At 54.7% G+C, this 71,686-nt stretch overlaps 4 long non-coding RNA genes across 4 annotated transcripts; all 4 read right to left on the minus strand.

The window, feature by feature from the left end:
• Nucleotides 1–1,431: 1,431 nt before the first annotated feature.
• On the minus strand, nucleotides 1,432–2,970 carry LOC142076480 (uncharacterized). The gene is made up of 2 exons (XR_012671190.1): nucleotides 2,598–2,970; nucleotides 1,432–2,482 (listed from the first exon to the last, which is right to left on the minus strand). It is a non-coding gene; the product is annotated as an uncharacterized LOC142076480 (long non-coding RNA).
• A 9,198-nt stretch (nucleotides 2,971–12,168) lies between these two features.
• Nucleotides 12,169–13,706, minus strand: LOC142076477 (uncharacterized). The gene is made up of 3 exons (XR_012671187.1): nucleotides 13,646–13,706; nucleotides 13,510–13,562; nucleotides 12,169–13,124 (listed from the first exon to the last, which is right to left on the minus strand). It is a non-coding gene; the product is annotated as an uncharacterized LOC142076477 (long non-coding RNA).
• Nucleotides 13,707–16,827: 3,121 nt separating this feature from the next.
• On the minus strand, nucleotides 16,828–18,364 carry LOC142076479 (uncharacterized). The gene is made up of 3 exons (XR_012671189.1): nucleotides 18,177–18,364; nucleotides 17,546–17,667; nucleotides 16,828–16,842 (listed from the first exon to the last, which is right to left on the minus strand). It is a non-coding gene; the product is annotated as an uncharacterized LOC142076479 (long non-coding RNA).
• An 8,336-nt stretch (nucleotides 18,365–26,700) lies between these two features.
• On the minus strand, nucleotides 26,701–36,934 carry LOC142076478 (uncharacterized). The gene is made up of 3 exons (XR_012671188.1): nucleotides 36,740–36,934; nucleotides 36,506–36,621; nucleotides 26,701–28,892 (listed from the first exon to the last, which is right to left on the minus strand). It is a non-coding gene; the product is annotated as an uncharacterized LOC142076478 (long non-coding RNA).
• Nucleotides 36,935–71,686: the final 34,752 nt, after the last annotated feature.

Raw genomic sequence — 71,686 nt, forward strand, 5'->3', positions numbered from 1 at the left:
GGGTTTGAGCCCAACTTGTAATCTTAAGGCCCTAATGTGTAACCCTATGAGTGAAATCCTAAGATCCTAACCCTAAGTCCCGTGAATGTACCTGTTTGTTTTCTTGTTTGTTGCTTCCAGTCATATGTGGGCTACTTCCGGTGATTTTTAGTGTGTTTCCGATTTTTATCTGTGACTTCTGCGTAGTTATAGTGACTTTCTGGCCTCATGTTTCTTTGCTTCCACTTCATTTTGATTGTTGGGCTCGTTTTTTAGGTCGTGAAAGTGCATTTGCGGTAGAATTACGGTGACTTCCGTGTTTGCTGGAGGACTTCCGGTGTAGTTGGAGGACTTCCAGACTACAGAGACGAACTTCCGGTATTGTGCTCTATGGTCCGGAACTCCTTCTCTATGGTCCGGCAGTCCTCCGGCTGTACTCTGTGGTCCGGAAGTCCTTCTCTATGGTCCGGCAGTCCTCCGGCTGTGCTCTATGGTCCAGAAGTCCGTCTCTATGGTCCGGCAGTCCTCCGGCTGTGCTCTATGGTCCGGAAGCCCGTCTCTATGGTCCGGCAGTCCTCCGGCTGTGCTCTATGGTTCTAACGGTTCTCTCTGTGGTCCAGACGTCCTCCAGCTGTGTGCAGTGGTAGCTTTTTTTATTCCCCAGAATGTGCATTCAATTTGTGTGCCTTTTTGTGTTGTGGGGGAAAAAAATTTTGCATCTTCTTTGTATAATTTGCTGCTTATTTTGCATGGTAACTAATTAATTAGTATTCTTAGAGGGAGTAAGGAATGCTTACTGTAGTCTTCGGGCTTTTTTGATTATTCAAATCAGAGATTACTCCCACTTGGAATACTAGTAATGTGTAGTCATGGTATAAGAAACAATTAAAAATAATAAATCTGGTGCAACAGTAGAAAATGGCACACACCCTGGGAGTAATTTTTTAAAAATACTATTATTTTGTAATCTATTTGTCTTAGTTACTCCCAGGAAGCATGCCATTTTCTACTGCTACTATTTACATTTTAAATAGCAAACACACACAAAAAAAAAACACCACAAAAGCCCAAACACCAAGACTGATGTGCACAAAAAAAAAAAACCCACAACCGCCAAAGACCAAGACTGACACGCACAAAAAAACCAAAACCCCCAAAGACCAAAACCAATGCATGCAAAAAAAAAACACACCCACACAACCCCCCAAGGCCAATACAGAAAATTCCCTCCTCCAACCCTACAGGAAACTCAAAAAAAACACCACACCAAGACACAAACAGAGAGAGACAACAAAATCAAAGACCAAAACAAAGCAAAACAACATCAATGACAAAAACCAGAGAGACAACATCAAAAGACACCAGACAGACACACAAAAAAAACCCCTACAGACAGAGAAAAAAAAAACCACCAGAGACAAACACAGACAAAAAAAACACAGGAGACACAAAACAGATCAAAGAAAATTTTATTTAAACTTTATTGCAAAATCATTTTCTTTTAAGATACCTTAGAACCCTATTAAGGAGTGGTTTAACTACCATAATTAGCTCTTTCTGCAATTAAGGTAATTGAACACAGCCATATTACCATTCCATCTTTACTGCCTAGTTTGATATTTTCCTTATGATACTACTCAGATACAATTCATGCCTGCTAGTGTCTTACTAAGATCAGTGTTTCAATTGGACATCATTTATGCCGAAGTAGTATTCTACATTTCTTTAAAACTACTCAAAGTAATTAAAAAACTTTACACAATTACTAATAGTTTAAATATACTTAGGAGCCAGTAATGCACATGCTTTCTTTTAACCTGTCAATAGCTACATTTATCTATAGGTATTGACAACTCTCCCTCTAATGACTAATTCTCATTTAAATTATCACATACAAACATTATTGCCATAATAGTCCTCAAGCAAGAGCTGTCAATGCCTGTAACAATTCCCCACCACCACCACCACCACCACCCTCCAATTGGCAATTTTGGTTAATAGGTATTAACAACACCCACTTAGTTTTGTACTTTCATTTGTTATTTCAGTTTTTACTGTGATTCCAATAGGGATACATTACTGCCTGTATTTGGTTTTTATAATTTTCAATTTAAAATTGGTCCATTGCTAATTCCAGTAGATTTTCCCATATTATTTTTTACATTTCAATTCTACAATATACTTGTACTACAGAGACAAAAATTACTCTCAGGTTGATCAAATACTTGCTACAATTACATTTATTCACTTCTCACTCTTTGAAATTCACTCTTTGAAATGCATTTGACCTCTAAAAATTCATCGTTACCTTTACAGTCGGCGCAAGTATTTAGTGCCTGTGATTCTATACCTAGTAGTCTTTTCCACGTTTCTCCCTCCCATTACATTCTCAGTCTATTGCTTTACATCTCTGTTTGCCTCTTCGAGGCGACATCGTCTCCACAATTGGGATTCCTAGGCAGAAAGTGACCGAGCTCCGCTCATCTCAATGGGCCCCCTACTTCTGTGCTTGCGCGCAAAAATAAAAAAAAAAATCATAAAGTGTCATTACATCAGAAACTACAAAGCCCCTCAAAAGAATTTACAATCCTAACAGTAAACAATAAAGTTTAGCCCACCTGCTTCACAAGCTGGTCCTCTTCAACACTGACAACCTGCTCCAAATTCCCCACACCCTTCAACTGCAAGATCATCAATCATCTTCCCATGACCATTCGCTACACAACATACCTCCCTGCAATGACAGGCAAATGCCACATTCCAGGACAGCGCTCCCCAGGAATGGTGTTCCCACAGGCCTTGAAAAAACTACCCTCTCTGCAAAAACTTCAGCCCGAGCCCAACCTCCACCCAAACATTGGCAATCAACTCCCTTACAGAGTTGCTGGGACCGGGGCAGGGGGGGAACACAACACACACACCCAACATACACACCCCTAGACGGGGGGGCAGGAGGGGTGGTGTGGAAATCCCTTGTCTAGGTTTTAATATAGTTTTTTTTGTAACTCTCTGAACACAAAAAAAACACTCAACTCCACACACAACCTGCAAAGAAACATAAAAAAACACCACATAATGAAACAAGGTTTATACATTCAAAACACACCGCTCATTCAGCTACCACACAAGCTACCCCTCACTCTTGCCGATCCATTCTGCGACCAGCCTGCCACAATGGGACATCACCCCGTGTCTGCGCCGCTCCCCAGGAACAGCATTCCCAGAGGCCTCAAAAATCACCCTGCCTGCAAAAACCCCGGCCCAAGCCTGACGTCTGCCCAGACATTGGCGATGAACGTCACCTTGCAGAGCGGCCGGGACCGGGGGAAAAAAAACCCCGGCTGGGGGGTAAAAAAAAAGAAAAATCCCCCAGCCGGGGTTTTTTTTTTATTATAATTTAAAAAAAAAAAATACTACTCTCAACATTAAATACAACCTGCGATAAAATACTTCACACATACAAGATTAGGCACATTGAAAAACTAACACTCATTCAACAACCACTTGCTTCACCCCTCACTCAAAACACCATTGTTTCACCACCCACCTGCCACGATGGCATATTGCCCCCATTCTAGACCCATCCCCGGAACTGTCTCGCCACACACTTCAAAGCAACATTGCCATTCCGTACAACTCCAAAGTTTCAGCCTTCTTAACAGCAAGCCGAGGAAGACGCTTCGCTACATTCACCGGGCCTGCTCCTTCTTCACTTCAATTTGGATGCTCTGGCAAGATGCGCTCGAGAATTTTCTCCACGGATCCAAATCACCCTGGGGCACCTGCAAAAAACTACAAAAGGGACTGTACACCCTGCTTAGCAATATCTACTGGCTATACAAAAAAACATCCCAGACAACCTCCCTCCAAACAGCCTGTGCTAATCAAAGCATGTAAAGCAAGTCACGTGGATGCTGACCGATAGCTTGACATGACTAAAAGCCTGTCTTGTTTTGCATATGCCTTCTAACTGCAGATGGAAAAAAAAACACACCAGATATTAAGCCCTACATAGACAAGTTAAGGCAAGTTCAAGATACAGTCCACTCGACTACCTTGCAAACTGCCACTCCCAAGAGGCCAGAGTGCAGCCTCTAGCACCCACAAAACACAACGAAAGTAACTGTGGCCGCTCTCTAGAGCAACTTGCCCAGAGATGGACTGTACAGTCTTTGCCTAAAGAATCTGGCCAGATCAACATATAACCATATCACCATAAAGCTATAATATATTTATTATTGCTACGCTCCCAGGCAGCGCAGCTCCAACCCTGACACACAGACAGAGACTGCACGCAGACGCCACAATGTGATCGTGAGACACGAGAAGACCACAAGCGAGAATGACTGCCGTAGGGAAGATGCCTCCAGCACAGAAGCCCTAAGGTGCCACAATGGCACAAATGCTCTATAGCGCCCCAGGAAAGAGAGTCAACTGCCACAGCCCATGAGAGAAAACTACCATCAAACCCAGAACGATGGATGCATGAGAAGCTGGGCTTTAAGACCGTTAAGGACACGGGGGTGAAACCTCTAAAGACAACTGTGGAAACAGAACTCCTGAGAGCAGAGCTGCTGGCACCACCTGGCTCACCGCCGCAAGAGATACCCCTCAGAAACATCTATGATGCAACGCTGACCAGGCATGTCCATGCTTGAAGCTACAACGGCAAGATAAGAAGGGCTCAACAGGCACTATGCTGATGAGACAATGCATTTGAGACCCTCGGGAGGGCTACCGAGGCATCTGCTGATCTTAAAGAGCTATGGAGACATCAAGGCCTGAGAAAACTATGGTAGAAGACACAGAAGAGAGTCCTCAGAAACTACACAACACCACAGACGCAGGCTGGAACTGCCAAGCCCGGCACACACCAGCATCATGCTGAAGAATAACCCGCTCCCTTTACACCTTCCCAAAAGGGACTGTTGCTGGACAGTTCTCTCCCCTACGCTAACTTCATAACTCCTTCCCGCGATTCCCAACCTTGTTCCCTCCCCAGCCCTGGTCCCTCAACTTAGTTTTCAGAGGGCCAGGGATCTCAATCCATCTTAAAAAAAAAAAGAAAACAAACCCAAAACACTAACTAGTATGTTGCTGCACTCACCTGGTTCCTCTTTATATGCAAAAAAAAAAACCACACCCACACCAAAAAAATCCCCACCAAACCACAAAAGTACTAGTATTCAGCATCACACTAGCCTCCTCCTCAAAAGCACCATAGTGCTCTGCTTACCTGCTCCACACTAATTCCAAAGTCAGATGCTGCAACTGTCACTCGTCGCACCCAAGATGTCAAGAGACACAAAGTTACCGTTGCGCTTGGGCGAAATTACCAGCCCCACGCTCCTCCTCGCCAGCACAGCTCCCGCAAAACCAAAAGGTAAATGGTTAACCGAGATGCCATGTCATACTTGCTTATTAAATGGTGACCCAGCCGACAACCTCCTCACCTTCTCCGACCGCTTCTCAGTGGGCAGCTATGCCCCTCTGAGGCTACCTGCGGCATGTGGAAAAACCCAAACTAAAAGCACAGCCTGCCTGCAGCAATTCTCATCTTCCCCACCTTTACCTTGGCCTTTACCTGCACACCCAGCCCCCATCATTTGCAGCTGCCATGTTGAAGCTTGTGTACCACCTGTAACGCCCAAACAGCAGGTAAAGCTTATAACTTCACCGACAATACACACCTGAAAAGTAACTGCTACTTCAGTCCACGAGTCATTGCTCAACTTGCCTGAGTCAACTCCCATGCCCATATCCCACTTGCCTCATTGCTTTGCATCTTTGGGAAAAAAAAACCACAACATTATGCAGTCATACAACCAACAAGACTCACCTTCCCTCCAACACCAAAGGCTGACGCGCTTTAATCACAGAATCACAGAATACCAAGTTGCAAGGGACCTCACGGATCATCCGGTCCAGCCTTTCTTGGCAAAAGCACGGTCTAGACGAGATAGCCCAGCACCCTGTCTGGCCAAATCTTACAAGTGTCCGATGTTGGGGAATCTGCCGCTTCCCTGGGGAGATTATCCCAATGGCTGATTGTTCTCATTGTGAAAAGTTTTCCTCTTGTGTCCAATCGGAATCTCCTCAAGAGTAACTTGTACCCATTACCACTCATCTTTTCCATGTGACTCCTTGTAAAAGGGGAGTCTCCATCATCTCTGTAACCACGATTTACCTACCGGAACATGGTGATGAGGTCTCCCCTAAGCCTTCTTTTCTCAAGACTACACACAATTCTCTCAGCCTTTCCTCATGTATCAGGGTTCCCAGTCTTTTGATCATATTTGTGGCCCTTCTCTGGACCCTCTCCAGCCTGTTCACATCTTTTTTTGTATAATGGGGACCAACACCACACACAGTATTCCAGGTGTGACCTGGTGAGCGCCGAGTAGAGGGGGATGATGGCTTCTATATCTCTGCTGGTGATGCCCTTGTTGATGCAATCCAGCATCATCTTGGCCTTCTTTGCTGCAGCAGCACACCGTTTGCTCAGATTTAGCTTGTTCTCCACCGGGACCCCCGGGTCCCTTTCCACAGCTGCTCCCCAGCTGGATAGTTCCCAGCCTGTACCGCACTCCTGGATATGCTTTCCTAGGTGCAAGACCTAACTTTTGACTTTGTTGAACTTCATAAGGTTCTCATTAGACCATTCTTCCAGCCTATCCAAGTCTTCCTGCAGAGTGGCTCTCTGCTCCAAAGCGTTCGCTTGCCCACTCAGTTTGGTATCATCATCAAGCTTCATCAGGGTACGCTCGATCCCATCATCCACATCACTTATGAAGATATTTAACAGTGTTGGGCCCAATATCGATCCCTGGGGGATCCCGCTTGTGACAGGTTGCCAGTTTGAAAAGGAGCTATTTACTACCACCCTCTGGGGGTTGCCTGTCAGCAAGTTCCCCACCCACCAAACAGACCGCTTGTCTAGACTGTAACACATCACTTTCTCTAGGAGGCTGTGGGAAACCATATCAAAAGCCTTGGAGAAATCCAGGACCATGTCCACCGCTCGCCCCACATCAACCAAGCAGGTCACTTTGTCATAGAAGGCAATCAGGTTTGTCAAGCATGATCTGCCCTTGGTGAATCCATGCTGGCTTTTCCCAATCATGTGCTTCATTGGACTTGTGGTACCACACAGGAGGATTCAATCCACAGCTTTCCCAGGGACTGAAGTATGACTGATGGGCCTACAATTTCCTGGATCCTCCTTTATGCCCTTCATGTAGATGGCGTGACATTAGCCTTCTTCCAGTCTTCTGGGCCATCACCCAATCTCCACAACTTCTCAAAGATTATGGAAAGCAGCCTTACCACAACCTTCTTACGGTGCTACACTCGCCTCCTCTGTCACTCTTTGGTGTATGGCTCCTTCCTAGGTATCTGCAAAAACAATAATATCAAACAAGTCACCCGGTTGCAGAGCAATAGCTTAACAATTCCAAAAGTCTTGTTTCCATTTAAGAATCAATCTGCTTCACTACCCCTGAACAGCCCCTCCCACACGGCTCGGCTCATCCCCATAAAACACCATTGCAAGAGCTGTCCACACAGCCTGCCAACAGCTACTGAGTCCGAGATGACTGTACAACCGTTGCCTCGACGGTCTAGGCATATCAACATATTAGCCATAGACTTTTATGGCTATTCCACCTATCCCTGACTCTACACCCTCGGGCAGGGCAGCTCCTAGCCACACACACATGCACAGACCAACACTACATGGAACCCTACAAACAACATGGCTTAAAGAGGAGCGAAAACTCTTGGCAAGAAGAATGACACCCGGATGGAAGACACCGCTTGGCAAGACGACGCATGGGACTGCGACAGTGATGTGAGGAGGCTCTGTGGCAACCCCAGAAAGAGTAGAACGTCACGGCCCGTGACAAGAAGTTATTCTCAAAACTGAGAGGATGTACAAGCAAGAAGCCTGGCCTCAAGACCTAAGAGCGTAAGGATGCAGGGAAGAAATCCCAGTCCACGAAAAGAGACGGCTAGAGAGCAGAGCTGCTCACGCAGCCGGGAAGGATGCCGCAAAAGAGGACCGTCTGGAAACTTCGAGACACGAGACCGATCCACGCTTTCAGCTTGTAACGCAAGGAAAAAGCGCCCTATTGGCGCTATGCCAACGAGTACAGGCATTCAAGATCCTAGAGATGGCGCTGGAGGCTTGTGCTGTGCTCCTCGAGCACAAAGAGGACATTGAGACTTAAGGAAGGCCTAAGACACAGAAGACAGACCACACAAACTACACAACAACAGACACAGGCTGGAACTGCCCTGCCTGGCTCACGCTAACATCATGCTGATAAGTAACCTGCTCCCTTTATCTGCCCAAGGGGGACTGTCCCTGGACAGTCCTTTGCCCTAACTAACTTTAAATGCACCTTCCTGCCGTTGCCAATCTTGTCTCCCTGCCCCCTCCCCAGCCATCGTCCCTCAACTCAGCTTTCAGAGGGCCGGGAGGTCTGAATCCATCCTTGACAAAAAACACATTGGCTAGCTGATATTTTCCTGCAGTCACCAGGTTCCTCTTCAGGATCTGGAAAAAAAAACACCAACCAACACACACACCAGCAGTAAGCATCATGACAGTAGACGCCACTCTCTTCCACAACACCCTCATCCTCACAAGAGCCCTGGCATTGGACTTGCCTGTTCCACGCCGATTCCAGAGTGGGACACTGCGGCCGCCATTACTTGTGACACCTAAGATACCAAGACACACAAAGTTAACATTGCGTTTGTGAGAAATCACCAGTCCCATGCTCCTCCTCTCTACCCCCCAGCTCACCTCAAATGCTCATCCAATTCCAAAGGCGGCCCACACGGCACCTGCAAAACCACAGAGAAACACTTTGCTGAGTTGCCGTCTAATACTTTAGACGCCAACCTGGCCCACAACTGCCTCACCTTCTCGGACCCCTTCGTCAGCATGTGGCGGCGGCGTCCCTCCAAGCCTGCGTGCGGCACCTGCAGAAACCCAAGCGAAAAGGCACGTGCTGAGATACTGCCTGAAACTGCAGCCTGCCCACAGTGTTTCCTATCACCCTCTCATTGACCTTGGCCACTCAGCTGTCCAGCCTCTATCATTTTGGGTTGCAACATTGAGGTTTGTGCACCACCTGTAAGAGACCCAAAGAACATGGGTTGCTTATAACTTCACCAGCAATACAACACCTGAAGCATAACCGCTCCTTCAGCTCACCAATCACCGCCCACCTTGGCCGAGTCAGCTCCAGTGCCCATATCCCACGGTCCTCCTCCCTTTGCACCTTCAAATAAAAAAAAAATACAGTAGTGTAGTCATATAGCCACCAGTCACATCTTCCCTCTAATACCACCCATCAATCCTCCTTCTTTTAGTGCTCTGCTCATCCCTCTACATCTGCAAAAACAATATTGAATGAGTCACTCGGATGCAGAGCGATAGCTTAACAATTGCAGAAGACTTGTTTCCATGCAGGAATACTATCTAGAATCCAACTATACTTCCTGCCATTAAACAAATTTTATAACTCAAACATTAAGTCATACACATGCAAGCCTTAACGCCTTTGAGATTCAATTTCCTTCACTAACCCTGCACAGCACCTCACACATGGCTCAGCTCATCCCCATAAAACGTTATCAAAAGAGCTGTCCATGCAGCCTGCCAACAGCTACTGAGTCTGAGATGACTGTACAGCCTTTGCCTCAACAGTCTAGGCATATCAACATATTAACCATAGACTATTATGGCTATTCCACCTACCCCCGACTCTACACCCCCAGGCATAGCAGCTCCAAGCCACACACACACACACGCACAGACCAACACTACATGGAACCCTACAAAAAATGCACCTCAAAGAGGAGAGAAAACTCTCGGCAAGAAGAATGACACCCAGATAGAAGATACTGTCGGGCAAGACAACCTGTGGGACCATAACGGTGACGTGAGGAGGCTCTGTGGCAACCCCAGAAAAAGGAGTAGAACCTCACGGCCCGTGACAAGAAGATACTCTCAAAACTGAGAGGATGGATGTGCAAGAAGCCTGGCCTCAAGGCCTAAAAACCTAAGGATGCAGGGAAGAAATCCCAGTCCGTGAAAATGGACAGCTGGAGAGCAGAGCTGCTCACGCAGCCAGGAAGGATGCTGCAAAAGATGACCATCCGGAAAGTTTGAGACACGAGACTGATCCACACTTTCAGCTTGTAATGCAAGAAAAGAAGTGCCTATCAGGTGCTATGCTGATGAGTGAAGGCATTCAAGGCCTTAGGGATGGCACCCATGCCCCTCAAGCGCAAAGAGCAATGAGGACATCGAGACCTGAGGAAGGCCTAAGACACAGAAGACAGACCACACAAACTACACAACAGACAGGCTGGAACTGCCCTGCCCAGCGTCATAGTGAAGAGTGGCCAGCTCCCTTTATCTGCCCAAAGCAGACCGTTCCTGGACAGCCCCCTGCCCTACACTACCTTTAAAACCCCTTCATGCAATTGCCAACCTTGTCCACTAAGCCTTATCCACTAGCTCCCCCTGATTCCTCTCCAGCACCAGTGCCTCAAAACTTAGCTTTCAGATGGCCAGGAGACGGAATCCATCCTCAACATGGAAAACCAGTCAGCCCACTGGATTAATCTTGCAGTCGCCAGGTTCCTCTTCATCACCTGCAAAAAACAAACACCAATGCATGCACAACAATGCCATCAGTCAGCATCACATCAGTCAACATGGACCTTTCCCCCAACATCCCTCACCTCAGACATGCTGTGGCATTCCGCTCACCTGCTGCACGCTGATTCTAGTATCAGAGGCTGCAGCTGTCATCGCTTGTGGCGCATATGGTACCAAGAGACACGAAAGCACCTGTCCTGTGCTCCTCCTTTCTGCTACTCAGCTCACCTCAAACACTCATCCAGTTCCAAAGGCAGCCCGCTCAGCACCTGCAAGATCAGGGAGAAGCATCATGGAGAAGATTCACAGAGTTGCTATGTAATACTTTGCTACGAGATGCCAACCCGGCCCACAATTGCCTCACCTTCTCAGGCCCCTTGTCAGCACACAGCAGCAGCACCCCTCCAAGTCTGCATGCAGCACCTGCAGAAACCCAAGCAAAAAGGCACATGCTGAGATACTGCCCGAAACCGCAGCCTGCCCACACCAATTCGTGTCTCACACTCCTTTACCTTGACAGCCCTCCCACCTGGCCTCTGTCAGCTTTGGTTGCCACGTTGATGTTTGTGCACCACCTGTAGACCCAAACAACATGCATTGCTTATAACTTCACCATCAATACAACACCTGAAAAATAACCGCTAATTCAGCCCACCAATCACCACTCACCCGCTCGCCTTACCCAAGTCAGCTCCGGTGCCTATATCCCACATTGCTCTTCACTTTGTCCCTTCAAATTAAAAAAAGAAAACCACTGTAATGTAATCATATAGCCACCAGTCACATCTTCCCTCTAATACCACACACCAACCCATCTAGTTACAGCACTCTGCTCCGCTCTCCTCTGTCGCCCTGTGGTGCGCAGCTCGTCCCTCTGCATCTGCCAAAAACATAATGATCGAACGAGTCACAGGGTTGCAGAGCAATAGCTTAACAATTCCAGAGGACCTGTTTCCTGTTAAGAACACCATCTAGAATCCAAACAAACATACATCCTGCCGTTAAAAAAAAAAAACAAACCCAACCGACAACGTTGAAGCCCCACACATACAACACCTTTGAGATTCAATCTGTTTCACTACCCCTGAACAGCCCCTCCGACACAACCCTGCTCATCCCCATAAAAGCTATTGAAAAAGCTGACCAAGCAGCCTGCCGATGGCTACTTGATCTGAGATGACTGCACAACCTTGGCCTCAACAGTCTAGGCATATCTACATATTAGCCATAGACTCTTGTCGCTATTCCACCTACCCCTGACTCTACACCCACGGGCAGGGCAGCTCCAAGCCAAACGCACACACGCACAGACCGACAGTACACGGAATGCTACAGACAACATGCCTCAAAGGCGAGAGAAAACTCTTGGCAAGAATGACAACACCCGGACAGAAGACGCCATCAGGCGAGACGACCCGCAGGACCATGACGGTGATGTGAGGAGGCTCTATGGCAACCCCAGAGAAAGAGTATAACGTCGTGGCCCATGACAAAAAGTTGCTCTCAAAACTGATAAGATGTACGTGCAAGAAGCCTGGCCTCAAGACCTAAGAGCGTAAGGATGCGGGGAAGAAATCCCAGTTCGCAAAAAAAGTGGATGGCTAGAGAGCAGAGCCGCTCAAGCAGCTGGGTAGGATGCCACAGAAGAGGACCATTGGGAAACTTCCCAGATGGGAGACGAATCCGCGCTTTAAGCTAGTAATGCAAGAAAACAGGCACCTGATTGTCACTATGCTGATGAGTACAGGCGTTCGAGACGCTCGGGATGGTGCCCAGGCACGTGCCGTGCTCCTCGAGCGCAAAGAGTAACATGGACACCAAGACCCGAAGAAGGCCTAAGGCGCAGAAGACAGACCACACAAACTACACAACAACAGACACAGGCTGGAACTGCCCTGCCTGGCCCACGCTAGTGTCATGCTGAAGAGTAGCCGTCTCCCTTTAACTGCCTGAAGCAGACTGTTCCTGGACAGCTCTCTGCCCTACACTGTCCTTAAAACCCCTTCATGGAATTGCCAACCCAGTCCCCTCCCTCACCCAGCGCCAGTGGCCCAACTTAGCTTTCAGACGGCCAGGAGTATCGATCCGTCCTCAACAAGGAAAACCACAATCATCCCACTGGATTAATCCTGCAGTCACCAGGTTCCTCTTCAGTATCTGAAAAAAAAAAAACCAACCAAACAAAAATCAATGCATGTACAACAGTGCCGTCAGTCAGCATCACATCGGCCAACATCAACCTTCCCACAACACCCGCCACCTCAGATGCGTGTGGCATTCCACTCACCTGCTCTGTGCTGATTCCAGAGTCAGACGATGCGGCTGTAGTCACTTATGATGCCTAGGGTACCAAAAGACACAAAATTACCGTTGCACTTGCCAGAAATCACCAGCCCCATGCTCCTCCTCTCTATTACCCAGCTCACCTCAAACGCTCAGCCAATTCCAAAGGCAGCCCCCACAGAACCTGCAAAACCAGAGAGAAACACCTCGCTGACTTGCCATATAATACTTTGCTATTAGACGCCAGCCCGGCCCACAACCGCCTCGCCTTCTTGGACCGCTCGTCAGCACACGGTGTCACCCCTCCGAGCCCGTGTGCGGCGCCTGCAAAAACACAAGCTAGAAGGCACATGCCGAGATACTGCTGGAAACCGCAGCCCATGCCGATCTCTGTGTCTTCCGCTCCTTTACCTGGACAGCTTGCCCATCCAGCCTCTGTCAGCTTGGGTTGCCACCCTGAGGTTTCTGCACCGCATGCAAGACGCAAACAACACAGATTGCTTATAATTACATCAGGAATAGAACACCTGAAGAATAACTGCTACTTCAGCTCACCAACCGCTGCTCACCTTGCCCAAGTAAGCTCCGGTGCCTATATCCCATGTTGCTCCTCGCTTCGCACCTTCCAGTTAAAAAAAACTTTACTATAATGTGGTCATATAGCCACCAGTCACATCTTCCTCCTAAAACCACACGCCAACCCACCTCGTTACAGCGCTCCGCTCTTCCATCACCCTTGGGTGTGCAGCTTGTCCCTCTGCATCTGCAAAACCAATATCATCAAACAAGTAACCCGGATGCACAGTGATAGCTTAACAATTCCAGAGGACTTGCTTCCTGTTAGGAATACCATCTAGAATCAAACTACAGCCTGCCATTAAACGAAAGATATAAATCAAACATTAAGCCCTATGCATACAAGCCTTAACACCTTGGAGGTTCCATCTGCTCAACTACCACTATAGCTCACTCTCCCACACAGCTCCAGTCATCCCCTCTGCACCTGCAAGACACTACAGAAATTGCTTTCCTCACCTGCTGCTGACAGCTACTCAGTCAAGATGACTGCACAACCTTTGCCTCGATAGTCTAGGCATATCAACATATTAACCGTAGACTCTTATCGCTGTTCTAACTACCCCTGACTCTACACCCACGGGCAGGGCGGCTCCAAGCCAAACGCACACACACACAGACCGACACTACACGGAACGTTACAAACAACACACCTCAAAGGTAAGAGAAAACTCTCGGCGAGAAGAATGACACCCAGACGGAAGATGTTGTCAGGCAAGACTACCCATGTCACAGTGACGTGAGGAGGCTCTACGGCAACCCCAGAGAAAGAGTAGAACGTCGTGACCCATGACAAGAAGTTACTCTCAAAACTGAGAAGACCTACACACAATAAGCCTGGCTTCGAGACCCAAGAAAGGTAAGGATGGAGGGAAATGATCCCAGTCAGCAAAAATGGAGAACTGTACAGTAGAGGTGCTCACACAGCCAGGAAGAACGCCGCAAAAGATGACCATCTGGAAAAATCCAGGATGCGAGAGCGATCCACGCTTTAAGCTAGGAACGCAAGAAAACAAGCACCCGATCGGCGCTACGGCGGTAAGTACAGGCATTCGAGGCCCTAGGAATAGCGCTCGAGACCTGAGGACGAATCTAAGACACAGAAGACAGACCACACAAACTACACAACAGGCTAGAACTGCCCTGCCCGGCACATGCTGGTGTCATGCTGAAGAGTAACCCGCTCCCTTTAACCGCCCAAAGGAGACTGTTCCTGGACAGCCCTTTGCCCTACAGGAAATTTAAATCCCCATTCCTGCAATTGCCAACCTTGGCCCCTGCCCCCTCGCCAGTGCCAGTCCCTCAACTTAGCTTTCAGAGAACTGGGAGGTCTGAATCTATCCTTGACAAAAAACAACTCATCTGGCTGATACTTTCCTGCAGTTACCAGGTTCCTCTTCATCATCTGCAGAAAAGAAATACCCGCAACACCAGCAGTAAGCATCATGACAGTAGACGCCAACCTCTTCCACAACAACCTCATCCTCAGAAGCACTGTGTCGTTCCGCTCACCTGCTCCACGTTGATGGCAGAGTCCGAGGCTGCGGCCGCTGTTATTTGTGGCACCTAAGATACCAAGAGACAAAATTACCATCGCACTTGTGCGAAATCACCGGTCCTGTGCTCCTCCTCTCTACTGCCCAGCTCACCTCAAATGCTCATCCAGTTCCAAAGGTGGCCTGCACGGCACCTACAAAACCAAAGACAAAAGCTTCATGGAGCTGCCGCAGGATACTTTCCTCTCGGACACTGACTGGGCTGACGCTCGCCTCACCTTCTCAGACCACTTGTCGAGGAGCCGCTTTGCTCCTCGGACGCTATGTGCGTCACCTGCAAAAATCAAAGCAACAAAGCAAATAACGCATGCCTCACTTGACTATCCTGCTTATCCTAGACCCGTTAATTAACTACAAGAATAACTCAAACCACCCACCGACATACAAAAATTACAGTTACTGCCAGATGACTCAAATATAAATAAAGACCGATTGGCCAAATGCCTAAAGAAGTACGGATAGCAAATGACCGTGGCTGGTGTAAGACAGACTCTTCCTTTATGGATAAATAACTCTGTGAGCTACAGCATGGAGAACCCCTCAGTAGACAGCATGCTCAAATGAGAACACTGACATATACGGGACAGTAGATTGGGCTGCCAGAAGCTACTTGCAGACAGAATGCTACTACTAGATAACATTCCACTATAAAGTCTTAAACCAAAACTGCATAGTAGTTACAGGAGAGCTGAGTGCAGACAGATGCCAAATATGACTTGATGGTCACAAAATCTAATGAAGACAGGCACCAAAAGTCTAATAGAGACTGCTCAGAGCCAAATGCTTGATGAGAGATGCTTCTTGCAAAAATATGAGCTCGATGAGGAAAAGCCAAAGGTGATGCGGACCGAGCTATTAAAATCTCAATACAGAAGTACGCATTACTTCAGGTGGCGGGATGGTTCTGCCAGGTTGGTCTGACCCAAGCACTGGGTTCTAACACCTGTCCAGTGGTATACGTGATATCTCACAGCCTCCCATCTAATAGACAGCTCCCCAGTCCAGGACCCTGTTATACATGTCCCAGCCCCCCTCAGCCCCATGATGAAAATCAAACAGTGAAAATAAGGACTCTGCTTCATCACCTTGGCCTCCGAAAAAAGCTTGCTTCCTCTGCTGATTGTCGACACCAATATCCTCGAGCTGTTCCTTGAATGTGGGCTGACCCTTGGGTGCCTGTACTGCCAAAGGAAGAGAAAATAATTATGCTCTTTGAACACGCTCCATCATCCTCTTGTTCTTCACGAAATCAAAAGAAAACTATCCCGATCGCTACATTATAGAAGTTTGTGCAGGAGATGGCTGAGGCCATCCCCATAAATGGAAAACTCTGCTATGGCCCTGCTTTGCCTGTCAGCGACAGTGTCCACCATCGGGGTGCCACAAACCCCTTCATGAGTCGCTAAGAAAATCATACAATTAGTTAAAAACATCTGGCAAATAAGATATGACCTAAAACCATGTGTACCCCACCTTACCCCAAAACCAGTCAGACAGCTGGCTTCCTCCCACACAAAACTCAAATCTTCAACAAATAGACAGAACAGAACAACATTACATCAAACAGAACAAAATCCTTACCCTCTGACACGCTCCGAAAGGGATTAGTGCACCCACATAATATGTACTCACACTACCCACCCACGTACCGGCTTCCTCAGGGTCAGCCCTGTAAAGACGGGAGGAAGCCCGACTCTACCTCCCCGGGTGCCCCGGCATGCCACACCCCTCTCTGCCACTCCCATTGAGCAAAAACACTGGTGATGATATCTGGCAAAAAAAGAAGAGCAAAGACAGTCACAGGGACCTGCATGTCAAAAAATGACCTGACTTAACCTGCAGGAATAAACAAAAGAAGTCCTACAAAAAAAATTCTAACTAAAAAACCAGAAAATATTAAAAACCCATGAAGCTCAAAAAGACAGGACATTGTACCACACAGCAACCAAGACTGCTAGACAGATGAAGCCGTGAGGACAAGATGTCTGCCACAAAAACAGCTTGAGCCCAATTACCTATAAAGCCCTTTAGGGAATTACAGCAGCAGTCGGCCAATGGAAAAACCACGACGGTGTGATGTGGTGACTCAGAGATCTAAAATGGACACCCTTTCGCTACAGAAACTGATACTAAAACAAGAACAAGAGAACTGACGACTGACACTAGAGCAAACTTCATTGGATGCTTGAGGAAAAAGGCACAACTGGGAAAACAAAAAAAGCTTGTGTGTCCAGGACTGCAGTAAAGGAAACACCCTTGTCTGGAGATTGTTATGAGCACAAACACCACACATCTCCAAGAAATTCTAGGGAAGACAGCAACGCAAGCCTGTGCTGAAAATAAATGCCTAGCCAATACCACAAAGTAACAATGACTGTGACATCCAGAAGGATGCAAAAAATAAGTAAGTAAAAGGTACAGAAGTAAAGACCTCAGAGTTCTGGAGGATATATTTTGATGTACCTTAACATACCTAATGCTTTCCGAGATGAGACTTCTCTGACGTTCAGCCCTCTATGTTGTAATGCGGAGGCCCGGATGGTTTACTCTGCATCTCCCGTGACTTTGTTGTATCTCCCATCAGCTGCAGACAGACTAAAACAGAACAGACCTCATCAACACCCAAATCCAACTGCAAAACCCACCTCAGTAAGGCTCGTGAACACACCTCCCTTTCCCAGCCATCCCCTGGTCCCAGAATTTTAGAAACCCCTTCTCTTCTCCTCAACTGTCAGGGAAGGAACTCCACTCCTTCCTGACAGCTCCTGCTCTGTATTTGCACCCCTGAACCCCCTGTGTCGGCCGCTCCTCGGGAGCTGCTCTTCCCAGCTATGCCCAGTCTTCTGCAAGCACCTCCTGTCTTCCATCTTCCCACAGACTCTGATCTCTGCTACAGCCCCACAAAATAAGTGGGGTCCTGACGCTTATAATCTACGAGGGGCTGGCCGCAAGCTGCATTGGTTCTAGAGACAACATGATACTCTGTAGGCAATTGGGAAAGGCCATAAGCCGTTCCATACGCTGAAAGACACTATGTCTTACGTCCCTGCTACTTTCTTGAACAATGCTAGAACTCCATATGCAGATGCATACAAGATGCTCACCTCAACCCCTGCTAAATACTCTCACCATTGCTCCTATCAAGAGATGATGTCAACAGCTTCTGCAACATACAGCAAAGCTGGTGAAAAACAAGGTTCCATCTTCAATAAAGTCAGGAATTCTAAAACAATACAATGCACCTGGAATAAAATAAAAACCAAAACCATATTATTAAACCATCTTTCCACCTCTGAACACCAAATACAAACCTACTGACCTGGAAAAAAAACCCCAACACATACAAGTGTACTTTCTTCTACACATGTAGCTGAACCTTGACTTGTCCTGAAGCCCTTAGCTTAAACAGACACCTCTGCTTCTCTAAATATCAAAACATGACTACCCAAATAGCTTAGACAGCTCAAAAGCTACCTCAAAAGTGGCAATCAGCTGAAGGAACAGCAGACCACCACCTCCAGAGAAGCCCAGCAGCAGAATGAGCTGCCTGAGGAGAGGCTGTACCTCATATACCCCGGGCCCCGCCCACCACCCTTCCCACAATCACCTGGCAAGGGGGAGGAGCGAACCACCAGAAGGGATAAAGGCAGCCAGAGGAGCAGCAGGGAGTTTTCTCACCTGCCTGAAGTTTACAGCATACAAAGCACCAAACAGAGGAAGCCCCCCTTATAGCAAACGACCATACCTGCTCTTTTACTACAACTGCATCTATTGCATCAGCAATGTGACCAGGTAGGGACTTAAACTTAATTTTTCTGGGGCGCAGATAGAAAAAGATAGATGTCATACTAAGCTATGCAGGAAAGTAGATCATTCAATGCAATAAAAATATCTTTAAGAATTATGTGCTTTGGTTTCCTGTAAGAACCCCTTCTCAAAAATATCTCTAGATGCAAAGCAAATTATTTGATGTAAATCACCAACAATTCAGAGACCCCCCAGGGGCACCTAGAGACGCCCTGGAGCAAACCAAGAACCCCCAGAAGCACCCCAAGACCCTCAGGAGCATCCTGTGGGCACCCAGGACACCCAGGAGCACCCCAAAAACACCAGAAGCACCCCATGAGCACCCAGAGATCCCCAGGGGATCCACGAGGGCACTCAAGAGACACAAGGACTCCCCAAAGACCCCCCAGGAGCACCCCATGGGCACCCAGAGACCCCCAGGAGCAACCAAAGACCCTAGAAGCATCCCACAGGCACTCAGAGACCACCAGGACTGCCCCAAGGGCACCCAGAGATCCCCAGGAGCAGCCCAAGGGCACTCAGGAGACACAAGGACTCCCCAAAGACACCCCAGAGGAACCCTAAGGATACCCAGAGACACCTAGAACACCCCAAGACCCCCAGGAGCACCCCAAGACCCCCTGGAGCATCCTGTGGGCACCCAGAGACCTCCAGGAGCACCCTAGGAACCCTAGAAGCATCCTGTGGGCACCCAGAGACGCCCAGGAGCACCCCAAGCCGCCTAGGAGCACTCCAGGGGCACCCAGAAATCCCCAGAAACACCCAGATGGCACGCAGGAGCACCCCAGGGGCAACCCAAGGCTACCCAGAGCCACGTAGAACAACCCAAGACCCCCAGGAACACCCCATGAGCACCCAGAGACCCCCAGGAGCACAACAGGAATGCCCAGAAGCACCCCAAGACCCCCGGAAACACCCCATGGGCACCTAGAGAACCCCAGGAGCACCCCAAGACCCCCCGGAAACACCCCAAGAGCACCTACACACTCCCAGGAGCACGAAGAACTCCCAGAAGCACCCCAAGACCCCCGGAAACACCCCATGGGCACCTGGAGAACCCCAGGAGTACCCCAAGACCCCCCTGGAACACCCCAGGAGCACCTAGACACTCCCAGGAGCACGAAGAACTCCCAGAAGCACCCCAAGACCCTCAGGAGCATCCTGTGGGCATCCAGAACCCCCAGGAGTCCCCCAAGAGCACCCTAAGAGCAACGCAAGAACACGAGGAACATCTTGTGGGCACTCAGAGACACCCAGGAGCACCCCAAGTCTCCCAAAGAATCGTATGGGCACACAGAGACCTCCAGGAACACCTTAGGAGCATTCTAAGGGTACCCAGAAACACCTAGAACGCCCCAAGACCCCAAGGAACAACCCATGGGCACCCAGAGACCCCCAGAAGCACAATAAGAACCCCAAGAAGCACACCAAGACCACCAGGAGTGCCCCCGGCGCGCAACCAGAGCGCCCCATGAGCACCCCAAGGACAGCCAGGAGCCCCTTAGGAGACCCGAAGACACCCCAAAGACCCCCCAGCAGCACCCCAAGACCTCCCAGGAGCATCCCAGGGGCACCCCAAGGCTACCTAGACATGCCTAGAACAACGAAAGACCCCCAGGAACACCCCATGGGCACCCAGAAACCACCAGGAGCACAACAAGAACATCCAGCAGCATCCCAAGACCCCCAGAAGCATCCTGTGGGCACCCAGAGACCCCCAGGAGCATCCCAAGAGACCCAGGAGCACCCCATGGTTGCCTAAAGACTCCCAGGACCACACCAAGACCCACAGAGCATCCTATGGGCACCCAGAGACCCCCACGATCACCCCAGGAGCAGTCCAAGGGTAGCCGGAGACACCTAGAAGACCCCAAGAAACAACCCATGGGAACCCAAAGACCCCCAGGAGTACAAGAAGAACACCGAGAAGCACACCAAGACCACCAGGAGTGCCACAGGAGCAGAATCAGAGCCCGAGGAGTGGAACCAGAGCCCAAGAAGCAAAACCAGAGCCCCAGGAGCGGAATTAGCGTCCCAGGAGTGGAACCAGAGCTCGAGGATTAAAACCAGAGCCCGAGAAGCAGAACCCGAGCCCAAGGGATGGAACCAGAGCCCGAGCAGTGCAATCAGAGACCCAGGAGCGGGACCAGAGCCCAAGCACCAGAACCAGGACCCGAGGATCAAAACCAGAGCCCCAGGAGTGGAACTAGAACCCAGGCAAAAAAACAGAGCCCGAGCAGCGGAACCAGAGCGCCAGAAGTGGAACCAGAGGCCTAAGAGCGGAAACATAGCCTCAGGAGCAGAACCATAGCCTGAAGAGCACAACCAGAGCCCAGGCAGTGCAACCAGAGCCCGAGCAGCGGAAATAGAGCCCCAGGAGCGCAACCAGAGCCTGACCAGCGCAACCAGAGGCCAAGCAGCGGAATCAGAGCCCGAGCACTGCAACCAGAGCCCCAGGAGTGCAACCAGAGCCCGAGATGCGGAGCCAGAGCCCCAGCAGCGGAGCCAAAGCCCCAGCAGTGGAAATAGACACCCAGGAGCAGAACAAGAGCCCGAGCAGAGCAACCAGAGCCCAAGCAGGGCAACGAGACCTCGAGAAGTGCAACAGAGGCCCAGCAGTTGAACCACAGTCCAAGGAACAAATCCAGAGCACGCGGAACAAAACCAGGGACAGATGAAAAAAACCAGGGCCTGAGCAACAAAACCAGAGCCCATGGAACAAAACCAGGGCCCGAGGAACAAAACCAGGGCCCGAGGAACAAAACCAGGGCCCGAGGAACAAAACCAGGGCCCGAGGAACAAAACCAGAGCCGGTGGGAGAAAACCAGAGCCCGAGGAAGAAAACCAGATCCCAGGAAAAAAAACAGGGCCCGCAGAACAAAACCAGAGTCCGCGGGAGAAAAGCAGAGTCCGCGGGAGAAAAGCAGGGCCCGAGGAACAAAACCAGAGACCGAGGAAGAAAACCAGAACCCCAGGGACAAAACCAGAGCCCGCGGGAGAAAACCAGAGCCCGCGGGAGAAAACCAGAGCCCGCGGGAGAAAACCAGAGCCCGCGGGAGAAAACCAGGGCCCCAGGAACAAAACCAGAGAGCGTGGAACAAAACCAGGGCCCGCGGCAGAAAACCAGAGCCCGCAGGAGAAAACCAGAGCCCGCAGGAGAAAACCAGGGCCCCAGGAACAAAACCAGGGCCCCAGGAACAAAACCAGGGCCCCAGGAACAAAACCAGGCTTCCGTAGAACAGAACCAGGCTTCCGTAGAACAGAACCAGGCTTCCGTGGAACAGAACCAGGGCTCGCGGAAGAAAAGCAGGGCCCGTGGAAGAAAAGCAGGGCCCCAGGAGCAGAACCAGGCTTCCGTGGAACAGAACCAGGCTTCCGTGGAACAGAACCAGGCTTCCGCGGGAGACAACCGGAGCCCGCGGGAGAAAACCAGAGCCCGCGGGAGAAAAACCAGAGCCCGCGGGAGAAAAAACAGAGCCCGCGGGAGAAAACCAGGGCCCGCGGGAGAAAACCAGGGCCCGCGGGAGAAAACCAGGGCCCGCGGGAGGAAAAACAGGGCCCGCGGGAGGAAAAACAGGGCCCGCGGGAGGAAAACAGGGCCCGCGGGAACAAAAAGATTTGACGTGCTTGACCTTGACGGCACATTTGTGCAAGACAGGGTCAAGGAATGGGGCATCCTCGGGGTCGCTGAGCCATGGCTGTGCTGGGGACACGCCAAAAACATGCCTCAGCACCAGAAAAACACACTTCAACACACAAAAACACACCTCAATGCGCTTAAAACACACATTTCTGCATCTCAATGCACTTGAAGTATGTCTTTACAGGCCAAAACATGCCTTGATATGCTTAAAATGTGTCTACACGTTAAAAACATGCCTTGACACACTTACAACATGCCTTCACTTGTTAAAACATGAATCAATGCACTTAAAACATGCCTTTACATGCTAAAAACATGTTTACATGCTAAAACATGCCTCGGTGCACTGTAAAAATGCTTTTACATGCTGAAACACGCCTCAATGTGCCTAAAACACGTTTACAAACTAAAAACATAGCCTGACATGCTTAAAATAGGCCTTTACATGTTAAATACATGCCTTGATGCACTTAAAACATGCCTTTACATGCTAAAGCATGCCTCCACATGCTAAAAACATGCATTTACATGCTAAAAGCATGCTTTGATGTGTTTAAAACATCTTTACATGCTAAAACATGCTTCAATGAGCTTAAAACACACCTTTTCAAGCTAAAAACATGCCTCTGCACAAAAACATGCCTTGACATGCAAAAATGTGCTTTGACATAATTAAAACACGACTCTGACACACTAAAAACACGCCTTGACATGGTAAACGTATGCCCCAACATGATAAAACCAGCCTCAAAACACCCTAACATCCAGAAAACATGCCTCAACACCAAAACCACAGCCCAACATGCTATAATCACACCTTGACACACTAATAACACACCAGTAGGCACCATGTTGTGACATGGGGATATTGCAGGGTGACCTGGGGGCCCTGGACCAGGATTTGGGGCATTTTAGGGTAATTCGGGGGGGGGCTTAGGGGTCCCAAGGCAAATTAGAGCCATTTTGGGACAATTCAGGAGGGGATTTGGGGTCCCCAGAGCAGAATTTGAGATATGTGGGGCAAATCTGGTGGGATTTGGAGTCCCTGGGCTGCAATTAGGGACAATTCTGGAGGGATATGGGGTCCCAAGGCAGAATTTGGGGCATTTAGGGGCAATTCTAGGGGGATTTGGGGTCCCCAGCACAGTATTTGGGGCATTTTGGGAATATTCTGGGATGATTTGGGGACCCTAGCACAGAATTTGGGGCATTCTGGGGCAATTCTGGCAGGATTTGGGGTCCCTGGAACAGATATTGGGGCATTTAGGGCCTCGGGGACGCACTTAGGAGCATTTTAGGGCCATTCGGGGGGGATTTGGGGGCCCCAGACTTGAATTTGGGGCTTTTGAGGGGCAATTTTGGAGGAATTTGAGGTATTTGGGGGCAATTCTGGGGGGAATTGATATCCCCAGGGCAAATTAGGGGCATTTGGGGGCAATTCTGGGGGGCTTTGGAGTCCCTAGGACACATTTTGGGGTTCTTCTGGTGGGATTTGGCTTCCCTGGGCTGCAATTAGGAGCAATTCTGGGGAGATTTAGGGCCCCTGGAACAGAATCTGGGGCATTTTGGAGGAATTTGAGGTGATTCTGGAGAATCTGGGGCATTGTGGGGCCGTTCCAAGGGAATTTGGGGTCCCCAGGGCAAGTTATGCGCATCTGGGGGCAATTCTGGGGGGATTTAGGGCACCTGGAGTCAATTTTGGAGTATTTCGGGGCAATTCTGGGGGGATTTGGAGTCCTGGGATTCCGTTGGGGTGATTCCAGGGGGATTTAGAGTCCCTGAAGTTCATTTGGGGGGATTTTGGAGCAATTCTGGGGGGATTTAAGGCATTTGGGGGCAATTCTGGCGGAATTTGGGGTCCCTGGATCAGAATTTTGAGCATTTTGGAGCGATTCTAGGGGGACTTTATGTCCCCATCACAAATTAGGGGCATTTTTTGGCAATTCTGGGGGATTTAGGGCCCCTGGAGTCCATTTTGGGGTATTTTGGGGCAATTCTGAGTGGATTTGGGGTCCCTGGAGTGCATGTTGGGGGTATTTATGGGGGGATTTAGAGCCCCCGAGGTCCATTTGGGGGGATTTTGGGGCAATTCCAAGGGGATTTGTGGCTTCTGGGGTGCATTTAGGAGCATTTTAGGGACATTCTCAGGGGATTTGGTGTCCCCAGACCAGAATTTTGGGCTTTATGGGGCAATTCTGGGGGGATTTGAGGCATTTTGGGGCAATCCTGGGAGGATTTGGGGTCCATGCATCAGAATTTTGGGCATTTTGGGGCAATTCTGGGGGGAATTGGTGTTCCCAGAGCAAATTAGGGACATTTGTGGGCAATCCTGGGGGGATTTGGGTACCCCAGCACAGAATTTGGGGCATTTTGGGGCAATTCTGGGGGGATTTGGGATCTGCAGAGCAGATCTAGGGCCATTTTGTGGTAATTCTGAATGGATTTGGAGTCCCCAGCCCAGAATTTGGGGCATTTTGGGGCTATTCCAAGGGATTTAGGACCTGGGAGGGGACCCAAGCATCCAGCTCCCCACTCACACCAACCCAACACCTCCCTGGATGCCTGGGTCCCACCTTGGCCACCCGTCCTTGCTCCAGCACCAGCTCCTGGGTCTTGATGTTCTTGTGTTCCTGCTCCTTCTCCTGTCATTTCTTGTGCCAGTAACAGATGTCCAGCGTGGGGCCCTTCTCTGGGGGAGAAGGGGGTCACAGGGAGACCCAGGCATCTGGGAGAAACCCCTGCCCCCACCCTGTCACCCCTCTGGTTCTGGGATCCCCCTCACCAAGGAGTCCGGGCATCCGGGCACACACCCCCAGAAAGGGACCCAGGCGTCCGGGACCCCTATTTCTCCCCCCTCAATCTCAACCAGAGCCCCCCCAACCCCCTAAAAGGGGACCCAGGCTCCCAGGCCCCCCGGTCCCCCAAGAAGGGATCCCAACACCCACCCCTCCCTGCCAAAAGGGGACCCAGGCATCCCCATAGAAGCCACTCAGGTATCCCAGACCCCCTATTTCTCCTTCTCAAGATCAACCCAGGCCCCTCAAAACCCCTCCCCAAGAGGGACCCAGGCATCTGGGACCCCCCAAAAAGGGACCCAGGTGTCCAGGGACCCCCCCCAAAAAAGGGACCCCAGCACCTAGGCTCACCCCGGCCCCGCAGGCAGTACCACTCCCGAATGGCCTTGGCCGTCTTCTCAGTGATGTTGACGCAGTCGCCTTGGAACCACTCATTGCAGTTGTTGCACCCGCTGCGGGGGAGGGGAGCACCTCAGCCAAGGGACCCAGACGCCCGGGACCCCCCCACCCTCCCACATAAGGGACCCAGGTGTCTTAAGAAGCCCCGTAAAGAGGAACCCAGTAATCCAGGGGGGACCCAGGCATCAAGGACTCCTCCACCCTAACGGACCCAGGCATCCGGGAGCCCCCCACCCTCCCCCATAAGGGACCCAGGCATCCAGTAGAGGCCCCAGGAGTCCGGGGAAGGGACCCAGGCATCCGGGGAAGCCCCATAAGGAGGAACCCAGGAATCAGGGGGACCCAGGCATCTGGGGAGGGGACCCAGGCACCCGAGGCTCACGTGCGCTTCCCGCAGGTGTATGCACTCTTCTGTGATGTCCAGACCAGGTCCTCTAGTCTGGTGTACTGTGTAATGGCCCGTATAACGTGGGACTGAAACCAAGAACTTCTGACAGACTAGCACAGACTTTTGAAAAATGTATCTAACCTTGATCCAGCCAGGATACACAGATTTCATTTCACTTCCATGGTTCACTTTATCAACAAGGGCCAAATTTAAATAAAATGCAGAAGTCACAAGAATTCAGTCCTCAGGCAGTGAAAAGAAATCTGAGAAACTGTTCAGGAAACTATTCTCTTGAAACAAATGCATTTTTCATGAAGCAAAATGAGAAAATAGTATTTGCTGTTGGGAACTTTGAACTGTCTTTGCCCTTATCCTCAGAATATTCAAAGAAGCAGATGCATTCACCCAACAGCATCATCAATTTCGGGCACTGGAATAAAAACGCTGTAGAACATTTCTAAAGGGACTCAATGTTTTTTCTCTCTTGGAAGAGCTCAGCTCTGCAGCATAAGCAAACATTTTCATTTCAGGTCACTGTATCTGACTTACTCTTCTTCATATCTTAGGCATTGTAGGAAGCAATAATCATCACGAACAGTGCCTACCCACACTCAAATTATTAATTGCAATCATAGATTAATTTTCCTATATTGCTTCAAATAAAGTGTGAATACATTTCACATTAATCTATGTCTGAAAAATAGCTCATGAATAATTCATTCAATGATAATTCCTCCAATCAATCAGAGAGTGATTTAAATACATTTTATTAGTGTTGGACTAACTGTTCATTATTGCTTCACTGAATTGCATGTGAGAAAATGTCAAAATTGTTCCAAACTCTTCTATTACTAGCAACTAAAATTATTCTTGCACCAGAATTTCCTACTCAAGGAAAAAAAAATCAGACTGGCTGCATAAAAATTCCCTACCGCTATCCAAATACACACACACATATATATATTAAAAAAAATAAATAAATACCTATCTCTGAGGAAGAATAGGAGGTCTGTCCCACTTAGAGATGCAAACTCAGTGAGAGAAAGAAGCATCCCAAATCTAATCTCATCCAAACAAACCCCAAGCTTTTGTACGCACATCTTCTGGCTGTGGTTTTGAAAGTTTACCCCTTGGAGCATACCTGGCAGCAGGTGAAAGTGGTAAGTGCTCCAAATCCATTTCATGTAATCGCAACTGTGACCTCCCTGCCGCTGTCCTCTAGGAAAGAGTCTGAGACATGCCACGTGAGGAAAGTTGAAACCAATTGATTATTCATTTGTGTTATAATCATCCCCTCCTGGATTAAATAAGAGGCTTCCATTGCATAGCAGATTTCCACTTCACTAAATCCTGGGGTTTACTTTGCTTTTTCAGATTCATTTTTATCCTTCTTCCCCCCTCTTGCGCAAGCCTCACTGTCTTCCTTTTCAACTGCAATTATCACTTTTCAATACTAATACTTTCCCAAGCAGCCGAGATTTTCACCCCTTTGTACTGAACCAGATTCCTCAACATTTGATCCAGTAAGTGGCTTATTTTACCCTCTAATCTCTCATTTGCCACCTCTGCACACAACCTGGATCTTTCCCTACCTAAACAAGCCATTTTCCACACTCTCATTACCTCTTCCTTTGTACTTCTCACCTTCCTTCCCTAGTGCATAGGATTACCAATTCCGTTTCTCTCCAATAAACCTTGTTCTTTTCTTGGTTTACCTCTAATCTTATTTTCTCAAAATATATTTCAAGTCTTTTTTTTCCTATTTAATTCATGTTTAATGCTCAGGCTTTAGATGAGTTCTTTGAGCTGTTGCTTTATATAGTGTAACAAAGAAAATCAGTGATAATGAAAAAGCGTACCGAAATACACAAAACAGAAGTATAAAAGATTTGTTCCAATCTTTGTATGCACACATATAGTGTAGTTAAGCTATACTATCTCCCTACTGAGCTCTGATGAACCTCCATCTGTAGCGGTACACAAAATAGAAAAAGGCTTCCTTCCTTCTGGCCTTACAGAGAGAGGGAGGGAAGTTCTTAATGCCTCACGTTGAGTTAAAATTACCAGCTATTCGTAAGGTTAGAACCATTTTTATTTCGCAAATAAAGCGAAATTAGACAGCTTTGGATTAGACAGCCAGCATCACCAGACACAGACAGCCTGAATCCTACCACAGCCAAGTTTATTAAACTCCAAAGACAACTTGATGTGTTCCTTTAGACTTCACTGATTTTTCCCCCGTGCACAGCCCCCCCACAGTACCACCTCTCGGCCCCTCCGGGGCTCTGCAGCCCCCCCCCAGGCCAAACTCCCCAGATGCTCACAGCCCCTCCCCAGCCTGGAGCCCCCCCAGTCCCCTTCCCCGGGGCCTGCAAGTCCCCCCCCGCCTGCCCCACTCCTCGGCCCCCCATGCCCATGGCCCCTCAGACTCACTACCACCACCACCACGATGATTGATGATGAGGATGAGGATGCCAATGCCGCCGCCGCTGCTGCCTGGCTGCAGACCCTGCCGCGAGCCCCGTTGAAATAGCCTCCGCAGCCAATCAGCACACGGCTCCACCAGGCTGCCCACGCGGGGCACACGGGGAGTTGTAGTCCCCGCCCCAGAAGCACACATGCACGGTGTTTCATGCAGCGCGGGTGGCTGTGCAGGGACCTCTGTGCCATGGTGGTGATTGTGCAGGACCCTCGTGCGACAGTGGTGGTTGTGCAGGACCCTTGTGCAATGATGGTGGTTGTGCAGGACCCTCGTGCAATGGCGGTGGTTATTTTTCTCAGCAGTAGCCTTGGGTTCAGGAGCAAAACAGCTGGTGTCTGATACCGCCACAGTGTACCGCCTCAAGGCCACCTCCAGTTCCTACGTGGCTCCCACAATGTGCGTGGACCCCCCCTGCAACAGGTGCAGATGTGCAAGGACCCCCGTGCAATGGGGACTGGGATTGTTATAAAGAAGTCTGATTCACTGTGTTCTTCTCTCTGCAGAGCCTCGTTCCGCAGGAGCAGCTCTGCGCCAGCAGCTGAAGGAGCTGGAGCCTCAGGCTGCAGGAGCTGACCCAGCCTGAACGTTCTGATAAATCTAACGCTGCAAACACAGAACTCACTGAATCCAGCAGATGGGAGCGGGACAAAGAAGAGAAGGACCAAGGAAACAATTCCTGGAATCACAGAAGGGTTTGGGTGGGAAGGGACCTCTAAAGCTCATCTAGTCCAACCCCTAGCCGTAAGTAGGGACACACTCACCTGGACCAGGTTGCTCAGAGCCCCGTCCAGCCTGACCTTGAACGTGTCCAGGGATGGGGCATCCACCACCTCTCTGGGCAACCTGCGCCAGTATCTCACCGCCCTCACCGTAAAACATTTCTTCCTAATACCTAGTCTGAATGACGCTGGCAGGCAGGCACAAGCTGACCCTTGATGGCAGAGAGAAAGATAAAGGAGCACTGTGTAGCAAAGAAAGACGGGAGGCTCTGACGGAACAAGAAAGATGGAAAGGGAGATAAAGTGCTACAAGGTGCTGTGGAAAACAAGGAAGGTCTCAGGAGGCATCGTGACTGTGAGAAGCGGGGTGTTGAGGGGGGCTGACGGATAGGCTTGGGGATGACAAGAAGGAACTCGGGTGATCATCTGAGCAGAATACAGATGGTCTAGGGTGGCCGGGGACCGAACACAGGAATCCTAGATAGTGTAGAGGAACCAATGAGTGCTCTACGGCTCAAAGTGCTACAAGATGGATGTGGAGCACAAAGGAGGTCTCAAGAGGCATCATAACCAGGAGAAAAAATGTCACGAGGCAGCCAGAGAGACAGAAAAAGGATTGGGGACATGCTGATTAAATCCAGAGGGAATTTGAACCGAGTAAACGTCATCAGAGGGCCAGAGAACAAAAGAGGCACAGCTAGAGGGAAGAGTGGACCAAATGACTGGGCTGGGTCACAGATATGGACTCAAGAAGTCTTCTGAGGGAACAAGAGGAGTGCAAGGTCCACTACAAAGCTAAAAGTATACTAAGGGCAACCTCAAAGGCATCAATAGGCATCATGACACCATTAGAAGGGTCCTGATTGGGCCAGAGAGACCAAAGGCGGCTCAGGAACACAAGGAGGAAGTCTGGAGGGGATTTGAACAGAGTACAGATGTCTTCAGGAGGCCGGGGACCAAATGGAGGCACCCTGGATGGCAGACAGGATGATAAGAACGCTCCAAGGCACAAACAAACTCGAGGACAAGGTTTGGAGGTAATAAGAGGGGATCAAAGGTGGCTACAGAGCTAAAACAGGGCTGTGGGACACAAAGAAGGCTTCAGAAGCCACAGTGACTGGGAGCGGAGGGGTCATGAAAGGCTCGGAGGGATAAGAGAGATTGAAAGGGAGGTAAAGCCCTACCAAAATGCTGTGAAGCGCAAGGAAGGTCTCAAGAGGCACCCTAGATGGCATAGAGAAGAAAGAGAATGCTCATTTTTGGGAACAGAGATCTTGGGCGTAATTGCGACAAAAATAGTCCAAAGGGGCCTTACGGAGCTAAAAGTGGAACATCTTGGACCTCGGGAGGCATCATGATGGTAGCAGAGGGTTCTGAGAGGGACAGACAAAAGAAAGCTCGAGGACATGATGAAGAAGTCCAGAGGGGACCTGAACAGACTACAGCTGTCCTCAGGGATCAGGGACTGAACAGAGGTATCCTAGCTAGCATAGAGGACAACCTGAGTGTTCTGGAGATGACAGATGGCATCAGGAAAGGTTCTCAGGGAGCAAGAAGGTTGCAAAGTGCGCTACAGAGCCAAAACACAGCTGTGGGGCACAAGGACAGTCTCAGGAGGCATGATGACGGGAAAAGGGTGCTGAGAGTGAAAGAGGGACAGAAGGTGGCTCTGGGACACAATGCAAAACTCAAGAAGGTGTTCCAGCAACGTACAGATGTCCTCAGGGGATGAGCGACTGAATGGAGACATCCTAGATAGCAGTGAATAAGGTGAGAGTGCTCTGGGGAACAGAGAAAGCCTGAGGAAGGGTTTTGTCTGAATAAGAGAGACACCAAGAGGGCTGCACAGCTCAAAGGGTGCCATGGGGCATGAGGACGGTCTTGGGAGGTGTCATGACAGGAACGAGAGGGCTCTGGGGGGCGAGGGGAACATGGACATAGAGACAAACAAAGGATTGCTGACACAGTGAGGTAGTCGGGAGGGGATCTGAACAGAGTACAGATGTCCTCAGGGGACTGGGGACCAAACGGAGGCATCCGACATGGCGGAGGGAAGGTAAGAGTGCTCTGGGACAAAATGAAAGCCTGAGGAAGAGTTGTCTCTGAATAAGAAAGATACAAAGCCTGCTGCAGAACTAAAGGTTGGTGCATGGAACACAAGGACGCTCACAGGAAGCATCGTGACAGCAATAGAGGGGTGCTGAGGTGGCCAGAGAGACAGAAGGCGGCTCGAGGGCACAAAGGTCTGAACAGAGTACAGATGTCGTGAGGGAGACGCTGACCCATTGGAGGCAAGCGAGATGGAGGAGAGGACAAAAAGACTGCTCTGAGGAAGAGGGACGCCCCGAGGAGATGTTCTGACAAACCGAGAGGGGTACAAATTACGCTCCAGCGATAAAAGCATGCCGAGGAGACCCTCTAAAGCCTTGGGATGAACTGAGAGAAAAGGAAAAAAATAAAAGGCATAAAAAGAAAATTTACAAAGTGACAGGCTACAGGACAGATAAGAACAAATTAAAAAATTAACACAGTTAACTTGATAAAAGTAGACATTAAATAAAAATTTTAAAAACAACAGAGTATACGACAGACAGGAAAGAATTAAAAAGTAGCAATAGACAACTTGATAAAAGTAGACATAGAAAGAAAATTTCAAAAGCGATGAGGTACAGAACAGACAGGAAAAAAATTAAAAATAGGGACAGAAAACTAGATAAAAGTACACATAGAAACAAAAATTCAAAATTGAAGGCATTAAGAGAGGAAAAAATTAGAAGATAGGAAAAACAAACTAAATAAATGGACACATGGAAAGCAAATTTCAAAAGCAACATGACAGTGAGAACAGACAAGGAAGAACTAAAAACAGGGACAGGAACCAGATAAAAGCAGACAGAGAAATAGTATCATAAAAGGAACAGGATTAAGAAATTAAAGGAAGAAGTTAAAAAATAGGAAAAGCAAGCAAAATTTTAAAAAGAAAAAAAAATTGAAAAGCGACAATATACAGGACAGACAAAATGAATTAAAAATATAGACAGTGACCTGAACTGGATAAAAGTAAAAATAGAAAGAATGTAAAAGCAACAAGATACAGAACAAACAAACAATAAATAAAAAGTAGGGATAGATATCTTGATAAAAGTAGACATGGGAAGAATATTTACAAAGCGACAACAGGACAGAGGAAAAAGTACAAACAAGGACTAGATAAACAGAAACGTAGCAAGAAAAATTAAAAAGCAATACAATACAGGACAGACAAGAAAGAATTAAAAAATAAAATGAACCACATAAAAGGAGACATAGAAAGAAAGCTTAAAAATCGACATCACTAAGGAAAGAGAAGAAAAAATTAAAAAATAAGGATAGAGTAAAAAAGACAGAAAAATAGAAAGTAAATTTCTAAAACAGCAGAGTACATGATAGAGGAAAAAAATAAAAAACAGAGATAGTGAGTTTGATAAGAGTAGACATAGAAAGAAATTTAATAAAATAATCAGGGTACAGAACAGAGAAGAAAAAAATGAAGAAATAAAGACAGTGAACTGCGTAAAAGTTTACACAGAAAGAAAGCTGAAATACTGGCATCATTAAAGGAAAGAGAAGAAAAATGAGAAAATAAGAATAGGGTGACACATAGAAAATTTAAAAAGCAGGACAAAGGGATAGAGAGAAAATAAAATAGGGACAGGAAGAAAAGCAGAATAACCAAGAGAAGAAACAAAAACAGAAAGGGAACTGCACAGAGATGGGCAGCAGGACAGAGAGCTGGAGAAAGAAAAAACAGGAACGAGAACAGGGACAGAGGGATAGAGAGGCAAAGAGAGGGACGGGGACCAGGACAGTGGGATATAAATGGAGAGGGACAGGGAGCAGAACACAAGATTGCAGAGAAAGAGGTCCAGGGAAGTGGAAGGAATGACAGAGAGAAAAAGAAGGGGGCAGGGAGCAGATCAGAGAGCTGGAGGAAGAAAAGATGCTGCTGGGGAGCTGGACAGGATGACAGAGCCAAAAGAAATGAATAGGAAGCAGGGCAGCAGGATGCAGACAGCAAAAATAATTGTAGGCAACAGGACAGAGGGATTGACAGAGAACTAAGGGACAGGGAGCAGGACAGAGGAATGGAAGGAAAAAATATTGATGAGCAACAGGACAAAAGGATGCAGAGAAAAAGAAAGAGGGAAAAGGAAGGAGGGAGAGAGAGAGAGCAAGATGGGGATAGAGCATGGGACATGGAGAGACAAAAAGCAGGACAAGGAACAGCACAGAGGGACTCAGGGCAGGGTGGGGGGAACCAGATGCAGATAAAGACAAAGAGATGGAAAAGGAAAGAAAACAATGATGGGCTGCTGGACAGAGATGGAGGAAGAAAAACTAGGGCCAGAGGAGGGAAGAGAGAAAGGAAAAAAAGGACAGCTAGCTGGACAGGGGGATATAACTAGAAACAAGGAGACAGGCAGCGGGACAGAGGGATAAAGGCAGAATAACCAGGGAGAGGAAGCAGGACAGATGGACAGTGAGACCAAAAAAACGGGCAGGGAGCAGGACTGAAAGATGGAGAAAGAACCATTAGGGGCACAGGGGTAGAGAGAGGAAAATACAGGCTGGAGGAAGGACAGAGGGACAGAGAGAGAGTGACAGAACCCGGACAGAGAGTGGGAGAAAGAAAAACCCGTGACAAGCACCAGGCCAGAGGCGGGGGCAGGGGGAAAGGAGTACAGGAGGAAGGAGAGAGGGATACAGGAAACAAGCGAGGGACAGGGAGCAAGAAAATGGGATACAGAGAAAAAGAGAGGGATGGGGAGAAGGACGCTGGAATAGAGAGGAAGCAAGAGCAACAGGGAGAATGACAGGGAGATGGAGCCAGAGGAAAAACAGGGACCAAAAGCAGGACAGAGAAATGGCAAAGGAAAATTAGGGATGGGGAGCAGGACAGAGGGGTGGAGAGACAACGAGGGACGCAAGGATAACAACAGAGAAAGAGGGAGGGAGAGAGGGAAGGAAGGATGAGGAGCAGCACAGCAGGATGGAAAAAGAAAGAGAGGGATGGGGAGCAGGGCAGAGAAATGGAGAAAGAAAATACAGTGATGGGGAGCAGGACAGGGGGCTAGAAAGAGAAAAATAAGACAAGAGAGAAGACCGAGGAGCAGAGAGAGAAAGAAAGGTCGAAAGAAAAGGTCAGAGAGGCAGCGAAATCAAGAAAAACAGGGACAAGGAGCCCTGCCAAGAGATGAAGCAAGAAAATGTAGGGTCGGTGAGCAGGACAGAGGGATAGAGAGACGGGGCGGGGGGAGGAGAGGAAGAACAAAGGAGCGACACAGATGGTGACAGGGCGCAGGACATACAAACAAAGAGAGAAAAAGGACAGGGAACAGGACAAAGGGATTGAGAAATAAAGAGAGGGTCAGATCTGTACAAAGAGAGCAAGAAGGGGGAAAAAAAACAGCAATGGGCTAGAGGACAGAGACAGAGGAAGAGAAAAAAGGGCCAGGGAGCAGGACAGAGGAGGAGAGAAAGGAAAAAGGGAGAGCTGGCTGAACGGGGAGGTATAGCAAGAAGCAACTGGACAGGCAGCAGGACAGAGAAATAAAGGCAGAAAAAACGGGGACACGAAGCAGGACAGAGGAAGAGTGAGAGGAAACAAGGGGCAGGGAGCAGGACAGAGGTGGAGAAAGAAGCATTGGAGCAGAAGGATAGAAAGAGAAAAAAGAAAGACAGCAAGAAGGATGGGGGATAGAGGGGAGAAAGAAGGACAAGGAGCAGGACACTGATTGTCAGAGAAAGACAGGGACAGGGAGCAAGACAAGGTGATACAGAGAGAGAAAAAAGGGACAGGGAGGCAGGACAAAGTGAAAGGCAGCCAAAAATAAGAGACAGGGAGCAGGACAGAGATGGAGGGGAAAAAGCCTACAATGGGCAGGAGGACAAAGAAACGGGGGGGGGACAGGAAGCAGGACAGGGAGATGGAACAAGAAAGGAAAAAAGGATGGGGAGGCAGAACAAAGGGAAAGAGAAACAAGGACAGGGAGCAGGGCAAAGGGATGGAAGATGAAAAAATAGTGATGGGCTGCAGGATAGAGACAGAGGAATTAAAAAATACACACAGGGGGCATGACAGAATGACAGAGAGAGAAAAAAGGGACAGAGAGTAGAACAGCATTGGAGGAAAAAACCAACTATGATGGGCAGTGGGAGAGAGCTACAGAGAAAGAAAAAATACTGAGGAAGAGAGCAAGGAAAGAATGGAGAGCTAGCTGGACAGGAGGATACAGTAAGAAAGGATGGGAGAGGGCATGGGACAGAGAGAGAAAGACAGAAAAGATAGTGAGAGGAAGCAGGGCAGAGGGACAGCAAGAAAAAAAAGGGACAGGGATCTGCACAGAGATGGAGAAAAAAGCAGCAAAGACAGACGAGAAGAGACAGAAAGAGCAACGGGGAGCAGGGCAGAAAAAGAAAAATCAGGGCAGCAGCGTGATGAGGATGGAGGAAAAAATCTGGGATGGTCAACAGGACAGAGAGGAATATGAATATGGGTAGGGAGTGGGACAAAGGCATATAGCAAGAAACAACAGGACAGAAAGCAAGACAGAGCAACAGACAAGAATAATAACAAGAGAGAGAAAGACAGAGACCATGAGAAGCACAGGGGGTTAGAGAAAGAAAAAGAGGTATTAGGAGCCCTGCAGAGAGATGGAGAACAAAAAAAAAAAAAAAAGGCAGGGAGCAGCACAAAGGGTCAGAGAGAGTAAGAGACAAACACGAAGAAGGACTGGGACAGTGAGATACACAATGAAAAAAAATAGTGATAGTAAGCAAGACAAAGGGATAGAGAAAGAGATGGAAAGAGAAAGAGAGAGAGGAAGGCAGGGACACGGCGCGGCATGTACAGGCACGGAGAGGAAAAGAATGCAAGGGAACAGGCCAAAGAAATTGTTGGGGAAAAAAAGACGGATGCAGATCAGGACAAAGAGATGGAAAAGCAACGCAGTGATGCCTACAGGACAGAGACAGAGAATGGGAAAAAAAAAAAAGGGAGAGGGAGCAGGACACAAAAATAGAGAGGAGAGGTACAGGGGAAGAGACAAAAAAGAAAAAAAACCTCACAAGAGCATGTGAAAGAGAGGGGGCCAGGAGAGAGGCAGGGAGGGCCCAGGATGCACAAGAGGGGAGACAGGGCCTCGAGGGCCCGGGACTCACCCTCACCACAGCTCTCGCTCTTGGTGCTGCCAGGAGACTTTGACAGTTCAGACGCTTCTTTCTCCTTCTCTCCTCCCTTCCTCTTCTGCAACTCTGGTCGCTTGGCTGTCCTCCACCTAAGAGAATATATGGGTGTCTCACAGCTCTTACGAGATAAGGCTTCCTAGACAAGTATCCTTGCTCACTCATGCAATGGCTCGTGGCTGTACCGCGCTGTTGGTGATGCATACAAACCCTGCGGTCCGTGTTGGCAGCCTGGCCTGCTGTGCACTACAAAGAAGGATCCTTCCTCAGCCGGAGAGGCAGGCTCTTTCTTGCCTGCAGCAGGAGACAGCTGCCAGCCAGATGGCCTTCGATTTCTTCTTCTTTACGTTTCTATGGCATCTCCAGCTTCAGCCGCGGCAGCTCCTGTCCACAGCCGGTAACACCGCTTTTCAAGGAGTAGCTGGAAGCCCGCAGGAAAACACACGAAACCGGCAACAAAACTACACCACGTGCCGTGCCGCGGGGGCCGCGGCGGAAGGAAGGACTACACCTCGTCGCACACGCCTAAGAGCAGCCCGGCAGCCGAGTCCGCAAAAACTGCACCTGCCGGCACGCACTGGCAAACACGGCGCAGACCCCTCCGCGCGGCTCCCCGCGGCGCCGGCTCCGACCCGGCGCGGCCCGTCCGCGCGGCTCCCCGCGGCGCCGGCTCCGACCCGGCGCGGCCCCCTCCGCGCGGCTCCCGGCGGCGCCGGCTCCGACCCGGCGCGGCCCCCTCCGCGCGGCTCCCGGCGGCGCCCGCTGCGACCCGGCGCGGCCCGTCCGCGCGGCTCCCGGCGGCGCCGGCTCCGACCCGGCGCGGCCCCCTCCGCGCGGCTCCCCGCGGCGCCGGCTCCGACCCGGCGCGGCCCGTCCGCGGCGCCGGCTCCGACCCGGCGCGGCCCCCTCCGCGCGGCTCCCCGCGGCGCTGGCTCCGACCCGGCGCGGCCCGTCCGCGCGGCTCCCGGCGGCGCCGGCTCCGACCCGGCGCGGCCCCCTCCGCGCGGCTCCCGGCGGCGCCCGCTGCGACCCGGCGCGGCCCGTCCGCGCGGCTCCCGGCGGCGCCGGCTCCGACCCGGCGCGGCCCCCTCCGCGCGGCTCCCCGCGGCGCCGGCTCCGACCCGGCGCGGCCCGTCCGCGGCGCCGGCTCCGACCCGGCGCGGCCCCCTCCGCGCGGCTCCCCGCGGCGCTGGCTCCGACCCGGCGCGGCCCGTCCGCGCGGCTCCCGGCGGCGCCGGCTCCGACCCGGCGCGGCCCCTCCGCGCGGCTCCCGGCGGCGCCGGCTCCGACCCGGCGCGGCCCCTCCGCGCGGCTCCCGGCGGCGCCGGCTCCGACCCGGCGCGGCCCCTCCGCGCGGCTCCCGGCGGCGCCGGCTCCGACCCGGCGCGGCCCCTCCGCGCGGCTCCCGGCGGCGCCCGCTGCGACCCGGCGCGGCCCGTCCGCGCGGCTCCCGGCGGCGCCGGCTCCGACCCGGCGCGGCCCCCTCCGCGCGGCTCCCCGCGGCGCCGGCTCCGACCCGGCGCGGCCCCCTCCGCGCGGCTCCCCGCGGCTCCGGCTCCGACCCGGCGCGGCCCGTCCGCGCGGCTCCCCGCGGCGCCGGCTCCGACCCGGCGCGGCCCGTCCGCGGCGCCGGCTCCGACCCGGCGCGGCCCCCTCCGCGCGGCTCCCCGCGGCGCCGCCTCCGACCCGGCGCGGCCCGTCCGCGCGGCTCCCGGCGGCGCCCGCTCCGACCCGGCGCGGCCCCCTCCGCCCGGCTCCCGGCAGCCCGCCGCTCACCTGTGCGGTGCCGACGCTGCAGTACCTGGCTTCGGCTACGAGACGACAGCAGCAGCGAGCACCCGCCGGACAGCGCTTGCCCAGGGGCGGCAGTGGCGCTGCAGTGCTGCACTTTGCATACGTCTGGCGACAGCGGTATTTCCTTACCGAGGAGCAGCAACGAGCGCGTGGGGAAACACCCCGCAGACACCGCAGCAGGGCATTGCTGTTACGGGTAGAGGCTAGCGTGCATCACAGGGACGCTACCGCGCATGCGCGGCTCTCGAACTGCAGTACCGAATTTTGTTCGCTCGGTGGCAGCAGGGAGCGCAGCAAAGCGCGCCACTGCGCATGCGCGGCACCCGCGCCGCAGTACCGAATTTTGGTCGCACGGTGGCAGCAGGGAGCACGGCAAAGCGCGCCACCGCGCACGCGCGAATCCCGAGCTGCAGTACCGAATTTCGGTCGCACGGTGGCAGCAAGGAGCGCGGCAAAGCGCGCCACCGCGCATGCGCGGCTTCAGAGCTTCACTACCGAATTTTGGTCGCATGGTGGCAGCAGCGAGTACGGCAAAGCGCGCCACCGCGCATGCCCGAATCCCGAGCTGCAGTACCGAATTTTGGTCGCACCGTGGCAGCAGGGAGCGCGGCAAAGCGCGCCACCGCGCATCCGCGGCGCACGAGTTGCAGTACCGAACTTTGGTCGCACGGTGGCAGCAAGGAGCGCGGCAGAGAGCGCCACCGCGCATGCGCGGCGCCCGAGCTGCAGTACCGAATTTTGGTCGCACGGTGGCAGCAAGGAGCGCGGCAGAAATGTGTGATTTTGCTCCTCTAGCTCTCGTTGTCTTCCTTGGGCTCTGGTTTTCTTCCTCGAGGGCTAGTTTTATTCCTCGGGCTCTGGTTTTGTTCTTCCAGCTCTGCTTTAGCTCCTCGGGCACTGGTTTGGTTCCAAGGGTCTCGTTTTGTTCCTCGGACCCTCCATTTGTTCCTCAGTCTCTGGTTTTGTTCCTTGGGCTCTAGTTTTCTTCCTCGAGCTCTGGTTTTGTTCCTCGGGCTCTGGTTTTGTTCCTCGGGCTCTGGTTTTGTTCCTCGGGCTCTGGTTCTGTTCCTCGGGCTCTGGTTTAGTTCCACGGGCTCTGGTTTTGTTCCTCCAGCTCTGGTTTTTCTACTCGGGCTCTGGTTTTGTTCCTCGGGCTCTGTTTTTTTCCCTCGGGCTCTCGTTTTGTTCCTCAGGCCCTGCTTTTCTTCCTCGGGTCCTGCTTTTCTTCCTCGGGCTCTGGTTTTGTTCCTCGGGCTCTGGTTTTGTTCCTCGAGCTCTGGTTCTGTTCCTCGGGCTCTGGTTTTATTCCTCGGACCCTCCTTTTGTTCCTCGGTCCCTGGTTTTCTTCCTCGGGCTCTGGTTTTCTTCCTCGGGCTCTGGTTTTCTTCCTCGGACTCTGGTTTTGTTCCTCGGGCTCTAGTTTTGTTCCTCGGGCTCTGTTTTTTTCCCTCGGGCTCTCGTTTTGTTCCTCGGGCCCTGCTTTTCTTCCTCGGGCCCTGCTTTTCTTCCTCGGGCTCTGGTTTTGTTCCTCGGGCTCTAGTTTAGTTCCACAGCCTCTGGCCTGTGGGCCCTCCTTTTGTTGTGTGATTAGACCTGGTGTGCTTCATTTGTGGCAAGTCCACCGAGCACCCAGGCCTGAATAAAACAATCTCTCTCCTGAGCGTGTGGAATTCGTTCCTTCCACGCCGGGCACGAATCCGCTTTTCGGACAACACCTAGCCCCCAGCACCCGCACCAGCAGCACCAGCAAGCCCAGTGCCCAGCACGCAGCAACCTCAGGGCCCAGCACCCAGCCGTGCCCGCCACCCGGACATGCCCAGCACCCAGCAACCCCAGTGCACAACACCCAGCACCCCCAGCGCCCAGAAACCAACACACGCACACACCCAGCACGCCCACCGCCCAAAACCCAGCAGCCCAACATGCCCAGCACACAGCACCACCACCGCCACCACCCCCACTGCCCAGTACCCAGCACCCACACATGCCCAGCACCCAGACATGCCCAGCACACAGCACCACCACCGCCCACCACCCCCACTGCCCAGTACCCAGCACCCACACATGCCCAGCACTCAGACATGCCCAGCAGGCAGCTTCTCTGCTGCCCACCGCCCAGCATCCCGACCGCCCAGCACCCAGACATGCCCAGGCCCCGCCACACAGCACCCCCACTGCCCAACACCCAGCACTCACACATACCCGGCACAACCAGGGCCCAGCACACAGCACACGCACATGTCAGGAATCCAGCACCCTCACAGCACAGCACCCAGCAACCCCAGCACAGCCACCCAGCACCGCATATGCCCAGCACCTAGCACCGCATATGCCCAACACCCAGCACCCAGTACCTCCAGTACCCAGCATCCAGCACCAAGACATACCCTGCACTCGGTTATGTATAGTAGCCAGCAATACCAGGGCCCAGCACCCCAGTACCTAGAACCCAACACTGCCACTGCCCAACACCCACCACCCGGACGTGCCCAGCACACAGCACCCCCACTGCCCCACACAGCCAGCGCCCAGTACCCAGCACCCAGACATGGCCAGCACCCAAACATGCCCAGCACTCAACACACCACTGCCCACATCCCAGCAAACCAGCCCCCAACATCTCCAGTGATCAGCACATAGCACCCGGACATGCCCAGCACCCAGCACCCGCAGCGCTCAGCATCCACCACCCCCAGTGCTCTGTACTCAGCACACCAAACACCTACCATCCAGCACGCCCACACGTCTCACACCCAGCATCCCCAGTGCCCAGCAACCAGCATACCCAACACCCACCATCCATCACCCCCACACGTCTCACACCCAGCACCCCCAGTGCTCTGTACTCAGCACACCAAACACCCACCATCCAGTTCCCCCACCACCCAGCACCCCCAGTGCGCAGTACCCCGCACCCAGACATGCCCAGCACCCGGACATACACAGCACTCAGCACTGTCCTGCTTCCGGCTGGGACAGAGTTAACTTTCTTCCCAGTAGCTTGGGGGGTGTGCTGGCTTTTGGGTTTGGTGTGAGAGGAGCGTTGATGCCCCCTTAATGCTTTGGCTGTTGCTGGGCGGTGCTTGCACCGGGAGACTTTTGTTCTCTCTTTTCGGCCTCCCACAGGAAGCTCGGGGGGGGGTGGGGGGTGGGGGGTGGCGCGTGGGGGGGAGCACAGCCGGCGTAGTTGACCCAGCTGGCCAATGGGGTATTCTATAGCATGTGACATCCTGCTCAGTATAAAAAATGGGAGGGGGCGGGGGGAGGAAACGACTCTCCCCCCCCGCCCCCCGCCCCAGTTCATGACACGCGGTCAGCAGCGGTGAGCAGTTGCATTCTGCATTGCCTGCTTTGTATCGTCTGTTGTTGTTGTTGCTCTCATTGTTATTATTACTGTTCTACTTCGTTTTATTTCAACCATTAAACTGTTTTTATCTCAACCCGGGAGTTTTCCTACTTGTGCCCTCCCGATTCTCTCCCCCATCCCACGGGGTGGGGGGAGGAGGAGAGCCAGCGGCTGCGTGGGGTTTTTTTGCAGGCTGGGGTTAAACCACGACATGCACCCATCATACCCTCCACCCAGCACCCCCAGGGCCCAGCACTCATTCCCAGACATGCGCACAACCTAGCACACCCACCGCCAACACACAGCCCCTGGACATGCCCAGCACCCAGCAGCCCCAGTGCCCAGCACCCCCAGCACCCAGCATCCCCAGCATCCAGCAGCAAGAGATACCCTGCACCCGCTTATGCATGGTACCCAGCACTCCCAGGGCCCAGCAACCAGCACCCCGAGTACTTAGCCTCCAGCACCCACACCCAGCAAGGCCGGTACCCAGCAACCTCAGGGCCCAGAACCCTGCAGCCAGCCATTGCCCAGCACACAGACATGCCCAGCACCCAGCAACCCCAGTGCACACAACCCAGAAGCCCCAGCGCCCAGAAACCAACAGCCCCAGTGCCCAGCACTCCCAGGGCTCAGAAACCAACATTCGCATGCACCCAACACTCCAACCACCCAGCACCCGGACATGCCCAGCATGCAGCACCACCAGGGACCACCACCCCCAGCACCACGCACCCAGCACTACCACTGCCCAGCACCTGGACATGCCCAGCACCCAGATGTGCCCAGCAGGCAGCTTCCCTGCTGCCCACCGCCCAGCATCGCGACCGCCCAGCACCCCGACCACCCAGCACCCACACTGCCCAATACCCAGCACCCACACATACCCAGCACAACCAGGGCCCAGCACACACACATGCCAGGTTAAACCATGACATGCACCCATCATACCCTCCACCCAGCACCCCCATGGCCCAGCACTCATTCCCAGACATGCGCACAACCTAGCACACCCACCGCCAACACACTGCCCCTGGACATGCCCAGCCGCCCCAGTGCCCAGCACCCAGTAGCCCCAGCATCAAGCAGCAAGAGATACCCTGCACCTGCTTATGCATAATACCCAGCACTCCCAGGGCCCAGCAACCAGCACTTAGCCCCCAGCACCCACACCAGCCAGCACCCAGCAAGGCCGGTGCCCAGCACCCAGCAACCTCAGGGCCCAGAACCCAGCAGCCAGCCATTGCTCAGCACCCAGACATGCCCAGCACCCAGCAACCCCAGTCCACAGAACCCAGAAGCCCCAGTGCCCAGAAACCAACCACCCCAGTGTCCAGCACCCAGTACACCCAGGGCTCAGCAACCAACACCCGCACATGCCCAGCACCCCCACCACCCAGCACACCCAAAGACTATCACACCCAGCGCCAAGCACCCAGCACCGCCATTGCCTAGCACCGGGACATGCCCAGCACCCAGTACCACCACCACCAGTGCACAGTACCAAGCACCCGGATATGACCAGCACTGAGACATTCCTACCAGGCAGCTTCCCTGCTCCCCATCGCCCAGGACCTCCAGTGCCCATCACCCAGCACCGGGACGTGCCCAGCGCCCACCACACAGCACCCATACTGCCCAACACCCAGCACCCACACATACCCAGCACAACCAGGGCACAGCACACGCACATGCCAGGAATCCAGCACCCTCACAGCACAGCACCCAGCAAACCCAGAGCACACACCTAGCACCGGATATGGCCAGCACCAAGACATACCCTGCACTCAGTTATGCATAGTACCAAACAATGCCAGGGCCCAGCATCCCCAGTACTTAGCACCCAGCACTCCCACCGCCCAATACCCACCACCCGGACGTACCCAGCACCCCCACTGCCCGTGCCCAGCACCCAGACATGCCCAGCACCCAAACATGCCCAGCGCCCAACACACCAGAAAGCAGCAAACCAGCCCCCACCATCCCCAGTGATCTGCACATAGCACCCAGCACACGCTGCGCTCAGCACCCACCACCCCCAGTGCCCAGAAACCAGCATACCCAATGCCCAGCATCCAGTACCACCACCACCCCAACTGCCCAGTACCCGCACGCGGATATGCCCAGCACCCGAACATACACAGTACCCCTAGGACCCAGCACTCAGAACTCCAGTGCACTGCACTGTCCTGCTTCCGGCTGGGACAGAGTTAACTTTCTTCCCAGTAGCTTGGGGGGGGTGTGCTGGCTTTTGGGTTTGGTGTGAGAGGAGCGTTGATGGCCCCTTAATGCTTTGGCTGTTGCTGGGCGGTGCTTGCACCGGGAGACTTTTGTTCTCTCTTTTCGGCCTCCCACAGGAAGCTCGGGGGGGGGTGGGGGGGGCGGGGGGATGGGGAGCACAGCCGGCGTAGTTGACCCAGCTGGCCAATGGGGTATTCTATAGCATGTGACGTCCTGCTCAATATAAAAAATGGGAGGGGGCGGGGGAGGGGGCTCTCCCCCCCCCGTTCACGACACACGGTCGACAGCGGTGAGCAGTTGCATTGTGCATTGCCTGCTTTGTATCGTCTGTTGTTGTTGTTGTTCTCATTGTTATTATTACTATTCTACTTCGTTTTATTTCAATCATTAAACTGTTTTTATCTCAACCCGGGAGCTTTCCTACTTGTGCCCTCCCGATTCTCTCCCCCATCCCACGGGGTGGGGGGGGGAGGTGAGCCAGTGGCTGCGTGGGGTTTATTTGCTGGCTGGGGTTAAACCAACACATGCACCCATCATACCCTCCACCCAGCACTGCCAGGGCCCAGCACTCCCATGGCCCAGCACTGATTCCCACACATGCACACAACCCAGCACACGCACCGCCAATGCACAGCACCTCGACATGCCCAGCAGCCCTGGAGCCCAGCACACAGCACCCAGCAGCCCCAGCACCAGGACATGACAAGAAGCCAGTCCCCGCAGTGCCCAACAACCCACGACTCAGCAACAGAACATGCCTAGCACCAGGCACCACCAAGGTGTAGCAAGGAGTGCTAGGTGTGGTGGATATGGCACATTTGGGGTGCTGGAGCTGGCTGGGTGTTGGGCAGCTGAGAAGGGTCTATCAAGGGAAGGTGAGAGCCACCAACATCTTTCAGTCCTGCCTGTTAGTTTATGGGAGCCCGAAGAGGGGATCGACTGCTTTGCAGTTGGGCTGTGGTAAGGTTGCTGGTTGGGTGGTAGAGCGCGAGCAGCTCCCTCGGAAAGGGCTGCCACGAAAGGCAAGAGCCAGAAACAGCTTTCAATCCTGGTTCTTTCTGTGTTGGAGCGCCCTCTGGTGGGAAGCCGTTTACGAAATGAACTCGAGAGATGGTAAGGCAAAGGTTGATATTTAGGTTTGAGAATAAGGGAGAGGGGTGGTGGGACCGGGAAGGGTCCCGTGGTGGGTCCATGTGGTGGGTGGCGTTAACTAATGCAGAAGGATCTCGTTATCTACGCAGAACCTCAAACTATCCCTTATCCTCCTCAGAGGCAAGCTCCGAAACGGCCACCCACCTCCTCCGGCTCAGGCACAGAAATAGCCAGGAATGAAGGATGATGCTGGCCCTCACGATCTCTTGGCAGCCACTTCTCAGCCCCATCAACACCGTGGCACTGTACCTCTGCTCGCACCTAACAGCGGCCTATCCCTTACCCTCATCAGGGCCAAGCTCCGAAGTGGCCACCCACCACATGGAGCTAGGCACTGAAGTAGCTAGGAACCAACGCGGATGCTGGCCCTCACGATCTCTTGGCAGCCCCTTGTCAGCCCCACCAACACCGGGGCTCTGTCGCTGTTCTCCCACTTATTCTCGACATATCCCTGACCCTCACCAGGGCCACCTCCGAAGCGGCCACCCTCCACATGGGGCTTGGCACTGAAGTAGCCAGGAAACAAGGTTGATGCTGGCTCTCACGATCACTTCGCAGCCCCTTCTCAGCCGCACCAATGCCGGGGCTCTGTCTCTGTTCTCCCACCTTACCTCAACCTAGCCCAGACCCTCATTAGGGCCAAGCTCCGAAGCGGCCACCCTCCACGTGGAGCTTGGCACTAAGGTAACCAGAAATGCATCTTGATGCTGGCCCTCACCTTCCCTTGGTAGTCCCACCAAAACGGGGGCACTGTCTCTGTTCTCCCCCTTATCCTCGACATATCCCTTACCCTCATCGGAGCCAAGCTCCGAAGACGCCACCTTCAACATGGGGCTCAGGCACTGAAGGGCAGCCCCGTCTCAGCCCCACCAATACCGGGGCTCTGTGTCTCTGCTCGCACCTAACAGCGACCTATCCCTTACCCTCATCGGAGCCAAGCTCCGAAGCGACCGCTCCCCACGTGGGGCTTAGGTACTGAAGTAACCTGGAATCAAGGTTGATGCTGGCCCTCACGATCTCTTTGCAGCCCCTTCTCAGCCCCACCAATACCGGGGCTCTGTATCTGTTCTCCCACTTAGCCTCGACTTATCCATTACCCTCATCAGGGCAAAGCGCTGCAGCGGCCACACTCCACATGCGGCTTGGCACTGAGATAGCCAGGAATCAAGTGTGGTGCTGGCTCTCACCTTCCATTTGCAGTCCCTAGGCAAGCCCACCAACACCGGGGCTCTGTGCCTGTTCTCCCTCCTAACCTCAACCTAGCCGAGACCCTCATCAGGGCCAAGCTCCGAAGTCACCACCGACCACATGGAGCTAGGCACTGAAGTAGCCAGGAAGCAAGGCTGATGCTGGCCCTCACGGGCTCTTCGCATCTCCTTCTCAGGCCCACCAACACCAGGGCTCTGTGTCTCTGCTCGCACCTAACATCGACCTATCCCTGACCCTCATCGGAGCCAAGCTCCGAAGCGACCACTCCCCACGTGGAGCTTGGCACTAAGGTAACCAGAAATCCAGCTTGATGCTGGCCCTCACCTTCCCTTGGTAGCCCCACCAAAACCGAAGCTCTGTCTCTGTTCTCCCACTTATCCTCGACATATCCCTTACTCTTAGCGGAGCCAAGCTCCGAAGAGGCTACCCTCGACATGGGGCTCAGGCACTGAAGTAGCCAGGAACTAAGGTTGATGCTGGCCCTCACGATCTCTTGGCAGCTCCTTCTCACCCCCACCAACACCGTGGTTCTGTGCCTGTTCTCCCACCTAACCTCAACCTAGCCGTTACCCTCTTCAGGGCCAAGCTCCGAAGTGGCCATGCTACACATGGGGCTTGGCACTGAGGTAGCCAGGAATCAAGGCTGATGCTCGCCCTCACCTTTCCTTTGCTGTCCCTAGGCAGCCCCACTAACACCGGGTCTCTCTGTCTGTTCTCCCACCTAACCTCAACCTAGCCCTGACCCTCATCAGGGCAAAGCTTCGAAGCGGCCACACTCCACATGGGGCTTGGCATTGAGATAGCCAGGAATCAAGGCTGATGCCGGACCTCGCCTTCCGTTTGCAGTCCCTAGGCAGCCCCACCAACACCGACGCTCTGTGTCTGTTCCCCCAGTTATCCTCGACATATCCCTTCTCCTCATCAGGGCCAAGCTCCGAAGCGGCCACCCACCACATGGGGCTCTGGGGCAGACGTGGCCAGGAATGAAGGCTGATGCTGGCCCTCACGATCTCTTGTCAGCCCCACCAACCCCTGCTCCCTTCTCTTTGGTCTCCCACCTAAACATCAACCTACATCTTACCTTCAGCAGAGCCAGGCTCTGAAACGTCTACCCACCAGATGGCGCTCCAACACAGAGGGAACCAAGAAGACTGGCGTTCGTTGCACTCGCCTGCCCTGGCAGCCCTTTGAGGTCCCCACCACCACCGGGGCTAGGCGCTTGCCGTAGCACTCAACCGTCAACCTTGCCGCAGCCCAACTGCAAAGCAGACAAGCGCCCCGTCGAGCTCCCACACACGTTTTGCCAGGACTGAAATATGTTCGCAGTGCTCACCTTCCCTTTACAGCCCCTTCTCAGCTGCCCAGCACCCAGCCATCTCCAGCACCGCAAATGCGCAACATCCAGCACACCTAGCACCCCTTGGGATCTTTGGCAGTGCTTGGTGCTGGGCATGTGTCGGTGCTGGGTCGTGGGGGTACTGTGTGCTAGGCCCTGAGTGGAGTGGGTTCTGGACAGGTCTGGGTGCTGCGGTTGCTGGGTGTTGGGCATATCTGGGTGCTCGCCATGTCCCTGTGCTGGGCACTGGGAGGATTTGGTGCTGGGAATGGGCAGGCGATGATCGTGCCTGGGTGGTGGATGCGGGCTACAGGCAGTGCTGGGCACTGGCTGCGCTGGGTGCTGGTCATTGGGGGTACTGGGTTCTAGGCACTGGGCATGCGGGGTGCTGGACATCTCTGGGTGCTGAGCATGTCCAAGTGATGGGTCCGGGGCACTGGGACTGCTGGGCAGTGGGGGTGCTGGGGACTATGCATATCAGGGTGCTGGGCATGCCTGCGTACTGAGTGCTTGGCGCTGGGTTCTGGATGCTGGCTGGTGGGCATTGTCTGTGTGCTGGTTATTGGGCACTGGCGGTGGTAGGCATGGGAGTGCTTGTTGCTGGGCATTTTCTGATCCTGGCTGTTGGGGGCGCTGAGCACTGGGCATGTCTGGGTGATGGATGGAGGGAGTTTTGGGTGCTGGGCACTAGGGGTGCTGGCTAGTGGGTATGTCCGTGTGCTGGGTATGTCCATATGCCGGATGCTGTGCGCTGGGGATGCTGGGCACTGGGGTTAGCGGGTGCTGTGCACTGGGGTTGCTGGGTGTTGGGCAGCGCGACTGCTGGGGGCTGGGAGTGCTGGGTACTATGCATAAGCGGGTGCAGGGTATGTCTTGCTGCTGGATGGTGGGTTCTGGGGCTACTGGGAGCTGGGGGTATTGGGTGCTGGGCACTGGGGTTGCTGGGTGCTAAGTCCTGTGGGTGCTGGTTGCTGGGCCCTGGGAGTGCTGGGTACTATGCATAAGCGGGTGCAGGGTATGTCTTGCTGCTGGGTGCTGGGGGTATTGGGTGTTGGCCACTGGGGTGTTGGGTGCTGGGCATGTCCTCGTCCTTGGCATGACTGATGCTGGGCACTGGGGGTACTGGCTGCTGGGAGCTAGGGGTGCTGGCTGTGGGCATTTCAGTTGCTGGACATGACCAGGTGCTGGGCGTCTCCAGGTGCTGGGCACGTGCGGATGCTGTGTGCTCGGCACTTGGGGTTCTGGGTGGTCGGCGGTGAGGGTGCTGGACGCTGGGGATGCTGGCTGTTGCGGTGCTGGGTGCTGGGCACTGGGGCTGCTGAGTGGTGGGCATGTCCAGGTGCTGTTTGTTGGCGGTTGGGGTGCTGGGTTGTGCGCCTGTCCAGGAGTTAGTGCTGGGCCCTGGGGGTGCTGTGTATGTCCGAGTGCTGGGCATGTCCGGATGCTGGGTAAACGGGTTCTTGGGCTGTGGGGGTGTTGGGTATGCTGGTTTCTGGGCACTGGGGAGGTGCTGGCTGCGAGCCCTGTATGGTGGTGGGTGTTTGGTGTACTGGGTGCAGGGCGCTGGGCGTGCTGGGTGCTGGGCATGTCCGGGTGCTACGTGCTGATCACTGGGGATGTTGGGGGCTGGTTTGCTGTGTTCTGGTGTGTAGCGTGCTGGGCATGTTTGGGTGCTGGGCATGTCCAGGTGCTGGGTACTGGGCGCTGGGGATGGTGGTCCCTGGGGGTGCTGTGTGCTGGGCATGTCCGGGGGGTGGGTTGGGCAGTGGGGTTGCTGGGTGCTGGGAATGTGCGGGTGCTGGGGGCTGGGCCCTGAGGTTGATGGGGGCTGGGCACTCGGGTTGCTGGGTGCTGGCTGGTGCGGTTGCGGGGCCCTGGTGTTGCTGGGTACTATGCATAACTGAGTGCAGGGTATCTCTTGGTGCTGGAGGTACTGGGTGCTGGGCATATCCGGTGCTGGGCCTGTGCTCTGGAGTTGCTGGGTTCTGTGCTCTGGGGGTGCTTGTTTCTTGGCACGTGCGTGTGCTGTGTGCTCTTCCCTGGTTGTGCTGGGTATGTGTGGGTGTTGGGCAGTGTGGGTGCTGTGTGGTGGGCGCTGGGCATGTCTGGGTGCTGGGTGATGGGCACTGGAGGTTCTGGGCGATGGGGAGCAGGGAAGCTGCCTGCTAGGCATGTCTGAGTGCTGGGCATGTCCGGGTGCTGGGTACTGTGCGCTGGCAGTGGTGGGCGGTGGTGGTGCTGGGTGCTGGGCATGTCCGGGTGCTAGGCAATGGCGGTGCTGGGTGCTTGGCGCTGGGGATGATGGTCTTTGGGTGTGCTGGGTGCTGGGCATGTCCCTGTGCTGGGTGGTGGGGGTGCTGGGCATGTGCGGGTGTTGGTTGCCGGGCCCTGGGTGTACTGGGTGCTGGACGCTGGGGTGGTTGGTTTCTGGGCGCTGGGGGTGCTGGGTTCTGTGCCCCTGTGTTGCTGGGTGCTGAGCATGTCCGGGTGCTGGCCATGTCTAAGTGCAGCATGCTGGGCACTGGGTGCTGGGGGGTGGGGGTGCTGGATGCTGAGTGTTGGGTATGCTGGTTTCCGGGCACTGGGCGGAAGTGTGTGAGACCTGTGGGTGTGTTGTATGGTGGGTGTTTGGGGTGCTGAGTGCTGCAGGTGCTGGGCATGTCCAGGTGCTATGTGCTGATCACTGGGGTTCTTGGGGGCTGGTTTGCTGTGTTCTGGTGTGTTGGGCGCTGGGCATGTTTGTCTGGGTGCTGGGCATGTCTGGGTGCTGGGTACTGGGAACTGGCAGTGCGGGGCGGTGCGGGTGCTGTGTGCTGGGCATGTCGGGGTGCTGGGTACTGGGCAGTGGGAGTGCTGGGTGCTAGGTACTGGGGGTGCTGGGCCCTGGCATTGCTCGGCAATATGCAAAACTGAGTGCAGGGTATGTCTTGGTGCTGGATGCTTGGTGCTGGAGGTACCGGGTGCTGGGCATATGCAGTGGTGGGTGTTGGGCATATCCGGTGCTGGGTGGCTGTGCTGGGGTTGCTGGGTGCTGTGCTGTGAGGGTGCTGGATTCCTGGCATGTGCGTGTACTGTGTGCTGGGCCCTGGTTGTGCTGGGTATGTGTAGGTGCTGGGTGTTGGGCACTGCGGGGGGTGGTGCTAGGTGCTGGGCATGTCCAGGTGCTGAGCAATGGTGGTGCTGGGTGCTTGGCGCTGGGAGTGGTGGTACCTGGGGCTGCTGTGTGCTGGGCACGTCGGGGTGCTGGGTTTTGGGCGGTGGGGGTGCTGGGTGCTGGGCGTGTGCGTCTGTTGGTTGCTGGACCCTGGCGTGCTGGGCGCTGGGGCTATCGGTTACCGGGTGCTGGGGGTGCTGGGTTCAATGCAGCGTATGCAGGTCCTGGGCAGTGGGTGTGCTGGAAGCTGGGTGTTGGGTATGCTGGTTCCTGCCACTGCGGGTGCTGGGTGTGAGACTTGTGGGCGTGCTGGATGGTGGGTGTTTGGTGTGCACCCTCACTGCCCACCACCCAGAACCCCAAGTGCCGAGCACACAGCATCCGGACCTGCACACGCCCAGCACCTGCACACGCCCAGCACCCACAAGACCCAACAACCAGCACTGGTCATGACCAGTTCCTGGAAATGCCCACAGCCAGCACCCCTAGCTCCCCGCACCCAGCACTCCCAGGGCCCAGCACGAATTCCCGGACATGCGCACAACCCAGCACACCCACCGCCAACACACAGCATCGAGACATGCCCAGCAGCCCCAGTGCCCAGCATCCACCAGCAAGACATACCCTGCACCCAATTATGCATGGTATCCAGCACTCCCAGGGCCCAGCAACCAGTAGCCCCAGTACCTCGGCTCGCTTCTGTAATTCTACACAATGAAGACTTGTGGCTTAGAAGTTAGGGAACTAGCAGGTGTGGTGTTTGCAGGTGTGTAGAATTGTAGTCTAAATCGTGTCTCCTGGAAGCAGTGTTAGACTCTAGTGAAGAGTAACCTTGGAAACGAGAACCGTAAACAAAGGTAGTCCAGACGTGGCTCGGAGACAAACCTCGACCTTATAAGGAAAGAAAGGAACAGGTTCACGAAGAGTTCACGACCCCGCCGACCACCACAGACCACCCGAGACCCTCAAGGAGACCCTAAAGGTTTTAGTGCGCATGTGTCTAGGATGATGTAATATTATAATCGGTTCTCGGAAATTTAAGGAATATGTAAAAGAGAAACTGAAAATATGTATGAGAAGCATGGATACAAACAGAAAGGTGATTAGACCTGGTGTGCTTCATTTGTGGCAAGTCCACCGAGCACCCAGGCCTGAATAAAACAATCTCTCTCCTGAGCGTGTGGAATTGGTTCCTTGTGGAGGGATTTTTATTAAATAACGGTCATCCTATGAACATTCCAAGCACTGAGGATTTGTTAGTAATAGTAGAAGGCTGCTAAAGAGCAATTGTAGTTTTAGAGTCTCTGAAGTGATAGTAGAGCAGGAAAAACAGGCTGAGGAATGGAAATATCAGTAGATTATGTAACGGAATGCAGGCGCAGGAAGCGTTTGCATGGACACCTGCTTTTGACCAATCTGTGTATGTTAAGATTCGTGTGCTTGCTGACTGTAAACCAATAGAGGATTCGGAGGTGCGCGTGTTACTGTGGCTAGCTTATAAAAGTAGCACAATATCTTGAAATAAAGGAGGATGACCATACCCACATTGGGACTCCTCATTACTCCGGGAACGCGCTCCTATTCCGACCCATGGTCACTCCAACAGTTCCTTCCACGCCGGGCACGAATCCGCTTTTCGGACAACACCTAGCCCCCAGCACCCGCACCAGCAGCACCAGCAAGCCCAGTGCCCAGCACGCAGCAACCTCAGGGCCCAGCACCCAGCCGTGCCCGCCACCCGGACATGCCCAGCACCCAGCAACCCCAGTGCACAACACCCAGCACCCCCAGCGCCCAGAAACCAACACACGCACACACCCAGCACGCCCACCGCCCAAAACCCAGCAGCCCAACATGCCCAGCACACAGCACCACCACTGCCACCACCCCCACTGCCCAGTACCCAGCACCCACACATGCCCAGCACCCAGACATGCCCAGCACACAGCACCACCACCCCCACTGCCCAGTACCCAGCACCCACACATGCCCAGCACTCAGACATGCCCAGCAGGCAGCTTCTCTGCTGCCCACCGCCCAGCATCCCGACCGCCCAGCACCCAGACATGCCCAGGCCCCGCCACACAGCACCCCCACTGCCCAACACCCAGCACTCACACATACCCGGCACAACCAGGGCCCAGCACACAGCACACGCACATGTCAGGAATCCAGCACCCTCACAGCACAGCACCCAGCAACCCCAGCACAGCCACCCAGCACCGCATATGCCCAGCACCTAGCACCGCATATGCCCAACACCCAGCACCCAGTACCTCCAGTACCCAGCATCCAGCACCAAGACATACCCTGCACTCAGTTATGTATAGTAGCCAGCAATACCAGGGCCCAGCACCCCAGTACCTAGAACCCAACACTGCCACTGCCCAACACCCACCACCCGGACGTGCCCAGCACACAGCACCCCCACTGCCCCACACAGCCAGCGCCCAGTACCCAGCACCCAGACATGGCCAGCACCCAAACATGCCCAGCACTCAACACACCACTGCCCACATCCCAGCAAACCAGCCCCCAACATCTCCAGTGATCAGCACATAGCACCCGGACATGCCCGGCACCCAGCACCCGCAGCGCTCAGCATCCACCACCCCCAGTGCTCTGTACTCAGCACACCAAACACCTACCATCCAGCACCCCCACACATCTCACACCCAGCATCCCCAGTGCCCAGCAACCAGCATACCCAACACCCACCATCCATCACCCCCACATGTCTCACACCCAGCACCCCCAGTGCTCTGTACTCAGCACACCAAACACCCACCATCCAGCTCCCCCACCACCCAGCACCCCCAGTGCGCAGTACCCTGCACCCAGACATGCCCAGCACCCGGACATACACAGCACTCAGCACTGTCCTGCTTCCGGCTGGGACAGAGTTAACTTTCTTCCCAGTAGCTTGGGGGGTGTGCTGGCTTTTGGGTTTGGTGTGAGAGGAGCGTTGATGGCCCCTTAATGCTTTGGCTGTTGCTGGGCGGTGCTTGCACCGGGAGACTTTTGTTCTCTCTTTTCGGCCTCCCACAGGAAGCTCGGGGGGGGTGGGGGGTGGCGGGGGGGGGGGGGGAGCACAGCCGGGGTAGTTGACCTAGCTGGCCAATGGGGTATTCTATAGCATGTGACATCCTGCTCAGTATAAAAAATGGGAGGGGGCGGGGGGAGGAAACGACTCTCCCCCCCCCCCCGCCCCAGTTCATGACACGCGGTCGGCAGCGATGAGCAGTTGCATTCTGCATTGCCTGCTTTGTATCGTCTGTTGTTGTTGTTGCTCTCATTGTTATTATTACTGTTCTACTTTGTTTTATTTCAACCATTAAACTGTTTTTATCTCAACCCGGGAGTTTTCCTACTTGTGCCCTCCCGATTCTCTCCCCCATCCCACGGGGTGGGGGGAGGAGGAGAGCCAGCGGCTGCGTGGGGTTTTTTTGCAGGCTGGGGTTAAACCACGACATGCACCCATCATACCCTCCACCCAGCACCCCCAGGGCCCAGCACTCATTCCCAGACATGCGCACAACCTAGCACACCCACCGCCAACACACAGCCCCTGGACATGCCCAGCACCCAGCAGCCCCACTGCCCAGCACCGCATTGCCCAGCATCCCCAGCGCCCAGCACCCTCACTGCCCACCACCCAGAACAACAAGTGCCGAGCACACAGCATCCGGACATGCCCAGCACCGGGGCACACCCAGCACCCACAAGACCCAGCACCCGGTCATGACCAGCAACTGGAAATGCCCACAGCCAGCACCTCTAGCTCCCAGCAGCCACCAACCCCAGTGCCTAGCACTCAGCACCCAGTCGTGCCAAGCACCCAACACCCCGGTGCTCAGCACCCTGCACCCGGTCGTGTCCAGGGCCCACCACACAGCACCCACACTGCCCAACACCCAGCACCCACACATACCCGGCACAACCAGGGCCCAGCACACAGCCCACGCACGTGCCAGGAATCCAGCATCCCCAGAGCACAGCACCCAGCAACCCCAGCACAGCCACCCAGCACCGCATATGCCCAGCATGAAGCACCGCATATGCCCACAACCCAGCACCCAGTAGCTCCAGCACCAGGCATCCAGCACCAAGACATACCCTGCACTCAGTTATGCAGAGTACCTAGCAATACCGGGCCCAGCACCCCAGTACCTAGCACCCAACACTCCCACTGCCCAACACCCACCAGCCGGACATGCCCAGCACACAGCACCCCCACCACCCCACACCGCCAGCGCCCAGTATGCAGCACCCAGAAATGCCCAGCACCCAAACATGCCCAGCACTCAACACACCACTGCCCAGATCCCAGCAAACCAGCCCCCAACATCTCCAGTGATCAGCACATAGCACCCGGAATGCCCAGCACCCGCAACGCTCAGCACCCAGCACCCCCAGGGCCCAGCAGCCAGCACCGCAGCAACCAGCATCCCCAGCGCCCAGCACCCGGTCATGCCAAGCACCTGGACATGCCCAGCACCAAGCACGCCTGTGCCCAGCACACAATATCCCCAGCACCCAGTAGCCCCAGCACCCAGCAGCAAGAGATACCCTGCACCCGCTTACGCATAGTACCCACAGCGCTCAGCAGCCACCATCCCCAGTGCTCTGTACTCAGCACACCAAACACCCACCATCCAGCACCCCCACACGTCTCACACCCAGCACCCCCAGTGCGCAGTACCCCGCACCCAGACATGCCCAGCACCCGGACATACACAGCACTCAGCACTGTCCTGCTTCCGGCTGGGACAGAGTTAACTTTCTTCCCAGTAGCTTGGGGGGTGTGCTGGCTTTTGGGTTTGGTGTGAGAGGAGCGTTGATGGCCCCTTAATGCTTTGGCTGTTGCTGGGCGGTGCTTGCACCGGGAGACTTTTGTTCTCTCTTTTCGGCCTCCCACAGGAAGCTCGGGGGGGGGGTGGGGGGGGCGGGGGGATGGGGAGCACAGCCGGCGTAGTTGACCCAGCTGGCCAATGGGGTATTCTATAGCATGTGACATCCTGCTCAGTATAAAAAATGGGAGGGGGCGGGGGAGGGGGCTCTCCCCCCCCCGTTCACGACACACGGTCGACAGCGGTGAGCAGTTGCATTGTGCATTGCCTGCTTTGTATCGTCTGTTGTTGTTGTTGTTCTCATTGTTATTATTACTGTTCTACTTCGTTTTATTTCAACCATTAAACTGTTTTTATCTCAACCCGGGAATTTTCCTACTTGTGCCCTCCCGATTCTCTCCCCCATCCCACGGGGTGGGGGGGGGAGGTGAGCCAGTGGCTGCGTGGGGTTTATTTGCTGGCTGGGGTTAAACCAACACATGCACCCATCATACCCTCCACCCAGCACTGCCAGGGCCCAGCACTCCCATGGCCCAGCACTGATTCCCACACATGCACACAACCCAGCACACGCACCGCCAATGCACAGCACCTCGACATGCCCAGCAGCCCTGGAGCCCAGCACACAGCACCCAGCAGCCCCAGCACCAGGACATGACAAGAAGCCAGTCCCCGCAGTGCCCAACAACCCACGACTCAGCAACAGAACATGCCTAGCACCAGGCACCACCAAGGTGTAGCAAGGAGTGCTAGGTGTGGTGGATATGGCACATTTGGGGTGCTGGAGCTGGCTGGGTGTTGGGCAGCTGAGAAGGGTCTATCAAGGGAAGGTGAGAGCCACCAACATCTTTCAGTCCTGCCTGTTAGTTTATGGGAGCCCGAAGAGGGGATCGACTGCTTTGCAGTTGGGCTGTGGTAAGGTTGCTGGTTGGGTGGTAGAGCGCGAGCAGCTCCCTCGGAAAGGGCTGCCACGAAAGGCAAGAGCCAGAAACAGCTTTCAATCCTGGTTCTTTCTGTGTTGGAGCGCCCTCTGGTGGGAAGCCGTTTACGAAATGAACTCGAGAGATGGTAAGGCAAAGGTTGATATTTAGGTTTGAGAATAAGGGAGAGGGGTGGTGGGACCGGGAAGGGTCCCGTGGTGGGTCCATGTGGTGGGTGGCGTTAACTAATGCAGAAGGATCTCGTTATCTACGCAGAACCTCAAACTATCCCTTATCCTCCTCAGAGGCAAGCTCCGAAACGGCCACCCACCTCCTCCGGCTCAGGCACAGAAATAGCCAGGAATGAAGGACGATGCTGGCCCTCACGATCTCTTGGCAGCCACTTCTCAGCCCCATCAACACCGTGGCACTGTACCTCTGCTCGCACCTAACAGCGGCCTATCCCTTACCCTCATCAGGGCCAAGCTCCGAAGTGGCCACCCACCACATGGAGCTAGGCACTGAAGTAGCTAGGAACCAACGCGGATGCTGGCCCTCACGATCTCTTGGCAGCCCCTTGTCAGCCCCACCAACACCGGGGCTCTGTCGCTGTTCTCCCACTTATTCTCGACATATCCCTGACCCTCACCAGGGCCACCTCCGAAGCGGCCACCCTCCACATGGGGCTTGTCACTGAAGTAGCCAGGAAACAAGGTTGATGCTGGCTCTCACGATCACTTCGCAGCCCCTTCTCAGCCGCGCCAATGCCGGGGCTCTGTCTCTGTTCTCCCACCTTACCTCAACCTAGCCTTGACCCTCATCAGGGCCAAGCTCCGAAGTGGCCACCGACCACATGGCGCTTGGCACTGCAGTAGCCAGGAACCAAGGCTGATGCTGGCCCTCACGGGCTCTTGGCAGTTCCTTCTCAGGCCCACCAACACCGGGGCTCTGTGTCTCTGCTCGCACCTAACAGCGACCTATCCCTGACCCTCATCGGAGCCAAGCTCCGAAGCGACCAGTCTTCATGTGGGGCTTAGGCACTGAGGCAGCCAAGAATCAAGGTACATGCTGGTCCTCACGATCACTGCACAGCCCCTTCTCAGCCGCACCAATGCCGGGGCTCTGTGCCTGTTCTCCCACCTAACCTAAACCTAGCCCTGACCCTCATCAGCGCCAAGCTCCGAAGCGGCCACCCTCCACGTGGAGCTTGGCACTAAGGTAAGCAGAAATCCAGCTTGATGCTGGCCCTCACCTTCCCTTGGTAGCCCCACCAAAACCGGGGCTCTGTCTCTGTTCTCCACCTTATCCTCGACATATCCCTTCCCCTCATCGGAGCCAAGCTCCGAAGAGGCCACCCTCAACATGAGGCTCAGGCACTGAAGGGCAGCCCCGTCTCAGCCCCACCAATACCGGGGCTCTGTGTCTCTGCTCGCTCCTAACATCAACCTATCCTTTACCCTCACCGGATCCAAGTTCCGAAGCGACTACTCTTCATGTGGGGCTTAGGTACTGAATGAGCCCGGAATCAAAATTGATGCTGGCCCTCACGAGCTCTTTGCAGCCCCTTCTCAGCCCCACCAATACCGGGGCTCTGTATCTGTTCTCCCACTTAGCCTCGACATTTCCCTTACCCTCATGAGGGCAAAGCTCCGCAGCGGCCACACTCCACATGGGGCTGGGCACTGCGATAGCCAGGAATCAAGGGTGGTGCTGGCCCTCCCCTTCCATTTGCAGTCCCTAGGCAAGCCCACCAACACCGGGGCTCTGTGCCTGTTCTCCCTCCTAACCTCAACCTAGCCGAGACCCTCATCAGGGCCAAGCTCCGAAGTGGCCACGGGCCACATTGAGCTAGGCACTGAAGTAGCCAGGAACCAAGGCTGATGCTGGCCCTCACGGGCTCTTGGCAGCTCCTTCTCAGGCCCACCAACACCAGGGCTCTGTGTCTCTGCTCGCACCTAACATCGACCTATCCCTGACCCTCATCGGAGCCAAGCTCCGAAGCGACCAGTCTTCATGTGGGGCTTAGGCACTGAGGCAGCCAAGAATCAAGGTACATGCTGGTCCTCACGATCACTGCACAGCCCCTTCTCAGCCGCACCAATGCCGGGGCTCTGTGCCTGTTCTCCCACCTAACCTAAACCTAGCCCTGACACTCTTCAGGGCCAAGCTCCGAAGTGGCCACCCTCCACGTGGAGCTTGGCACTAAGGTAAGCAGAAATCCAGCTTGATGCTGGCCCTCACCTTCCCTTGGTAGCCCCACCAGAACCGGGGCTCTGTCTCTGTTCTCCACCTTATCCTCGACATATCCCTTACCCTCATCGGAGCCAAGCTCCCAAGAGGCCACACTCCACATGGGGCTTGGCACTGAGATAGCTTGGAATCAAGGGTGGTGCTGGCCCTCACCTTCCATTTGCAGTCCCTAGGCAAGCCCACCAACACCGGGGCTCTCTGCCTGTTCTCCCTCCTAACCTCAACCTAGCCGAGACCCTCATCAGGGCCAAGCTCCGAAGTGGCCACGGACCACATTGAGCTAGGCACTGAAGTAGCCAGGAACCAAGGCTGATGCTGGCCCTCACGGGCTCTTGGCAGCTCCTTCTCACGCCCATCAACACCGGGGCTCTGTGTCTCTGCTCGCACCTAACATCGACCTATCCCTGACCCTCACCGGAGCCAAGCTCCGAAGCGACCATTCTTCATGTGGGGTTTAGGCACTGAGGCAGCCAAGAATCAAGGTACATGCTGGTCGTCACGATCACTGCACAGCCCCTTCTCAGCCGCACCAATGCCGGGGCTCTGTATCTGTTCTCCCACTTAGCCTCGACATATCCCTTACCCTCATCAAGGCAAAGCACCGCAGCAGCCACACTCCACATGGGGCTTGGCACTGCGATAGCCAGGAATCAAGGGTGGTGCTGGCCATCACCTTCCATTTGCAGTCCCTAGGCAGCTCCACCAACACCGGGGCCCTGTGCCTGTTCTCCCTCCTAACCTCAAGCTAGCCGAGACCCTCATCAGGGCCAAGCTCCGAAGTGGCCACCGGCCAAATGGAGCTAGGCACTGAGGTAGCCAGGAATCAAGGCTGGTGCTGGCTCTCACGATCACTGCGCAGCCCCTTCTCAGCCGCACCAATGCCGGGCTCTGTGTCTGTTCTCCCTCCTAACCTCAACCTAGCCCTGACCCTCATCAGCGCCAAGCTCCGAAGCGGCCACCCTCCACGTGGAGCTTGGCGCTAAGGTAACCAGAAATCCAGCTTGATGCTAGCCCTCACCTTCCCTTGGTAGCCCCACCAAAACCGGGGCTCTGTCTCTGTTCTCCATCTTATCCTCGACATATCCCTTACCCTCATCGGAGCCAAGCTCCGAAGAGGCCACCCTCAACATGGGGCTCAGGCACTGAAGGGCAGCCCCGTCTCAGCCCCACCAATACCGGGGCTCTGTGTCTCTGCTCGCTCCTAACATCAACCTATCCCTTACCCTCATCGGAGCCAACCTCCGAAGCGACTACTCTTCATGTGGGGCTTAGGTACTGAATGAGCCCGGAATCAAAATTGATGCTGGCCCTCACGATCTCTTTGCAGCCCCTTCTCAGCCCCACCAATACCGGGGCTCTGTATCTGTTCTCCCACTTAGCCTCGACATATCCCTTACCCTCATGAGGGCAAAGCTCCGCAGCGGCCACACTCCACATGGGGCTTGGCACTGCGATAGCCAGGAATCAAGGGTGGTGCTGGCCCTCACCTTCCATTTGCAGTCCCCAGGCAAGCCCACCAACACCGGGGCTCTGTGCCTGTTCTCCCTCCTAACCTCAACCTAGCCGAGACCCTCATCAGGGCCAAGCTCCAAAGTGGCCACGGGCCACATGGAGCTAGGCACTGAAGTAGCCAGGAACCAAGGCTGATGCTGGCCATCACGGGCTCTTGGCAGCTCCTTCTCACGCCCACCAACACCGGAGCTCTGTGTCTCTGCTCGCACCTAACATCGACCTATCCCTGACCCTCATCGGAGCCAAGCTCCGAAGCGACCAGTCTTCATGTGGGGCTTAGGCACTGAGGCAGCCAAGAATCAAGGTACATGCTGGTCCTCACGATCACTGCGCAGCCCCTTCTCAGCCGCACCAATGCCGGGCTCTGTGTCTGTTCTCCCTCCTAACCTCAACCTAGCCCTGACCCTCATCAGCGCCAAGCTCCGAAGCGGCCACCCTCCACGTGGAGCTTGGCGCTGAGGTAACCAGAAATCCAGCTTGATGCTAGCCCTCACCTTCCCTTGGTAGCCCCACCAAAACCGGGGCTCTGTCTCTGTTCTCCACCTTATCCTCGACATATCCCTTCCCCTCATCGGAGCCAAGCTCCGAAGAGGCCACCCTCAACATGGGGCTCAGGCACTGAAGGGCAGCCCCGTCTCAGCCCCACCAATACCGGGGCTCTGTATCTGTTCTCCCACCTAACCTCAACCTAGCCCTGACCCTCATCAGGGCCAAGCTCCGAAGTGGACACCGGCCACATGGAGCTAGGCACTGAAGTAGCCAGGAACCAAGGCTAATGCTGGCCCTCATGGTCCGTTGGCAGCCCCTTCTCAGCCCCACCAATACCGGGGCTCTGTATCTGTTCTCCCACTTAGCCTCGACATTTCCCTTACCCTCATGAGGGCAAAGCTCCGCAGCGGCCACACTCCACATGGGGCTGGGCACTGCGATAGCCAGGAATCAAGGGTGGTGCTGGCCCTCCCCTTCCATTTGCAGTCCCTAGGCAAGCCCACCAACACCGGGGCTCTGTGCCTGTTCTCCCTCCTAACCTCAACCTAGCCGAGACCCTCATCAGGGCCAAGCTCCGAAGTGGCCACGGGCCACATGGAGCTAGGCACTGAAGTAGCCAGGAAGCAAGGCTGATGCTGGCCCTCACGGGCTCATCGCATCTCCTTCTCAGGCCCACCAACACCAGGGCTCTGTGTCTCTGCTCGCACCTAACATCGACCTATCCCTGACCCTCATCGGAGCCAAGCTCCGAAGCGACCACTCCCCACCTGGAGCTTGGCACTAAGGTAACCAGAAATGCAGCTTGATGCTGGCCCTCACCTTCCCTTGGTAGCCCCACCAAAACCGAAGCTCTGTCTCTGTTCTCCCACTTATCCTCGACATATCCCTTACTCTTAGCGGAGCCAAGCTCCGAAGAGGCTACCCTCGACGTGGGGCTCAGGCACTGAAGTAGCCAGGAACTAAGGTTGATGCTGGCCCTCACGATCTCTTGGCAGCTCCTTCTCACCCCCACCAACACCGTGGTTCTGTGCCTGTTCTCCCACCTAACCTCAACCTAGCCGTTACCCTCTTCAGGGCCAAGCTCTGAAGTGGCCATGCTACACATGGGGCTTGGCACTGAGGTAGCCAGGAATCAAGGCTGATGCTCGCCCTCACCTTTCCTTTGCTGTCCCTAGGCAGCCCCACTAACACCGGGTCTCTCTGTCTGTTCTCCCACCTAACCTCAACCTAGCCCTGACCCTCATCAGGGCAAAGCTTCGAAGCGGCCACACTCCACATGGGGCTTGGCATTGAGATAGCCAGGAATCAAGGCTGATGCCGGACCTCGCCTTCCGTTTGCAGTCCCTAGGCAGCCCCACCAACACCGGCGCTCTGTGTCTGTTCCCCCAGTTATCCTCGACATATCCCTTCTCCTCATCAGGGCCAAGCTCCGAAGCGGCCACCCACCACATGGGGCTCTGGGGCAGACGTGGCCAGGAATGAAGGCTGATGCTGGCCCTCACGATCTCTTGTCAGCCCCTCCTCAGCCCCACCAACCCCTGCTCCCTTCTCTTTGGTCTCCCACCTAAACATCAACCTACATCTTACCTTCATCAGAGCCAGGCTCTGAAACGTCTACCCACCAGATGGCGCTCCAACACAGAGGGAACCAAGAAGACTGGCGTTCGTTGCACTCGCCTGCCCCGGCAGCCCTTTGAGGTCCCCACCACCACCGGGGCTAGGCGCTTGCCGTAGCACTCAACCGTCAACCTTGCCGCAGCCCAACTGCAAAGCAGACAAGCGCCCCGTCGAGCTCCCACACACGTTTTGCCAGGACTGAAATATGTTCGCAGTGCTCACCTTCCCTTTACAGCCCCTTCTCAGCTGCCCAGCACCCAGCCATCTCCAGCACCGCAAATGCGCAACATCCAGCACACCTAGCACCCCTTGGGATCTTTGGCAGTGCTTGGTGCTGGGCATGTGTCGGTGCTGGGTCGTGGGGGTACTGTGTGCTAGGCCCTGAGTGGAGTGGGTTCTGGACAGGTCTGGGTGCTGCGGTTGCTGGGTGTTGGGCATATCTGGGTGCTCGCCATGTCCCTGTGCTGGGCACTGGGAGGATTTGGTGCTGGGAATGGGCAGGCGATGATCGTGCCTGGGTGGTGGATGCGGGCTACAGGCAGTGCTGGGCACTGGCTGTGCTGGGTGCTGGTCATTGGGGGTACTGGGTTCTAGGCACTGGGCATGCGGGGTGCTGGACATCTCTGGGTGCTGAGCATGTCCAAGTGATGGGTCCGGGGCACTGGGACTGCTGGGCAGTGGGGGTGCTGGGGACTATGCATATCAGGGTGCTGGGCATGCCTGCGTACTGAGTGCTTGGCGCTGGGTTCTGGATGCTGGCTGGTGGGCATTGTCTGTGTGCTGGTTATTGGGCACTGGCGGTGGTAGGCATGGGAGTGCTTGTTGCTGGGCATTTTCTGATCCTGGCTGTTGGGGGCGCTGAGCACTGGGCATGTCTGGGTGATGGATGGAGGGAGTTTTGGGTGCTGGGCACTAGGGGTGCTGGCTAGTGGGTATGTCCGTGTGCTGGGTATGTCCATATGCCGGATGCTGTGCGCTGGGGATGCTGGGCACTGGGGTTAGCGGGTGCTGTGCACTGGGGTTGCTGGGTGTTGGGCAGCGCGACTGCTGGGGGCTGGGAGTGCTGGGTACTATGCATAAGCGGGTGCAGGGTATGTCTTGCTGCTGGATGGTGGGTTCTGGGGCTACTGGGAGCTGGGGGTATTGGGTGCTGGGCACTGGGGTTGCTGGGTGCTAAGTCCTGTGGGTGCTGGTTGCTGGGCCCTGGGAGTGCTGGGTACTATGCATAAGCGGGTGCAGGGTATGTCTTGCTGCTGGGTGCTGGGGGTATTGGGTGTTGGCCACTGGGGTGTTGGGTGCTGGGCATGTCCTCGTCCTTGGCATGACTGATGCTGGGCACTGGGGGTACTGGCTGCTGGGAGCTAGGGGTGCTGGCTGTGGGCATTTCAGTTGCTGGACATGACCAGGTGCTGGGCGTCTCCAGGTGCTGGGCACGTGCGGATGCTGTGTGCTCGGCACTTGGGGTTCTGGGTGGTCGGCGGTGAGGGTGCTGGACGCTGGGGATGCTGGCTGTTGCGGTGCTGGGTGCTGGGCACTGGGGCTGCTGAGTGGTGGGCATGTCCAGGTGCTGTTTGTTGGCGGTTGGGGTGCTGGGTTGTGCGCCTGTCCAGGAGTTAGTGCTGGGCCCTGGGGGTGCTGTGTATGTCCGAGTGCTGGGCATGTCCGGATGCTGGGTAAACGGGTTCTTGGGCTGTGGGGGTGTTGGGTATGCTGGTTTCTGGGCACTGGGGAGGTGCTGGCTGCGAGACCTGTATGGTGGTGGGTGTTTGGTGTACTGGGTGCAGGGCGCTGGGCGTGCTGGGTGCTGGGCATGTCCGGGTGCTACGTGCTGATCACTGGGGATGTTGGGGGCTGGTTTGCTGTGTTCTGGTGTGTAGCGTGCTGGGCATGTTTGGGTGCTGGGCATGTCCAGGTGCTGGGTACTGGGCGCTGGGGATGGTGGTCCCTGGGGGTGCTGTGTGCTGGGCATGTCCGGGGGGTGGGTTGGGCAGTGGGGTTGCTGGGTGCTGGGAATGTGCGGGTGCTGGGGGCTGGGCCCTGAGGTTGATGGGGGCTGGGCACTCGGGTTGCTGGGTGCTGGCTGGTGCGGTTGCGGGGCCCTGGTGTTGCTGGGTACTATGCATAACTGAGTGCAGGGTATCTCTTGGTGCTGGAGGTACTGGGTGCTGGGCATATCCGGTGCTGGGCCTGTGCTCTGGAGTTGCTGGGTTCTGTGCTCTGGGGGTGCTTGTTTCTTGGCACGTGCGTGTGCTGTGTGCTCTTCCCTGGTTGTGCTGGGTATGTGTGGGTGTTGGGCAGTGTGGGTGCTGTGTGGTGGGCGCTGGGCATGTCTGGGTGCTGGGTGATGGGCACTGGAGGTTCTGGGCGATGGGGAGCAGGGAAGCTGCCTGCTAGGCATGTCTGAGTGCTGGGCATGTCCGGGTGCTGGGTACTGTGCGCTGGCAGTGGTGGGCGGTGGTGGTGCTGGGTGCTGGGCATGTCCGGGTGCTAGGCAATGGCGGTGCTGGGTGCTTGGCGCTGGGGATGATGGTCTTTGGGTGTGCTGGGTGCTGGGCATGTCCCTGTGCTGGGTGGTGGGGGTGCTGGGCATGTGCGGGTGTTGGTTGCCGGGCCCTGGGTGTACTGGGTGCTGGACGCTGGGGTGGTTGGTTTCTGGGCGCTGGGGGTGCTGGGTTCTGTGCCCCTGTGTTGCTGGGTGCTGAGCATGTCCGGGTGCTGGCCATGTCTAAGTGCAGCGTGCTGGGCACTGGGTGCTGGGGGGTGGGGGTGCTGGATGCTGAGTGTTGGGTATGCTGGTTTCCGGGCACTGGGCGGAAGTGTGTGAGACCTGTGGGTGTGTTGTATGGTGGGTGTTTGGGGTGCTGAGTGCTGCAGGTGCTGGGCATGTCCAGGTGCTATGTGCTGATCACTGGGGTTCTTGGGGGCTGGTTTGCTGTATTCTGGTGTGTTGGGCGCTGGGCATGTTTGTCTGGGTGCTGGGCATGTCTGGGTGCTGGGTACTGGGAACTGGCAGTGCGGGGCGGTGCGGGTGCTGTGTGCTGGGCATGTCGGGGTGCTGGGTACTGGGCAGTGGGAGTGTTGGGTGCTAGGTACTGGGGGTGCTGGGCCCTGGCATTGCTCGGCAATATGCAAAACTGAGTGCAGGGTATGTCTTGGTGCTGGATGCTTGGTGCTGGAGGTACCGGGTGCTGGGCATATGCAGTGGTGGGTGTTGGGCATATCCGGTGCTGGGTGGCTGTGCTGGGGTTGCTGGGTGCTGTGCTGTGAGGGTGCTGGATTCCTGGCATGTGCGTGTACTGTGTGCTGGGCCCTGGTTGTGCTGGGTATGTGTAGGTGCTGGGTGTTGGGCACTGCGGGGGGTGGTGCTAGGTGCTGGGCATGTCCAGGTGCTGAGCAATGGTGGTGCTGGGTGCTTGGCGCTGGGAGTGGTGGTACCTGGGGCTGCTGTGTGCTGGGCACGTCGGGGTGCTGGGTTTTGGGCGGTGGGGGTGCTGGGTGCTGGGCGTGTGCGTCTGTTGGTTGCTGGACCCTGGCGTGCTGGGCGCTGGGGCTATCGGTTACCGGGTGCTGGGGGTGCTGGGTTCAATGCAGCGTATGCAGGTCCTGGGCAGTGGGTGTGCTGGAAGCTGGGTGTTGGGTATGCTGGTTCCTGCCACTGCGGGTGCTGGGTGTGAGACTTGTGGGCGTGCTGGATGGTGGGTGTTTGGTGTGCACCCTCACTGCCCACCACCCAGAACCCCAAGTGCCGAGCACACAGCATCCGGACCTGCACACGCCCAGCACCTGCACACGCCCAGCACCCACAAGACCCAACAACCAGCACTGGTCATGACCAGTTCCTGGAAATGCCCACAGCCAGCACCCCTAGCTCCCCGCACCCAGCACTCCCAGGGCCCAGCACGAATTCCCGGACATGCGCACAACCCAGCACACCCACCGCCAACACACAGCATCGAGACATGCCCAGCAGCCCCAGTGCCCAGCATCCACCAGCAAGACATACCCTGCACCCAATTATGCATGGTATCCAGCACTCCCAGGGCCCAGCAACCAGTAGCCCCAGTACCTCGGCTCGCTTCTGTAATTCTACACAATGAAGACTTGTGGCTTAGAAGTTAGGGAACTAGCAGGTGTGGTGTTTGCAGGTGTGTAGAATTGTAGTCTAAATCGTGTCTCCTGGAAGCAGTGTTAGACTCTAGTGAAGAGTAACCTTGGAAACGAGAACCGTAAACAAAGGTAGTCCAGACGTGGCTCGGAGACAAACCTCGACCTTATAAGGAAAGAAAGGAACAGGTTCACGAAGAGTTCACGACCCCGCCGACCACCACAGACCACCCGAGACCCTCAAGGAGACCCTAAAGGTTTTAGTGCGCATGTGTCTAGGATGATGTAATATTATAATCGGTTCTCGGAAATTTAAGGAATATGTAAAAGAGAAACTGAAAATATGTATGAGAAGCATGGATACAAACAGAAAGGTGATTAGACCTGGTGTGCTTCATTTGTGGCAAGTCCACCGAGCACCCAGGCCTGAATAAAACAATCTCTCTCCTGAGCGTGTGGAATTGGTTCCTTGTGGAGGGATTTTTATTAAATAACGGTCATCCTATGAACATTCCAAGCACTGAGGATTTGTTAGTAATAGTAGAAGGCTGCTAAAGAGCAATTGTAGTTTTAGAGTCTCTGAAGTGATAGTAGAGCAGGAAAAACAGGCTGAGGAATGGAAATATCAGTAGATTATGTAACGGAATGCAGGCGCAGGAAGCGTTTGCATGGACACCTGCTTTTGACCAATCTGTGTATGTTAAGATTCGTGTGCTTGCTGACTGTAAACCAATAGAGGATTCGGAGGTGCGCGTGTTACTGTGGCTAGCTTATAAAAGTAGCACAATATCTTGAAATAAAGGAGGATGACCATACCCACATTGGGACTCCTCATTACTCCGGGAACGCGCTCCTATTCCGACCCATGGTCACTCCAACAGTTCCTTCCACGCCGGGCACGAATCCGCTTTTCGGACAACACCTAGCCCCCAGCACCCGCACCAGCAGCACCAGCAAGCCCAGTGCCCAGCACGCAGCAACCTCAGGGCCCAGCACCCAGCCGTGCCCGCCACCCGGACATGCCCAGCACCCAGCAACCCCAGTGCACAACACCCAGCACCCCCAGCGCCCAGAAACCAACACACGCACACACCCAGCACGCCCACCGCCCAAAACCCAGCAGCCCAACATGCCCAGCACACAGCACCACCACTGCCACCACCCCCACTGCCCAGTACCCAGCACCCACACATGCCCAGCACCCAGACATGCCCAGCACACAGCACCACCACCCCCACTGCCCAGTACCCAGCACCCACACATGCCCAGCACTCAGACATGCCCAGCAGGCAGCTTCTCTGCTGCCCACCGCCCAGCATCCCGACCGCCCAGCACCCAGACATGCCCAGGCCCCGCCACACAGCACCCCCACTGCCCAACACCCAGCACTCACACATACCCGGCACAACCAGGGCCCAGCACACAGCACACGCACATGTCAGGAATCCAGCACCCTCACAGCACAGCACCCAGCAACCCCAGCACAGCCACCCAGCACCGCATATGCCCAGCACCTAGCACCGCATATGCCCAACACCCAGCACCCAGTACCTCCAGTACCCAGCATCCAGCACCAAGACATACCCTGCACTCAGTTATGTATAGTAGCCAGCAATACCAGGGCCCAGCACCCCAGTACCTAGAACCCAACACTGCCACTGCCCAACACCCACCACCCGGACGTGCCCAGCACACAGCACCCCCACTGCCCCACACAGCCAGCGCCCAGTACCCAGCACCCAGACATGGCCAGCACCCAAACATGCCCAGCACTCAACACACCACTGCCCACATCCCAGCAAACCAGCCCCCAACATCTCCAGTGATCAGCACATAGCACCCGGACATGCCCGGCACCCAGCACCCGCAGCGCTCAGCATCCACCACCCCCAGTGCTCTGTACTCAGCACACCAAACACCTACCATCCAGCACCCCCACACATCTCACACCCAGCATCCCCAGTGCCCAGCAACCAGCATACCCAACACCCACCATCCATCACCCCCACACGTCTCACACCCAGCACCCCCAGTGCTCTGTACTCAGCACACCAAACACCCACCATCCAGCTCCCCCACCACCCAGCACCCCCAGTGCGCAGTACCCTGCACCCAGACATGCCCAGCACCCGGACATACACAGCACTCAGCACTGTCCTGCTTCCGGCTGGGACAGAGTTAACTTTCTTCCCAGTAGCTTGGGGGGTGTGCTGGCTTTTGGGTTTGGTGTGAGAGGAGCGTTGATGGCCCCTTAATGCTTTGGCTGTTGCTGGGCGGTGCTTGCACCGGGAGACTTTTGTTCTCTCTTTTCGGCCTCCCACAGGAAGCTCGGGGGGGGTGGGGGGTGGCGGGGGGGGGGGGGGAGCACAGCCGGGGTAGTTGACCTAGCTGGCCAATGGGGTATTCTATAGCATGTGACATCCTGCTCAGTATAAAAAATGGGAGGGGGCGGGGGGAGGAAACGACTCTCCCCCCCCCCCCGCCCCAGTTCATGACACGCGGTCGGCAGCGATGAGCAGTTGCATTCTGCATTGCCTGCTTTGTATCGTCTGTTGTTGTTGTTGCTCTCATTGTTATTATTACTGTTCTACTTTGTTTTATTTCAACCATTAAACTGTTTTTATCTCAACCCGGGAGTTTTCCTACTTGTGCCCTCCCGATTCTCTCCCCCATCCCACGGGGTGGGGGGAGGAGGAGAGCCAGCGGCTGCGTGGGGTTTTTTTGCAGGCTGGGGTTAAACCACGACATGCACCCATCATACCCTCCACCCAGCACCCCCAGGGCCCAGCACTCATTCCCAGACATGCGCACAACCTAGCACACCCACCGCCAACACACAGCCCCTGGACATGCCCAGCACCCAGCAGCCCCACTGCCCAGCACCGCATTGCCCAGCATCCCCAGCGCCCAGCACCCTCACTGCCCACCACCCAGAACAACAAGTGCCGAGCACACAGCATCCGGACATGCCCAGCACCGGGGCACACCCAGCACCCACAAGACCCAGCACCCGGTCATGACCAGCAACTGGAAATGCCCACAGCCAGCACCTCTAGCTCCCAGCAGCCACCAACCCCAGTGCCTAGCACTCAGCACCCAGTCGTGCCAAGCACCCAACACCCCGGTGCTCAGCACCCTGCACCCGGTCGTGTCCAGGGCCCACCACACAGCACCCACACTGCCCAACACCCAGCACCCACACATACCCGGCACAACCAGGGCCCAGCACACAGCCCACGCACGTGCCAGGAATCCAGCATCCCCAGAGCACAGCACCCAGCAACCCCAGCACAGCCACCCAGCACCGCATATGCCCAGCATGAAGCACCGCATATGCCCACAACCCAGCACCCAGTAGCTCCAGCACCAGGCATCCAGCACCAAGACATACCCTGCACTCAGTTATGCAGAGTACCTAGCAATACCGGGCCCAGCACCCCAGTACCTAGCACCCAACACTCCCACTGCCCAACACCCACCAGCCGGACATGCCCAGCACACAGCACCCCCACCACCCCACACCGCCAGCGCCCAGTATGCAGCACCCAGAAATGCCCAGCACCCAAACATGCCCAGCACTCAACACACCACTGCCCAGATCCCAGCAAACCAGCCCCCAACATCTCCAGTGATCAGCACATAGCACCCGGAATGCCCAGCACCCGCAACGCTCAGCACCCAGCACCCCCAGGGCCCAGCAGCCAGCACCGCAGCAACCAGCATCCCCAGCGCCCAGCACCCGGTCATGCCAAGCACCTGGACATGCCCAGCACCAAGCACGCCTGTGCCCAGCACACAATATCCCCAGCACCCAGTAGCCCCAGCACCCAGCAGCAAGAGATACCCTGCACCCGCTTACGCATAGTACCCACAGCGCTCAGCAGCCACCATCCCCAGTGCTCTGTACTCAGCACACCAAACACCCACCATCCAGCACCCCCACACGTCTCACACCCAGCACCCCCAGTGCGCAGTACCCCGCACCCAGACATGCCCAGCACCCGGACATACACAGCACTCAGCACTGTCCTGCTTCCGGCTGGGACAGAGTTAACTTTCTTCCCAGTAGCTTGGGGGGTGTGCTGGCTTTTGGGTTTGGTGTGAGAGGAGCGTTGATGGCCCCTTAATGCTTTGGCTGTTGCTGGGCGGTGCTTGCACCGGGAGACTTTTGTTCTCTCTTTTCGGCCTCCCACAGGAAGCTCGGGGGGGGGGTGGGGGGGGCGGGGGGATGGGGAGCACAGCCGGCGTAGTTGACCCAGCTGGCCAATGGGGTATTCTATAGCATGTGACATCCTGCTCAGTATAAAAAATGGGAGGGGGCGGGGGAGGGGGCTCTCCCCCCCCCGTTCACGACACACGGTCGACAGCGGTGAGCAGTTGCATTGTGCATTGCCTGCTTTGTATCGTCTGTTGTTGTTGTTGTTCTCATTGTTATTATTACTGTTCTACTTCGTTTTATTTCAACCATTAAACTGTTTTTATCTCAACCCGGGAATTTTCCTACTTGTGCCCTCCCGATTCTCTCCCCCATCCCACGGGGTGGGGGGGGGAGGTGAGCCAGTGGCTGCGTGGGGTTTATTTGCTGGCTGGGGTTAAACCAACACATGCACCCATCATACCCTCCACCCAGCACTGCCAGGGCCCAGCACTCCCATGGCCCAGCACTGATTCCCACACATGCACACAACCCAGCACACGCACCGCCAATGCACAGCACCTCGACATGCCCAGCAGCCCTGGAGCCCAGCACACAGCACCCAGCAGCCCCAGCACCAGGACATGACAAGAAGCCAGTCCCCGCAGTGCCCAACAACCCACGACTCAGCAACAGAACATGCCTAGCACCAGGCACCACCAAGGTGTAGCAAGGAGTGCTAGGTGTGGTGGATATGGCACATTTGGGGTGCTGGAGCTGGCTGGGTGTTGGGCAGCTGAGAAGGGTCTATCAAGGGAAGGTGAGAGCCACCAACATCTTTCAGTCCTGCCTGTTAGTTTATGGGAGCCCGAAGAGGGGATCGACTGCTTTGCAGTTGGGCTGTGGTAAGGTTGCTGGTTGGGTGGTAGAGCGCGAGCAGCTCCCTCGGAAAGGGCTGCCACGAAAGGCAAGAGCCAGAAACAGCTTTCAATCCTGGTTCTTTCTGTGTTGGAGCGCCCTCTGGTGGGAAGCCGTTTACGAAATGAAC

The sequence above is a fragment of the Calonectris borealis genome, unplaced genomic scaffold, assembly GCF_964195595.1.
Source record: "Calonectris borealis unplaced genomic scaffold, bCalBor7.hap1.2 HAP1_SCAFFOLD_53, whole genome shotgun sequence".
NCBI lineage: Eukaryota > Metazoa > Chordata > Aves > Procellariiformes > Procellariidae > Calonectris > Calonectris borealis.